Below are 72,089 nucleotides of genomic sequence, written 5' to 3'. Positions count from 1 at the left end.
TGTGGATAAGAATGCAAATGTGTGTGGTGTAGAGGACCATAAGAAGGAGAAATTGGAAGTTGATAAACCAAAGTGTTCTTCTTTTCTTGGGAAAAGACCTAGAGGAAAGTCTTCTTTTCCTCCGGTTACATAGAAATCCTACTGAGAAAAAGGTGAGTTTCAAATCTTTATACCATATTTGATTGTTGATTACTCTATCTCAATAATGGAGTTTACTCTAGTTGGTAAATTTCTAGGGGCTAGGCCTGCTATTGATGCATTAAGAAATATGATTAGAAGAAAATGGGCTCTTCATGGACAAGTGGATATTGCACTTATGATGAATGGTTTATTTTCCTTCTTTTTTACTGGTAAGGAAGATTTAAACATAGTGGTACATGGTGGACTTTGGTCATTTGGTAATAGTACTTTAATGATAAAAAAATGGGAACCTAATATGGATCTATTTGATTCCTTCTTCCTAACAAATTCGATTTGGGTGAGACTACCTAGTTTACCCCTTGAGTTTTGGCATGAAGAAATCTTCAAGCTAGATGTGTTGGTGAAGTTGTAGCTATTGATAATGTTATAGCCTCAAGATCAAAACTCTAGTGCCAGAATCTATGTGAATGTTTCTCATTTGAAGAACCTCCCCCAAAAGGTCGAATTGTATCCAAAACTTGGTAAAAGGATGCAAGAGATAATCTTTGAAGATCTTCCAAATACTTGTTTTGTCTATAAAATATAGGGACATTGGGTGAAAAATTGTCCTTTGAAAATTAAGAACCAACCTAACTTGGGAAATGTGGAAAAAAAAAAAAAGAAACTAAGATCCAACAAAGGGAAAGGTAATGGAGACCTAAAGAAATTCCTGCAAAGGTGATTGAAGCGAAAGATATCCAAGACAATCAAGTGTCAGGACTATATAAGGAAGTAGAGGAGACTTCAAGTGTGTAGGAAAAAGAGAAGGATGCAATTCTAATGAATTAGATGGTCATTTACCAAGAAAGAGAGCTAAATTGGGAAGATATAGAATTAGAAGAGATAGAGGAAGGAGAAATTCTTGAGGAAAGGAGTCATATTCTGGCATTACGAAGCATTCAAGTGTTTGAAACTCAAATTCAAATGTCACCCATTTGTCAAGAGATTGTATCCATTGAGAATACCTTTGAATCCAAAGGTATGGATGTGATTTCAGACAAGAAAGAACCTAAGCAAAAATAAAGTCAAAGAAAGAAAACAATAAGAAAGAAAACATTTTATCTAAAGGAGTTAAGACTTGAAGTAGTAAATTAGAAATGTGCTTTCCAAAATAGAAATCAAATGTTGGTACTCCAAAGAAACCTAGAAGGATAATGTCTAAAAAAACTAGAGAAAGTGAAAGCTTATAGAATATTGCTGATGGGAAATAGGCAACTCTTATGGATTTTACCACTAAAAAGTCATTATGAATATTATTACTTGGAATATTAGAGGGTTGAATAGTATGCATAAGTTAAATATTGTTCAAAATTTTGACAGAGAACACAAACCATTATTTTTAGTGCTTCAGGAAACCAATGTGGATAAAGAGAAAGCTGAAAAGCTCAAATCTTTTCATAACTACAGTATAATGGCTAGTAGCTCAAAATGACCTTCAGGAGCAATGCTGATAATGTGGAAGCACTCATTGTTTTTAGGTACTTTTTTGAAGTCTAATAAACATTTTATGGTGGTCAAGATTAAGAGTATTGATCTAAATAATGAATGGTATATTGTGAATGTGTATGCATCGAATGTCAAGAATGGAAGAAAAAAGTTGAGGGATACTCTATCTAACATTAAGAGTAATGAATACTATGGTAGATGGGTCCTTTGGGGGATTTTAATGTTCTACTTTATGAGCATGAAAAAAAAGGGCGAAATGCTAGTTAGTTGGATGTTAGACTGGATTTTATGGATTTCATAAACATGGAAAGATTAATGGATTTAGATCTTCTTCGGATTGATTTCACTTGGAGTAACAAAAGGGTTGGTAATGACTATGTCCAAGCTCATATAGATAGAGTTCTTATATCTACAGATTGGACTAAATATTTTCTATGTAATCTAAGGGCTATCCAGAAGATTGGTTTTGATCATTTTCCTTTGATATTTAGAGTTGAGGGTTCTTTTTTTTTTTTTAAATTCCTTTTAGATTTGAGAAAATGTGGATGTAGCATCCATAGTATGGGGATCGATTGGCGAAATGGTGGAACATAAATATTAAAGGAATGACTTTGTTTCAAGTGGCTCCTAAACTTGAGAATGTTAAAAAGAAAGTTAAAGTTTGGGAAAAAAGATTTTTTAGGAATATTTTTGATAGAAAAACTAAAATTAAAGAGGATTTTCTAACTATCCAAAACAAAATATAGTTAGAAGGATATTCTAAGGATCTAGTAATGGAAGAAAATGAGAAGATGGTGGAGTATCATGATATCATTAACAAAGAAGAGATTTACTAGAGGCAGAGATCCATATTGACTTAGCTAGATGAAGGTGACAGAAATACAATTTTTTTAAATTTGTCAACTTTAAACCATAGATCCAATACTCCAATTCCAAGGCTTAATAAAGGAGGAACTAAGTTAATTGATGAAAAGAAAATTTCAGAGGAAATGGTTTCCTATTTCTCTTCTTTGATGACCTCAAGTCTTGGAATTGATTTGAATCATTAGGCTAAGTTGTTGTATGTTATCCCTTCTCTGATTACTAAAGATTAGAATAGATTTTTGTGTTCTATTTGTAAAGAAGAGGAAATATATAAAGCTATTTGTTCTCTAGGGGGGATAAGTCACCAGGACCAGATGGTTTTCCCATGCTATTTTTTAGAAAGAATGGAAACTAGTTGGTAAAGACGTGTGTGATACTATAAAATAATTCTATGGGTCTAAAAGGATGCTAAAGGAAATTAATTCTACTTTCCTATGTTTGATTCCTAAGAAAATTGGTATTAATTCCCTAGATCAATTTAGGCCTATTAGTCTTTGCAATTCAATTTACAAAATTATTTCTAAAGTCCTAACTTTGAGATTATTGCATTTGCTTCCTTCTTTTATTTCTAAGCAACAAAATGGTTTTATACCTAGTAGACAAATCCTTAACTCTATTATCTTTGTGCATGAGAATATCCATTCTTTGTCTCTCTCAAATAATCAAGGGTTTATTATGAAAGTTTTTATTGTTAAAGTCTATGATAGAGTAGAATGGTCATTTCCTCATAAGATCCTTTTATCTTTTGGTTTTAGTGTCAATGTGATTAAGCTTATGATGTAGATGATCTCTGCTACTACAACTATTGTTCTAGCTAATGGGTGTTCTTCTACTTTCTTTAAACCAACAAGGAGGTTAAGACAAGGAAATCCTTTATCTCCTATTGTCTTAAATGATAATGGCTGATTATTTGGGTAGATATATTTGGAAATTGGTCTCTTTAGGGGAAATTGAAGGCTTGCGACCTTATTCTCATCTTCTTATTTGTTCTCATGAACAATTTGTGGATTATACTATTTTTTAAGGTAAAACTGAGGTTAGGGAGGTGTGGAATCTCAAGAATGCCCTAAATCTTTATTTTTCTAGTTTTGGTCAATTGGTTAATTGGAATAAGAATTCTTTTTATTTTATTAAATCCCCTATCTCTAGACAAGGTAAGATTGCTAGTATCCTTGGATTCTCTATAGGGTATTTTCCTTGCATCTACCTAGGTCTCCCTTTGGGTCTTAATCCCTCAAATTATTTTTGGGAGGAACCTGTTAAGAAATTCAACAAGAAATTGCCATGTTGGAAAGGTAATTTGTTGAGTGAAGATAGTAAATTTACTCTTCTATAGGCTTCCCTCTAAAGTATCCCTACCTATGCCTTGAGTCTCTTCAGGATTCCAACTAAATTTGTTGATACTATTGACAAAATCCAAAGGAATTTCCTTTGGTTTAGATCTGAGGAGGAGAAGAGAATGAATTTAATTTCCCGAGAGAAAACATTTGTAAGCCTAAATTGGATGGTGGATTGGGCATCAGGTCTTTCAATAGTATGAATAAAGATTTACTTTCAAAGTAGGGTTGGAGAGTTTGTCATGGCAATAAGGAGTGGAGTTCTATCTAGAAACATAAATACCTCTTTGCTTCTCCTTATTTGTCTAATTTTCTTTCTTACCCTAATGTATAATCTTCTTTTGCTATTTGTGGTGCTGTTTAGGTAGCAAAAAATATCTTAATCAAAGGACGCATGTGGCAAGTGGGAAACGAGCATAAGATTAAGTTTTGGGATGATATATGGTTTCTGAATCATCCTCTAATTAAGGATTTTGAGGATAGAAATCTTGTGGATAGATGTGAACAGAGATTTGGTTTATTAGTAGAGAATTATTGCATTAATGTTGAATGGGTCAATATTGCTGAAATCAATATGGTCTTTATTAGAATCGAGTTAATCCTGGATGCTTTTAGTCTTTATCCTCATATTGAAGATAAAATGTTTTGGGGGATTGATCTAAGAGGTTGTTTTAAAGTCTCTTCTATGTTTAGAACTAAGGAAAAGGGAATGAGACCTTTATGTGCCAAATCCTGGATTAAAGAACTCACTCCTAAAATTAATATTTTCTTCTAGATATTGCTTAAAAGCAAAATCTTAACTTTGGACAATTTGCAAAAGAGAGGGGTTTATGTTGTTAATAGATGTTGTCTATGCAAAAGGGATTCTAAAGACATGAATCACCTCTTCTTAAATTATAGGTTCGGTAAGAAAGTTTGGAGTTATATCCTTCTCTATTGGAACATAAATTGGTTTTAGCATAATAATATCGATCAATGTTTCTAGAGTTGGACATGTCCTTCAAAGGATGTTAATATTGGTTTTCTATGGAAAATTTCTCTACCCCATCTCTAGTGGGGAATCTAGAAAGAAAGAAATAATAGAATTTTTAGAGACAAAGAAATTTTAGAGTGGGTTCTTAGTCATAATATTATCAGAGCTACCAAGGAAAATTTCAAGTCTTGTAGAAAAATGAGTGATGAAATTCAAATTAAGAGTCCTATGAAGATCAAAAGCTATAAAACCAAAATTGATGATCAGAGATAGAATGTTAGATGGGATTCCCCACATATGGGCTAGATTAAAGGTAATTTTGATAGTGCTGCAAAAGGTAATCTTGGTAAAACTAGTTGTGGAGGGGTGTTGAGGGACCATACTTTGAGAATTGTTGATGCTATTGCCATTCCTATAGGGATATCTCCTAGCCATAAAGCAGAGCCTACGACTGTTTTAAATACTATGAAGTTGGTTGTGGATTCTAGTTGATAAAATCTTTGGATGGAAGGAGATTCACTCAACATTATTAATATGCTAAATAATAAGAGCCTAGTTACTTGGAAAATTAAGGGAAGTATAATGGAAAGTAAAAATATTATTAATAAATTTGATAATGTTTTATTTTCTCATATTTTTCAAGAGGGCAATTTAGCTACTGATCAGATTTCCAACTAGGCTGTTTATAGGGAAATTAAGCCAAGTTGGCAAGCTAACCTATGCAAGGAAGTGGAGTTGACAGTGAAAGCTAATTATGACAAGACACATGCTAGAGAAGAAAATATTTTCTAAGATTGGAAAATTTGTTTAGGGAGTGATGGGTTTATGAAGGACAGCTTGAGTTTCCCTAGGAAGTACTTTGGTGCTATTATGATTTGCACTCAACACATATGTAAGGTTAATAGCTCCTTGATAGTCAAAAAAACTTTACTCTTTTTTTTGGTTTCTATTTCTCAAGTGAATTGTGAGGGAAAACAAGATTTTGAGATGGGAGGGGAACCTAGAAAGAAAGAACCAAGCAATTATAGGGAATGGAAGGCAAATGCTTCTATGTGGGAGATTTTTTAAAAAGGAAAATTGACAACTTACATTGAGAGACTCCATGGGTAAAAACCTCACATTATAGAGGCTGTTTTCAAAAATTGGTTTGAAGAAATGGTTACTTGTCATGGGGTCGTGGTGAACTTGAATGAAAAGTTAATTTTTGACCTTATGGGGCTTCTCATGGAAGGAAGAAAATTTAGTAAAGAGACTACTATTTCAAATGTGTCTTTTAAGAAATTATCAAAGATGGAAATTTAATAGAAAAACTTGGAGAAAAATAGTGACTTCTATGACTTGAAACAAATTAAGGGCATAGTGACTTCCCTGAGTACTTCATACTTGATGGTAGGGCAAAGATAGTCCATAAATTTCACTTTATTTTCGTAAATCATTTTAGGCACAAAGATAGGATTTCCTTTCTATCTTATCTGAAATATTCTCTGCTTGAAAGCCTCTATGCTCATAGGAAGAAATATTCCTGCCCTGTACTTCATGAAGGTTTAATTTTACTTATTGAAATTTTTTGTAAAAGTAAAGCTATTAAGTCCTCTCTGTTTTTGGAGAAGAGGAAAGGGTCTTGTAATGATCATTATTCTAAGAGAATTATGGTTAAAAATGAGGAGGTTACTAGTGAGACTAAGAAAGTTATCAAATAGGAGAGGAAAAAGAAAAATGTGGAGGAGATCATAGAATCTAAAGAATCTGACAATGGTGACAAGACAAAAATAGGGAAACTTAATTCCAATTTGGTTCGATATTCTAGGAGTAAAGTGGTGTCAATTGGTAAAGATAATGTGGAGGGTAGAAAGGATAGAATTACTAACTCAAATGTTGGTTCAGAAGCCCTCAAGGAGTGTGAAGAGAAATAGAGTATTCACCCAACCCACTCGAAGAGGAATGTTAGTGAGGAGAAAATGGAGGAGGTAACTACTAAGGATATAGAGGATAAAGACCCTATTGCTAAGAATAATAGCCTGAGTAAAGAGGAAAAGGAGGAGAGGACAGAGAAGTAGGACATCAATTCTAATATCCAGATCAATACTATTACTACTGCCATTGATTTTGAGATTAGAGTTGTTGTTGATGGCAGTGAAGATTCTCATGAGGCTAAATTATCCTTTCTTCACACCACTAAGCTTAAAGTGGAGGGTTCCCTCTAGGGTGATTCCTAGCTTTACAATTAAATAATGGTTCTCAAGAAGAAAATGGGGTTATGCAGAAAAAGTTGGACTATGAATGTACCATGAGAGCTCAGATATAAGTACAAATTGGTAACATGCTTGAAAAGCTCAAATAATATGAGCAGGAGCTCTATTACCTTAATAAGGAAAGTGGTCAAAGAATGGAACAAGTCACTTCTAGTCTGTATGTTGCGATAGCTAGTTTGGGTAAGAAGAATAATGAGGAGATAACATCTCCTAGTAATGTGGCGTTGGGGAATCTAGGTGCTCCTAGTAAGAGAACTAGGTAGAGTGTGAGGAAAAAGGCCACTGAGGCTCCTATTTTAGCTTCAAAAGACATTATCTAGAGTATTGCAAAAGCAGGTAAAGAGGTGGCGAATATCATCAAAGAGTTTTGTAGGCACTGGTTATGGAGTGGGTGCACTAGGTGCTAGTCCAGGTGGTTTTTTTGGTTTCTTCCTATAAGAATTTCCCTTAGGGAAAAATTCACCCAAGATCAAGGAAATCAAGGACAAGCACAACAGTAGACTAGAAAGAGTATGATTAGAATGATGATATGATATTCATTCAATGTAGGAAAGTGCACTAGGAGTTCTTGTATATAAAGACCTCTAAAATGCTTCTAGAATGCCTAGAAATCAACAACATGATAAGTCTTACAACTAGGAACATGTCCAATAGAAATGGGTTATCCTCTATTAAGCATAGGAGTAAGTGTGAAGATGAGAGGATAAGCCTACAAAGGTGTAGCACACGAAATAATGTTGTAGCCACCATGTGCTGAATTAGAGTTGCTTACTTCTGTATTATCAACATGACAACTCATAAGAGTACACAATTTCCTAAGTGTCTCACCTGAGAAATAATAAAATAATGCATTAACGTAAGTAAACTTAAGTAAAGTATAATAAGTAAATACTTATTTACACCAACACCCCCCCTAAGTGCAACTTAGGGTAATGCACTTACGCTTATGAAAGCTAGAATGAAATGCATGATGGGTCCCGGCTACTAGGCCATGTTAGGTACCCATGTACATAATAAAATATAATCTCTCATAAAGTAGAGAAAGAGGTTAAACCTCATGGGAAAAGCCCTCCCCCAAAAAGAGAGATGAAAAAATAAGATGCATAGATGGATGGAGTAATCAATGCCCCCCTATTATGACATACATCAAGTATATATAATAGAGAAATATGAGAAGAACTCAATCCCAAAAGAGGAAAAGGTCCCCCCACAAGAGAGAAGAAGAAGAGAGACAAGGTAGTCCCCCCCTCCCCCCCAACTGTAGTGTGCCCATCAGTGATAGTTGCTTTGATGTGGAAGGTGGTCCAAGATAGCTAAATAATGTTCCTCCCCTTTGGAAGAAATAATATCATAGGTACATAAGAGGTCCTTCCCCTATGTATAGAAAGAATCTTGATGATCAATGATGCCTCTATAACCTACTCAACTATCCCTTTGTTGATGTTGATTGTTACCCCTTCTAATGCTGCATAAAGGAACAATGCTAGATCTAGTAAGGATGGATGTAGAACTTGTCCCAAGGAATCTACTACTGCCTCAACTAATAAAGAGACCTCCTAAAACTATTATACATAAAGATCGACATTCACATCAACTTGTGAAGATTGATCATGGAGAGAATGGACACAAGGGTCAGAGTGAGCTGTCACAAAAACTTAAGAAGGATCTTCTCCATCAAAGAGAATATGTATATCATCAATGATGTCTCCCAAGTTTTGACGTAGGGAAGGGGGAATAAACTAGGGCCAAAGGCTCACCCAGCTATCCAAATCACCCTACAAGAGATAACACAATGGAAGAAAACACAAATAACAACAACCAAAGGAAGAAGAAGAGTGAAATACTTTTATTGATTCATCAAAATATCTTCATACATGCCCAGTTATAAGGCCTTTTGGGTTATGACCAAATACAAATACATTCACAATTAAAGATCCAACAACAAATTTGCACTTTTTAGTTTTTCTCTCCAATCCTCTTCCAAAACTACCTAACTCTAAGCCTAAACACTCTATACATACTTACCAAAGTAGCTTACATATTATTCTAGAACATTACATAAGAGGACGGCTGACCCAACAATAGTCTGGACACATCCCAAGAAAACATCTTAACATAAATATCGCAATCAAAATAAATCTCACAAGTCAACTTGCAGAAATCATGTGCAAATGTTGACACTCAGCATAAACAGGAAAACTTGACACATGAAGGGTCACTCGACATACATTGGGTAACTCGACACATGAAGAGTCACTTGGCATACACTAGGTAACTTAGCACATGAAGGAACACTTGATCAACACTAGATTGCTATAGTAATTCAACAACAGCTAAGTGCTATAGTAACTCAGCACCAACTAATTGCGATAGTAACTTGAGACCAACTAAGTGCTATAGTAACTCAGCACCAACTGAGTGCTATAGTAACTCAGTTCCAGCTAAGTGCTATAGTAACTCAGCTCCAATTGAGTGCTACAATAACTTAGATCCAATATGCAAAATGAACAAAAATGAGTAGGATAACAAGGCAATGTAGGATGCTCCTACATCAAACAAATGGGGTTGAAAGAAATGATTCTCCTGAATCATTGAGATATCAAAATCTAAGTTTAATCCAACTCAAATTGAGAGATCCATGAAACATCCTCAATAGGCACGCTCTTCCACTTTATCAAATATTCATAGTAATATTTTACTCTTGTGCTCTTACCAACTCTCTGATCCAATATCTGTTCAACTTCTTCAATTTACTTAGGATAATCTTCTAATACAACAACTTCATCATTTGACTCATGATATTTATACAAATCAAAAATATTGAATATAGGAGATATATCCATGTCATTAGGCAACTCAAATTCATAATCATTACCACTATCAAACTTCTTCAAGATCTTACAAGGTCCAAATTTCTTCATCTTTAGCTTATTGTATGTTCCAATAAGAAATCTTCCTTTCTTTAGATGAACCATAACCTTATCACCAACTTCAAAATCATGGTGTCTTTTAGACTAATCAGCATTCTTGTTATACTTCTAATTACTTTGTTCCAACCTCAATTTCACTTCCTTATTCAAAGACTCCATAAAATAAGAAAATTCTTCTCCTACAATGCTTCTCTTTTCTTTAGTAGGAACATCTCTCAAATTTAATATACCTCTAGGATGCATTCTAGTAACAATCTCTAAAGGTGTCTTCCCTGTACTTCTATTCATAGAATTATTGTATGCAAATTTAGCTTGTGCCAATACCATCTCCTAGTTATGTGGCTTATTCCCAACTAAACATCTCAGAAAATTACCCAAGCTTCTATTCACAACTTCTATCTATTCATCTATCTATGAATGTAATGTAGAACTAAACTTCAACTTGTTGGAAATATTCAAGATTATGCTAAGTTACTGAGAGGGGAGGGGTAAATTAGTAACTTCTAAAACTTTATCAAATTCAGCATTTTATAGCAATATACCAATTATCATTTATTTATCTGATTGCATGCATGAGAAACTGAAACCATAAAATATTCATAACATTTGAACATGATAATTTGGTGACCCAAAAACCTTCCAAATGGAAAGTAAAACTGGGGTGGGGATGATACCAACAAAAATTCAATATTGCAACATAAATTTTCCCTATTAAGGCTTACATTGATCACTTCTAATGATCTACACTATTAGGAGCAATTAGGACTACTAGGTCCACCTTGTTATAGGTTTTTAAAAACACACAATAAAATATGCACTCTGTTAAGAGATTTAAGAAAGACTGTTAAGTCTACCTTGTCAAAGGATTTAGACTAATTCACATATTAGAATGAAACTATAGATCTTTGACTTACAACTAATTTTTTTATAGAGATTCCTTGAATTACTGATCACCTTTTGTGATGGATATGTCTCTACTACTCCTTTTTTGATATGGCCTTCAATGCATACTTTATCTATTGCTTGATTACTTTCACATTCTTATATACTTATGTTCATGAATTACATATTCAAACACATTGGATATGATACAATACATTACATATATATCAATCCAATTTTCATAATAACAAAGTCAACCCATATACAAGTTAACACCAATATTACAAAGTTGGCCCATATGAAGACACGTGGATTTTGAAGATTAAATTGGTGAAGTTTTGATACTCAGAGTCCATTTTCATTAGTCGCTATCATCATACATTTGGTAGAAGTAGAAGCTCAGTGCATACTAATCACCTCAAATTAGTTTCAAACTTGGTTTGTACTAGTGACTTAGTAGAATTTGACTTAGCAGATATTTTCTCACAGAGCACTCTATTTGCAACTTCATGAAAATTAAAGGGAAAAAGGAAAGTAAGTATGAGAAGATAGAAAGTTACCATTGGGCCAATGGAATAGTGAAAAGACACTAAGATATCTATTGAAACCATGCATTTACTACCTCAATGGGTCACTCCTTCAATTCACTTGTGTGGCATGAATCTTGAAGACTAACGGATGAATTGAGTTTCCTATATAGACAGAAACATGAATACTTACAAAAACCATAGCTCTTTCTTGAACTATCATTCTATTAAAATTAAAAAAAATTCAAATAGGTAATATCTATGCATTTGCTATTCTTTTTGGCTCTTTGGATTCAGAATGCACTCTTAAAAAAAAAATGGTAACTAGATTCATGGGCTTCGACAATTTGAATGGAATTAAGTCTTCATTGCAAAATTTCACAGATACTTCTCTCCATTTCTATGATATGCAATATTTTCAGAACAGATTGAGATTAGAGCCAATACATCCCATTACTAGGAAGCTCTAAGGATGTAGGCTTGTAAAGTAAGCCATTTTTTCTATTGCAGTTTGAAATTAATTTATGAATGCATAAACCATTACAACCTAGACACTAGACAGATTGTGTTTCCATATGAAACAATGTTGATCTCCATTGATAAAAAAACTATTTTGAATTTCATCTGAATCTCAGAGTGGGAAGAATTTTTAGAAATGACCATTGGAGGAGCCATTTTTGAGCTCTCCATAAAGAAAATGATTTGGAGAAAAAGAGATTAGGCAATCATGGTTTGAGAAACCACAAGGCACCAAGAGTAAGGTTCCTAAAACCTTTTTTGAGACTAATCTCAAACATGAGATTGTCAACATCATGGTCCTCTTACATAGATTGAAAGGTGAGGTTGAAGCTTTAAACTTTTTTGAGCAATATTTCTTTTTGGTGCAAGTCATCTATTCTAATACCTAATATATTGATTGGGCCTACAAGGTAAGTGAGATTTTGTCCAATGCTCTTAGTGTTGAAAAATTCTATAATGCATTCTACATGTCCTTTCTCCTCATTTACATGTTAGCTTCTTTATAATTATGACTAGGCCTCTCAAGAGTTGAAAACTTCCTTGATGATGTGAAGTCTTATGAATTCTACCCATTTGTACAATTGGAAAATAGTTATGCAAAATATATTAGAGTTAATGATGCACTCACCATGAGAACTTATAGGGAACTTTAGGGATGTCCAAAGAGGAGATTTAGTCCCAAAGCTATTGTGAACATTAGCCAATTTGGGAGTTATTTCATTAGTTCTCATCCTCTTCATATTTGCATCATGCGACATTTGATGGTTTTCCCTTGAAGCTGTTGAGATATCCTAGTAATATGATCATGTTGATTGAGATCATGCGACAAGCAATCTAGGTGAATGTGCTAAGCGACAGTTTGAAGAAGAAAGGTATGAGTTCCCTAAGAAGGTGGGAGCTTATAGTTGTGATTCTCATTCAAATGTAAAGACCATGCTAAAAGTGTTCGAATCCAAATATAAATTAGAGATGTATCAGTTCTTAAGACCTATGTTTGATCCTAATGGATATGCAAGTGAAGTGTTGCAAATTAGAAGTGTTGTGAAACACATCACCACCATTGAAGACTATTTGGCCAACTATAAAAATGAATTTGAAAGCCATGATCCTGATTTTTCCAGACTCGCAATAGACCAAGTGAAGATGTATAAAGTTGATATCAATGTTGAGGGAGTGGAAGATGATGGACATAATATGTATACTAAAGTTGGCTTGTGGAAGTCAACAAATGAAGGGATTGAAGGATAGCTGGAGAGCCTTAAATTGACAAAGGTCTACATGAAAATAGAAATATAGGAATTGAATGGCTTCATTAGTTAGTTGGTTATGCCATTTGCAAGTATCTCTATGATGCCCATTACTAGTGATCCCACCACTGTAGACATTCAAGCACTTATCTTCCAAATCTAGGAAGATAAGCATTTTGGGCACATCGATAGAGAGTAGAGTAGGAAAGCCAAGATGGAAGGACTCACTATAATAGAGAAAATTGGTAATGCTATATAGAGATTGGAAATAGAGAAAGATAACATATCATCAAATATAGCCACCTTGGCCATGGACAAATCCAAAAGTGATGATTGTGTTTCCTTGTTGAAGATGATTATCCACATGAAGACAAAGGAGGTTGTTGGAACAAAAAGCCTACCTAAGGGAGATGAGCCATTAGTCGAGTGGTTCTAGAGTATGTAGTTCAAGTGAGAAATGATCATGGCTATAGAAAACAAACTTAAAGAAATTGAAGCTAAAGTAAAGAAAGAGCAAGATAGAAATTATGAGAAATTAAGATGTTTTCACATAGATTCATAGTCTAGTGAGCAAGGGAAAGTTATCATTGGAGTATCTATCATGTAGACAAATTGACCCAATTTCATAGATGGTCTAACATGAATAGCTTCTGGTCACCCAAATAGAGTCTCCAAACTTAATAAGCTAGGTGGATGCATGCAAGTGGCCATGGGAGAATTACAAGACCAGCTAGGCACTATCAAGGATCTAGCCTAAGAGCATTCTAAGTGGCTCTTGAGATACACTAATGTACAAGTCCATAAACATGAAAAGCTAATACCAATACTTGTTGCAGCCAAGGCCTATAGGGAAAATGAGGAAAAAGGAAAGAAGATGAAGTGATTTAGATTCTACCCCTTTCATATTTTTATATAATCATTATAATAAACAAATTGGTTCCTTCCCATTTGTTATTTTGGTGAAGATGAATTGATTGAATGTCCTTTCTAATGATCATCTCAGAACCCTATGTTTATGATAATGAAAGATTAATAAAAGGTTAGAAAATTTTGGTGTGAAATACCAGATGTTTCAGAGTCAATTGAATGGTATTTTGTATCAATTATTTTCTATTCCATTTTATTAGTTGATAATTGTCTATTTCTTTTTTCTCTTTTATTTGAATTAAAACAAGAAACAAACAAAGTTTCATCCTCTATTTTGAGGAAGTGAGTTGAATGTGATAGGTATTGTCATCATAGGTTCAAAAGAGATCTTTTACATGTTCCCTCCTAGTTAATCTTTCTTCCTCCATCTTTTTAGTTAATTTCTCGTTTAGTTAGCATTAGTTGTTATGCAATATTGAATCTTTAACTCATATGAGTTCATAAGATGTGTGAGTTCATAAACTTAGTTTACCTTCTAAAATATTTTCTTGCTTGAGTTAGATCCTGCATAGGTCTAGTTTGGTTTACCTCTTCTATTCCCTAGTTAAGAACATGCCCCCCCACCCCCCTACCCAACCACTTTTTAAGATTTAGGAACAAACATGATTCATTGCAAATTTGCAATAGGGAGTTGTACCTAATAATATAGAGGAAAGTTAGTCTTCTTAGAAGCAACTCTCCAACTATTGTAACTAGATATTGTTTATGAAATTTAGGCCCCCAAGGGTTAAATAGAATAGAACAAATCTATTTACCAAAAATATGAGAATGCAAGAAGGTGAAAATATAGTTCTGTAATGTGCCAAAGTAAAAGTAGTTAATTCTATTAGAGGAATAACTGGTAAGATTAAAGATGAGATTGTGATCAACAAAGTATTGAGAACCCTACTCCCTATCTATGCTATTAGAGTATTTTCCATACAAGAACTAAGGTGCACACCTTGTAATGATTTTACCCTTCAAGAATTTATAGGTAGACTCACTACCTTTGAACTCTCTAATTTTGATAATTTCAAATCTGAGAATGTCGAATTTGATTTCAAAGCTAAATTTTCATTAAAGAACCCAAAGAGAAGAAGAAAAATGTCAAAGATATCTCTAGTGAAAGTGATACAAATGAGGAGGATGTAGAAAAGTTTGAAGCATTGCTGGAAAGGAGATTTCATAAAAGCAACGGAAAATTCAAGGTAAGTTACCTATCATGTGCTTTCATTGTAATGAGGTTGGTCATATTGCTAATAGATATCTAGAGAAGAAGAACAATAGAAGTGGAGACAAATACAGAAGTGAAAGAGATGATGATGATGAAGAGTTTAAAGACAAAGACATGAAGTCTTGCTACATTTATAAAGAGGAAAAAAAAAAGGATATGGCAACCATTATGATGAAGTGGTGTATGTTGTAATGAAGGATGATTCTAATGAGGATAACGCAACTGCACTAGTATCTTATGTGAACAAGAGTGACATATGGATCATTGATAGTGGGTGTTCAATTTACATTACTAGAGATAAAAGTAAGTTCATTACCCTTGATTATCATGATGGAAATAGTGCAAGGTTTGGTAATGATGCACCTTGTTTGATAAAAGGTAAAGGATCAATCAAACTTACAAAAAGGATCATGTGTGACAATGTTTATTATGTAAAAGGACTTAGCTATAAATTTTTGAGTGTATCACAACTAAATTTTTTAGGTTGCAAAGTTGAGTTTGAGAACATGATAGCAAAGATCTATAACATGGTATGGAAAATTAACTGGGAATGGTGATTACACTAGAGGTAATATATTTTATCTTGATATGAATCATGCTACTTGTCATGTTGTAGAACTTGATGATGTGTGGTTATGGCACAAGAGAACCATCATGATAACTTTAGCAACTTAGTGACGATCAATAAAATGAAAAGAGTCAGAGGATTTCCTAAACTGAAGAAACCTAAAAATATGATTTCTAAACAATGTTAGTTAACCAAGATTAAAAAATCTAGTTTTAAGAGCAAGAACCACACCTCTAAAGAAACTCTAGAATTATTTCATACTAATTTCTGTAGACTAATTGATGTGCAAAGCTACAAAGTTGATAAGTGCATTATCCTATTTGTTCAAGATTATTCTAGGATGATGACAGTTATGTTTCTGAAAAAAAAATCTGATGCTTTCCAAATGTTTAAGTGGTACTTACCTAGATTTGAAAAGGAGACAAAAAAAATCTTGAAATGTATGAGATCTGATAGACATAGAGAGATTGGTGAGATTGTTGGAAGATTGGTTGGAAGCATGAATGCTAATGATATTCTTATGGGGAGTACTACTATGATGATATGTTACATTCATGACTGAGTTTGTCATTTAGGTCAACATAGCATGTTTGATGTCAACATAGCAAGTTTTCTGTGGTATCTGACAGAAGAACAATAGAAAGATCAAGTTCATATGTATGACTAGTTGAGAATTGTAACCACCTGAAGTTATGGGAGATACTTTTGAGTATCTAGTATATCTAGTTAATGTTAGAAGTAGAAAGGACAAGCCTAGAAGCAGTTATGTAAGTTTTGGTGATGTCTGTCTTGATATAGAGTTTATAGAGGCATGTTCTAGTAAATTTGTTATATCTCTAAGTAGATTTGATATCTTGAGGATTGAGGTTGAGGACATGAAGAAGACATGTTGAGGATGATGTGGATAATATTTTTTATCATAATATTGCGTGTACAAAAATTTATTCAAGTTACAAGGTAGAAGATTAAGGTTATTGCTAAGTGTAGTGTGTTGTTAATGTGGTCCTATAATAATTAGTTAAGAAGGTCTAATAGCCAAAATAGGGAATTGTTTTATGGACTTGGTATAAACGAAGAACAATATAGATTTGTGTTATCATTTGTCCTCTCAAAATCAATTTTCACAAGATGATTGTGAATTATTTCATACCATGCTATTTGGGCTTGCTTTAAAACATATAAAGCTTTGTTTAGTCTAAATACCATGTTCTTGTTGTTAGCATCAACAAATCCTTTAGGCCATTCTATGTAAACCTCTCCTTCTAATATACCATTCAGAAATAATGGCTTCACATCCATTTGATAAACTTTGAAACCTTTTTATGTAGAGTAAGCAAGCATAGTTCTTACTCCTTCCAAAATAATATTTTCTTATTCTTTGTGACTTTACCATTTTCATCTAATTTTTTTCTTTACACCCACTTGGTTCCAATCAAATTCTTGTCCTCTAGTCTAGGAACTAGAATCCACATTTTTTTCTTCTCAATTTGATCAATCTCTTCTCTCATGGCTTTACTCCAGTCCTCATTCTCTAAGGTGTCTTTCACTATCTTAGGCTCATGCATGCTCAACAAACATGTATCACTTCTCAAACCATTTCTTTGTTAGAGACAATAGTCCACCAAGATAATTGAGGGGAGGGGGGTGAATTAGTTATCCAATAATTAAAACATTTATCTTCTTTGAAAAAACTTAACCATTCAACCGAATTAAAAATAATAAAATTCTCATAGACAATTACACCAGATATGTTGACTAGGGAAACCCATGATTAGAGAGAAAACCCTGGTAGAAATGATGCCCACAAGATTATGTACTAATATAAATATTTCTTGTTAGAGGATGGACCCTACTAGGAGTCTATTATAACATTTAGAACAATGAGTCCTTTTTAGGAGACTTTGAACCCCTGTTAGGAGATTCCAACCCTGTTAGGAGTTATGGTATAATGTATGCAAGAACAACCCACTACCCAAACATGCAATTTCAACTACAAGAAGAGCTCACTACTCAAACAAGTAATTTACTATTATCTTCTTTCCTTTGGTATTTCCTCTATCCTATCAACTAGAACAATCACTATTAGACCTTTTAGACTAGTTCATGAACCTTGGATCCAAATACCAAACCTTAGATCACTTAACAAAACCTTGAAAATAGTTTTTTCTTCACTTCTACAATGCTCTACTCAACTTCACATTTTGCACTCTCTACTAATTTTCATTAATTCACATTGCATTCCTTTGATACCATGATAAAGGAAAATGTACTTCCTTTATATTGAGTATATAAAAAATCCCTGAGTTGGCTCGTAGACCTTCTCAATTAATTATTATATGACCACATTAAGAACACAATACACTTAGCAATAACCTCAATCCTCTGTCTTACAACTTGAATAACTTTCTGTAGACACAATATTATGACAAGAAAGATTAGCCACATCATCCTCAACATTTCTTCTTCATGTTCTCAACCTCAATCCTCAAGTTATCAACTCTACTAAGGGATATAACAAGTTTACTAGAACATACCTCTGTAAACTCTATCTTAGAACAAACATCACCAAAATTTAAATAACTTCTTCTAGGCTTGTCCTTTCTACTTCTAACATTAACTCCATATACCAAATACTCAAAAGTATCTCAAATAACCTTAGGTGTTTACAATTCTCAACTATCCATCCATACCAACTTGATCTTTTTGCTTTTCTTTTCTAAGATACTACAAAAAACTTACTATATTCAAATTAAACATGCTATGTTGACATCAATGACAAACTTAGTCATGAATGTAGCATATCATCATAGTAGTACTCCCCATAGGAATATCATCAACATCATGCTTCCAACCAATCTTCCAAAAATATCCCCCTTTGGCATTGATGGGACTATAGATGAAAAACATCTAATTCCAAGAATACCAACAAAAGTCTGTCAATCTTCAAATCCTCTTCATAAGTCATTCTCCCCTTTTGATATACCTCAATGTGCTCAATACCAAACTATTATTCCACATACTATGCTTATGGAAAACTTCTCCCTTAGCATACTATCAAAATTGTACCCTTAGTATAATGTTTTTCATGCAAAAATTCTCCCCCATTGACATCAATGTCAAAGGTTTCTGTAACCAACATTTCTACATCAAACTCTCCAACTACTTACTAGCTCAAGTGTCAAAAGAAACTATTCAAAATAACATCAATATGAGTCCTAGATGACTCTATCCATCAGAGATACTCACCCATTTAGGAAGCATTAGCATCCAATCTAGGAAAATAATGGCGCTCTATTACATTAGACTGATGAACTCTTGCATCTTCTTTTTCTAATGTAGTAAGGAGCATAACCCCAAGCATAACTTGCAAATACTCAAAAATCTCTTTAGGAGGAGGCTTAGTGAATACATTTGTGAGCTACTCTTTAGTGCTCATATACTCCAATCTAATTTCCTTTTCTGCAACTTTTTCACGAAACATATGATACTTAATAGAAATGTGCTTAGTCCTCAAATGCAACACTAGATTCTTAGACATATTTACCATGCTTGTGTTGTCACAATGTATAACAATAGGTTCACTAATTTGTATCCTTATTTCCTTTGGCATCTACTTCATCCAAATGAATTGATTACAATTATTTGCTTTTGCAACATCCTCTATTTCTACTTTACTTTGAGATGTGCAATCCTACTTCTTGCTTAACGAAGAAACCAATATTTCTCCAAGAAAGAAAGCTCCTCCACTAATGTTCCTTTTTTCATCCATACTACCTGGAAAATTTGCATTAGTATAAGCACTTAGAGTGAAATCATTAGATCTATCATACCATAATCCACAGTTAGAATTTCCCTTTAGATATCTAAATATCCTTTTCACTACTACGTAATGTGCTTCTCTGGGATCAGCCTAGAATCTCCCAACAATTCCATCTGCATTTTCTATATCTAGTCTTGTGTGATTCAAATATTGTAATCCTCTAATCATAGATCTGTACTTCTTTTTCTCAATAGTAGATCTCTCATCCTTGGTAGATAACTTGTGTCCAGTTACCATATGTGGTCTAATGGGTTTGCATGTTTCTAAACCAAACCTTTTCAATAAATCCTTCAAGTACTTAGTTTGATAAATAAAGATTCCTTCTTTATTCTGTACAATTTGTAATCCTAGGAAATATTTTATTTCTCCTATCATACTTATTTCAGATTCTTTCTTCATTTCTTTTGCAAACTTCTTAATTTCTTCATCATTACCTCTAAATATAATGTTATCAACAAATATTACCAAAATCATCAATCCATCATCGATTTCTTTCCGATGTAGATTACTTTCTTCCATACCTTTGCTATATCCAAGATTTGTCAAATGCTTTTCTAACCTTGCATATTAGGTTGTGGGTGCTTTCTTCAATCCATACAATGATTTCCTTAGTCTGCATACTATGTCCTTGTCATTTTTCAAAGGACATCCTTTAGGCTGCTCAGTGCATGCCTCTTCTTCAAGTTTTCCATTCAAAAATACTAATTTGACATCCATCTAATATACTTTGAATATCTTTTGTGCTCCATAGGCTAAGAATAATCTTACTTCTTTTATTCTTTCCACTAGAGCATAAGTCTCCTCATAATCTATAACTTCTTGCTGTGAGTAACCTTTACATACCAATCTTACTTTGTTTCTTACAACTTCTCCTTGCTCATTCATCTTATTCTTGAATACCCATTTAGTTTCTATCACATTCTTGTCTACTAGTCTGGGGACCAATTCCCATGTCTCTTTCTTTTCTATATGATCCAATCCCTCTTTTATAGTTTATTTCTAATAGTCATCTTTACATGCTACATCTGTATTCTTAGGCTCAACTTGACATATCGAACATAATTCTTCATTCACTCTACTTCTTGCCATCACACCTTTGTCTTTGCTTTTGATGATCTATTCAGATGGGTGACTCTTTATCATGTTCTTGCCTAAAGTTGGAGTTGCTATGTCAACTCTTGACTCTACTGAAGGTTCTGTGCTTTTTTCCTACCTTGGCTCTCCTTCATTCTACAAATCATTTTTAGTCTCAAGAAATACCTCATCATTCCTTTTCTTAGTAACGACATCATCATTTGAATTGTAATGAACTATTCTCTCTTATATTCTAAATTTCTCATGAATTCTTACATTTGCACTTTCGATAATAATCTTAGTTCTTTGATTATAACATCTATAAGCCTTGTTTTTAATTGATAACCAAGAAACATACCTTCATCACTTCTAGCATCAAACTTACCAATGTCATCATCTCTCTTTATGTAACACTTACTTCCAAATATTCTAAAATACTTAACTATAGGTGAGTGACTAAACCATAGTTCATAAGAAGTCTTGTTTGTGTCCTAATTTGCACTCTGTTCATAGTGTATATTTTAGTATTCACAACTTCTCTCTAAAATGTATTGGATACATCATTCTTTGCTAACATAGCTCTTGTAGCTTTTTTAACTTACGCGTTCCTTCTCTCTGCAACACCATTTTGTTCAGGGGTTCTCAGAGCTAATAATTGTCTTTTGATTCCATTTTCTTCACAGAACATGTTAAACTCATTTGAGGTAAATTATCCTCCTCTCTCTAATCTTAAAAATTTAATCTTCACACTAGATTCATTCTCTACTCTATTCTTAAATATCTTGAACTTGTCAAATGCCTCAAATTTCTCCTTAAAAAATGCAACCCACATCATTCTAGAAAAAGCATCCATTGACTACAATCATAAAATACCTTGCACCATAAAATGCTTCATTTTTTGTTGGAATTTTGAGATTTTTTTGTACAATCTCCAACTTTGCTAAAGTAGTAAACTTCTTGCTAGGAAAAGAAGTTATTTTATGCTTTGCCAAAACACACTCCTTACAAATTGTGTTAGTAGGCTTTACAATCTTTGGAAAATCTCTAACAAAAATCACTCTAGTAGTCCTCACATTACTATCAAAGTTTATATGACAAAATCTCTTATGCCATAACCAAATATCATCTATCTTTGCAATCAAACATGTCATTTTAGTAGGATTCAACTGAAATAAATTCCCTCTAGATTTGGTTCCTATTCCAATTACCTTTCTATCTTTATCTTTGATCATGCATGTCTTTTCTATGAACTACAATGGAAAACCTTTATCTACTAGTTCTCCAACACTCAAAAGATTTTTCTTTAAACCATCAAAAAAGTATACATCCTTAGTATTAGTTTTATCATCAGGAGTTATAGATCCAATACCTTTTACTTGGCATGCTGAATTGTTTTTAACTCTGACAATTCCTCCATCCTAACTTTTAAATTCAAAAAACTTGTTCATATCACTAGTCATATGATGTGAACAACCACAATCAATTATCCAATTATATTTCTTGTCAACTTGTGATACCAAAGCTACCTTCTCTAGAATTTCTTCTTTAATTGCCACAAATCCAATTTCATCATCACTAGCACTTAATGCTTGTTCATTAGAATCATTATCTTCATTTGCATCAAAAAATTCTCTATCTTTTCTAAGGATATGATTTACCTTATACTTTTTCTCCCTTTTAGGACACTTAGATGCTTAATGACCATATTCATCACAAGTCCAACATTTAAAGATTTTCTTACCTCATTGTTCTCTCCTTACCAAAAGGGCTACTCCTCCTTCAATCCTTTTGTCTTCTTTAGATCTATTGTTGCTAGCAAAATCTCCTCTAGCACTTGTGATCCTTTATAAGTTAGGTCAAATATTCAAGGCACTAAAAGATGTCTCTATTCTCATCAATTCACCATATTGTCTACATTCATTCTCAAGTACTTTAAGTCTTCTAAGCAATGTCTCCTTTGTGAAATCTTTGGTACATGATATCAACAACTATATCATTTGAACTGGTTACTTAAATGGTAGTGCTAGAGTCTTTAATATCTTCCATATAACCTCATCATCTTCCTTCATTCCTCCTTGAGCTTTAATACCTATAGTAATTTCTAATATCCTGCCTATATATGTTCTTACAAATTTATCTTCCATCATTTTAGCGTCTTAAAATAAACAAATCCAACTTTATAGCCTCAACTTCTTAGAATGTGCATCACCTTTGAAATTATTTTCCAAAGCTTTCCAAATCAAATGTGAAGTAGCAAGTAATTTTACCTGACTATACTCAATTTTAGGAAGTGCATTTAGCTGTGCTTCCCTAGCTCTCATGTCACACATTAAAATATCTCTCTCTACCTTGGTGAAAACTTTCAAATCATTTGCTTCAATGATTGTCTTCACTAATTTTGTCAAGATCCAATATCCCAAACCCATACACAAAAAATGTGTCTTCATCTTTTCCTTCCAGCTATCATAATTTGTTCCAGCAAATTTTAGAATATCTTTCCTAAACATGTTCATCATGGATCTCCCAAAGCTATTAAATTTTTTCTTCAAGGACCTGATGCTTTGATACCAATTGTTAGAAGTAATAATCCACCAAGATAACTAGGGGGTGGGGTGGGTGAATAAATTATCCAACAATTAAAACAATTATCTTCTTTAAACAAATTTAACCATTCAACCAAAGTAAACAAAAACCATAATAAAATCCTCATAGACAATTACACCATATATGTTGACTAGGGAAACCCTTGATCAGAGGGAAAACCTATGATGTTGACAAGATGATGTACTAATATAAATATTTTGTTTTAGAGGATGGACCCTGTGAGGAGTCTATTACAACATTTAGTACAATGAGTCCATATTAGGAGACTTTGAATCCTTTTTATGATGTTCCAACCTTTTTAGGAGTTGTATGACCCCTGTTAGAAGTTGTGGTATAATATATGCAAGAAGAGCCCACTACCCAAACATGTAATTTCAACTACAAGAAGAGCTCACTGCTCAAACAAATAATTTACTATTAGCTAGTTCTTTTCTTTTCTCTTTCCTCTATCTTTTCAACTAAACCAATCACTATCAGACCTTATAGACTAGGTCACAAACCTTAGATCCAAATACCAAACCTTAGATCATTCAGTAAAACCTCGGCAATGAAGTTTCCTGTACTTCCACACTCTCTATTGCTTATCATCAATTCACATTACATTCATTTGATACCATGATAAATGAAAATGTCCTTCCTTTATACTAAGTCCATAAAATAATTCCCTGAGTCAACTATTAGACCTTAATTAATTATTATAGGACTACATTAAGAACACACTACAATTAGTGATAACCTTAATCTTCTACCTTGTAACTTGAATTATTTTTTTTACATGAAATATTATGACGAGAAAGCTTAGTCACATCATCCTCAACATATCTTCTTAATGTCCTCAACCTCAATCCTCAAGATATCAAATCTATTAAGAGATATGAAAAATTTACTAAAACATGCCTCTGTAATCTCTATCTTAGAACAGACATTACCAAAACTTACATAACTTCTTATAGACTTGTCCTTTCTTCTTCTAACATTAACTAGATATACTAGATACTTGGAAGTATCTCCCATAACCTTTAATGATTACAATGCTCAACTAGTCATCCGTACCAACTTGATCTTTCTAATGTTCTTCTATCAAATACCATAGAAAACTTGCTATGTTGACATCAGACATGTTATCTTGACATAAATGACAAACTCAATCATGAATGTAACATATCATCATAGTAGTACTCCCAATAGGAATATCATTAGCATTCATGCTTCCAACCAATCTTCCAAAAATCTCCCCAATCTCTCCATCTCTATCAGATCTCATACATTTCAAGACTTTTCTTGTCTCCTTTTCAACTCTAGCTATGTAACACTTAAACATTTAGAAAGCATCATATTTTTCTTTCAGAAACATAATTGTCATCATCCTAGAATAATCTTCAATTTATAGCATAATGCACTTATCACCTTTGTAGCTTTGCACATCAATTGGTCTACACAAATCAGTATGAACTAATTAAATCTAGTTTCTTTAGAAGTGTAGTTCTTACTTTTAAAACTAGATTTTTTAATCTTGGCTAACTAGCATTGTTTACAAATCATATTTTTAGTTTTTTTTAGTTTAGGAATTCCTCTAACTCTTTTCATTTAACTAATACTCACTAAGTTATTAAAGTTATCATGACATAATCTCTTGTGCCATAACCACACATCATCAAGTTCTACAACATGACAAGTAGCATGATTCATATCAAGATAAAATATATTACCTCTCCTTTGATCACCTTTCCTAGTTAATTTTCCATTAGTTTCATAGATATTTGCTAGCATGTTGTCAAACTCTACTTTGCAACCTGAACTATTTAGTTGTGATAAACTCAACAAGTTAAAGTTAAGTCCTACATAATAAACATTGCCCCACATGATCTTTTCTATGAGTTTGATTGATCATTTACCTTTTATCAGATAAGGTGCATCATTACCAAACCTTACACTAATAGCAAACCTTAGAGCTTCTTAGTAATCGGATTTAATGGCTCTGATCTAGATCTCTTTTGAAAATCTTGCATATCATAGAAATAGAGAGAAGTATCCATAAAATTTTGCAATGAAGACTTAATTCCATTGAAACTATCAAAGCCTGTGAATCTAGTTGTCATTTTTGTTTGAGAGTGAATTTTGAATCTATAGTAATAGAAAGAATAAAAAATGCACAAATATTAGCTTTTTGAAAAGTTGTGCAATTTTAATAGAATAACAGTTCAAGAAAGAGCAGTGGTGTTTGTAACTATTCATGTTTCCATCTATATAGGAAACTCCATTCATCCATTAGTCTTCAGGATTCACACCGCATGAGTGAATTGAAGGAGTGACCCATTGTGGTAGTAAATGCATGGTTTGAATGGATATCTCGATTTCTTTTCACTATTTCATTGGCCCAATGGTAACATTCTATCTTCTCATACTTACTTTCCTTTTTCCCTTTAAGTTTTAAGAAGTTAGAAATAGAGTACTCCATGAGAAAATATCTGTTGAGTCAAATTCTACCTAATACCTATTTCCCATGATAGTTAGAATATTTCCTATCCTCAAACTTGAGAAATTTTTTTCACAAATTGTGGGTCCAACCCATTTGCAACTTGATTTTCTTTAAAATATAGAAAATTGTCTTCATGGGTTGAAAACCTATGAAGGAGAAAACAATTTCTATTTCTCCGCCCAAGCCTCCCTTTTACTTTATGTCTTTGACTATTGTTTCTTTTGGGTTTAGAAATTTTCAAAAGGAGTGCACAAGTTCATTAGAGCCTACCCTTTGTTTCCTTTCCTTCAAAACTACCTTTTGCAGAAAACTAACTTCATGGGTCAAAAACCCCCCAAGGAGAAGCCAGTTTTTAATTTTTTTCCTAGAATGATTATAAGAGTTGTGATGAATCCTAAAATTTCCTTGAGATAGATAATCATAAGAGGAACATTAATTTTCCATGAAGCATCCTATTATCTCCTCATTTAAATATGACTACATCATTTGGTGCTACTCGCAGGAAATCATCATCATGGGTTGAAAACCCGTCAAGTAAAGACAAAGTCTAAATTTTTGTAGGCTTCTATTTTTATGAGAAAATGATAGGCCACAAGTAGATGAATCTTTATAGATGATCCTTGCACAAGCAATATGAGTCTCCATTGAATTAGGCAATAAGCTACCCATACAATCCCTTCACAAAAAGGAAAAAGGAAAACCACCCGACTATGAAATGTGGAGAAGGGGAAAATGAAAAACCTGATGAAGAATCCTTCCACCTAAGGGGGTTTTAGACCTAAACTTGAACATGCCTAGGAAGCTACTAAGACATAAGAAACCACTTTTTCTACTCGGGTGCAGGATGAAAATTGGGGCAACACATCATCAAACTTACCTCTAAGACTTTCAAATTTGGCTCTCAGCACATTTTTTGTCTCCTCCATAGATATAACATCCCACGTCTTCTTAGTAATATCACATTCCTTGATGTCATCGATCTTAGTGTAGCTAAGGGCATATGCAATCTCTAACATATCCTGAATGTGTTCTTTCTTCTTCTTTAGATCCTCAGGAGTTAGGGCTCCAATAGGGTCAACATTCTCAATGCTGATAGTAGATTGTGCATGATCTCCAAGTCTTCCTAGATGTAAGTTTATTAGAATTTTCCATGCATGGAAGTTCTACTTGTTAAGCTTCAGTACCTAACTTTTGGACATCTTGATCTTTTTCTTTTAGTACCTTCAAACTAGTCCTCTCAAACAAAATGTCTTTGATACCAATTGTTGGAATTAATTAGAATAACTGAGAGGGGGGTTGGAGGGATGTGAACCAATTATCTAAGGTCCAGATGTACAAATAAAAAATTTCAATTCTTAGTAAACCCATATCTGTAAAACCTTGTCATACATGTATCCATTAGATTATGAAAAACTTAAAATTTGTAGATTACTATCCTATGTCAAAACAACATTACAAAAATGTAAACATGAAACACCATAAGAAAATTCATACAATTTGACACAGGGATTTTATGTGGAAACCCAATTTGGGAAAAACTACTAGTAACATGCTAGTAATTCTCACTCTTCTAAAGTCATGCATTGTAAAAGGCCAACCCTGTTAAAGGTTACAATACACACTGTTAAATGTGACCTAGTTAAAGGATTTCAATCAACCTATTAGAAGTGAGCCTTGTTAAAGGACTTTAGATAATTCTACTAGAATATCACCTAGTTAAAGTATTGATAAATGACTACTAGGTTAACCTTAATCCAAAGGATTTACACTAGATTGATACAATGATTAGAAAGTAATAGTAAGGCTTGATCTAATAAAAAATTACACCTCACTTGAAGATTATAGATCTCTGATTTAGTTCTCCATTTTTCTTGGCCTTCCTTTACACACTTCATCTCTAATAGTTTGTTCACCCTTCAAGAATTCATAATCTTCAGCCTTCTTACTCTGTATGCCAATTACAGTCACTTCTATTCGGCCAATAAATGAATAAATACCCTAGACTTCTTGTCTTCCCTAGGTTCTCACACATGACAACTTTTTCTTCTATCTAGCTATCTCTATAAATAGAGAATTTATATCTTTTTCCACTTAACCTCAATTATCCATTTTAGGGTTAGGTTAGATTAGGTAGGATATAATGAATCCACTTAGTTTTCTATCTTGTTCCTCTAGAAACTTCTCCTTCAATCTTCCTTTTATTCACTTCAAAACATAGTTATCTTCCACATGCTTTACACAATTCAAGAAATCAAATTAGTTGGGTCAAATTCATTGAAACTTTGATTTAACATTGTTTGTTGTCACTCGGCCAACACTAGTTCACTTGGAAAACACTAAAGTGTATTGATGCTCAACACCAACTAAACTTTACTTGACATATACTAACAATCACTAAACTTGTACTATTTTTCATCTTTTCTTGACACCTCTTGATTTTCACCCAACTTCTACTAATTTTTTCTTGGCTTGCACTGATTGCTCGGCAAGACTTGGTAGACACTTTTCTTACTTTATCTTCTTCCAGTCTTAACTTTAGTAATCTTTCATTTCAAAATTCAAGTAGATAAAAAAAAATACACTATAGTATCAATGTTTTACTTGGTCTTAGTGCATCTTTTACATAACAAACAGCTCAACCTTTTTCTAGGTGCTATTGCTATCTCCTCTTTTCAAACCCTCTTCATCAATCAATTAAATGATAATTTTCAAACCAAAAAGAAATTGTCTCAAACAAAATAATGATTGTTCCATTACATATTTTTGGTTGATGCAAGATTTCTCTTACACCTAAGATGTTACTAAATTAGAAAGTGTGAGTGTGTGAATCAGCTAGGAGGACATTAAAAGGTAGAGATAGAGCATGGCAAAGATTTAAACAAGCAAGGTAGAGCTAAACCTAATAGATCAATTCATTGTTACTACCTTACCATTGTAGAAGATAAAAATCTCTTAACTGAGTGGACCTAACAAGTCTTTGAAATCCCATATGGTAGCAAAAATCATTGATGTGTGTAAGTCCTTTATAGTAGAAAGTTCTTCTTAGAAATGTCAAGGAGTGATAAGGTCTAGATGATATTTTGTTAAAATCCTCTAACTAGGTCACAATAAAAATGTGTGTATAACCTTTAACAAGGGTTTTTCCTAGCAAATCTTACTTTAGAAGAGTGAAATTTCTTGGGTTGTTCATTCCTAGATGGTTTTTCCCTTTATAGGATTTCTATGTTAAAAAAATTGTTTCAACTGTGTGATTGCTTATGTGTTGGAAGCTGATTTTCATGTTAATAATTTTCTAGTGCTACTTGATATTTAAGCTAAGTGATATCTTTGATAATTAGTAATAGTAAGGAATAGTAAGATAACATTTGATGGAAAATTATTATAAGTTTGATTTGAGAAATTGAATATGGTTATTGATTTATTGTTCATAAATTTTATGAATTTTGAATTAGTACTAAAGTGTTTGAATTCTTCTCTACATTCAAAGATGAAACACATATAGTTGTGGTATCATTTTATGTGGTTAGTTTTAGATGAGGGATAGTCAAAGAAAGAAAAGATACATACATATTATAATCCAATAGATATTTTTACAAAGGTCATGACAAGGGAGATGTTGAACTGCTCTTCAACTTCAGTCAGTCTTCTAGATTGAATAGAATAAAATAATACTTGAGTCCAAGATGCATCAATCTAGTGGTAGCTTCAAGGGGAATGTTGTGGTTGTAGGATTAGTCTCCAAGTGGGAGGTGGTTTAGTGTAGAGCCTAATAATTATTCTAGTGGAAGATTGCTAATATGTGGTGATTGATCAAGGTTGTCTTGTTAATTATATTGTTTACAATTAACTTGTTAAGCTGACATAAGTTACGTATTGTTTTCTTAGGGTTAAGGTTTTCTAAGGTGAATATATAGCCTTTTGTAGTGGTATTGAGAGGTGAAGGGTGATTGAAGGTTGTAATATATCAAAGTTACTAGATAATAATATTCGACTTGTTGTTTGGTGAACATAGCCTAGGGATTAAGTGAGCCACATTAAATCTTTGTCTTCTATTTATTTTATGTATGCTTTATTCCTTTGTGATATTGGTTGTATTTGTGTGTAATTTTTATTTATCTCTCCCTCTAATCCTAACATATTCTTTATCTAAGTGGATAATGCCCACACATGTAGAACAATAAAAATAAGCACAAAACATATTCTGAAGTGCATTTTTATGGGACTAAATGATTAAACATATATGTGAATTCATATGACCTTTCCAAATAAACTTAATAATTTGTGTGATGTAGGAGCATCCTGGTTGTACTGTTATCCTACATGTTCTCAATTTTTCCTAGATTTTCTAAGTTGTAATGTCTTGCATTTATGATCTTTTAGTAGTTTCTAAGCATTTGAGGCACACTAGGGAACCTTTTCCTATGTGCACAAAGAGATTAGAGTTATCATGTTAATGTTTGAGCCATTTTTACCTTACTGCTGGAGTTGTGTTTTTCTAGTTTCTAGGTGCCTTTTGTGGGCTATGTAACCAATTTGGTGCAATGAGTTAGAGGATAAAAATTTCAAGTATTGAAGATGGCCTAGAATATTCCCTTTTTTCAAAGGAGAAAATCCTAGTTCATTACACATTGGGAGATATGGAAATTCTCCTAGAGTATCAATTTCTAGAAGTTTGTGTGATGGATTTCCATGCTTGACTTTCAGGATGGATGCATAGATATCCTTAGTTAATTAGCCTTTGCAACATTAAGGAGTTGTAGAGGACCTAAATTAATACCTTTAGTTTGAAGTACAAGTTTTAATTCAATCAGGGCTAGAAGATATCAAATTTTTTCTCAAGTATCAATTTTTGGACATTTAATTTCTATTGGAGGCCGACTTGTGGCTCTTCAAGTATTTAATGTTAGGTTTATTTAGTTCTTAGCATTCTAGGCTGACTTGTGGCTTAGATTGGTATAATTAGGCATTGTGGTGAAGCATTTAGTAATTATTATTCATCCATCTTGCATAAATATAGATGATAGAAGGAGGCTAGGAAACTGAAAGCATATGTGTCTGGAAATTTGAACTTGAAGCTAGATCTTGGATTTGAATATATTTTGTATATGGCTATAACCTAGAAGGCCTTATAGTTAGCCATGTATGATGATATTTTCATGAGTCAATAAAGAATATTTTCTCTCTCTATATGGTGTTGTTCTCTTTTTTGTTTTCTTCCATTGTGTTAACTCTTGCAAGGTGGTTTGGGTAGTTGAGTGTACCAATTGGCCTTAGTTACTCACACCTCCATGGGTTAGGTGGTATTAGAGCTCCATTGTTCCTAATTGTGGAAGAAAATCACTGAAGTGTGAGGTAGTCTGTACTAGGACTTTGGATCATGTAGAAACCTAATTTAGATTTGGTTGTAGTGTTGCAAATCTATGGATTTGACCTATAACTCACAGAGGGTGATGATCTTTCAAGAACTTGATCTATAAAGATGGCTCAAGGCAAAGGAAATGTTGATAATGCAATATTAGATACATTGAGACAAATTGCAACAAGATTAGATTCTACAAAGATAGACTAGAGAAAAGAAGCACATCTTGATGATGTAAGTGATGATAAATTAGTAGCACTTAACCCTAATCTAGAACCTAAAGAAGACCAAGATGAAGCAAGGTTGTTGAGAGTGTTGTCTAGGGAAAATTCAAAGCCTACTATAGAAGTAGGTCCTTATGATGGAAAATTTGATGCCAATCTTGTCTTAGATTTGATCTCAGATATGGAGAAATTATTTGAGTATGAAAACACTTCTGATAATAGGAAGGTGAATACTACAGTTACTAGGTTGAAAGGTCACGCCTCACTGTGGTGGGAGCATTTGTAAACTGATAGACAATGGAGAGGAAAGGAGAAGATCAAAAATTGGTCGAAGATGGTGAACAAGGTAAAGAAAATATTCCTTCCTACTGATTACCAAGTTAGCTTGTTGAGAAAGATGCAAAATTTGAGACAAAAGGACATGACTATGAAAGAGTATACCAAGGAATTCTATAAATCAAACATTAGATCTAGACATGTGGATGATGATGTTGAGAAAATTGTAAGGTAAATAAATGGATTGAGATCTAGGATTCAAGATGAGATAAGTTTTGTGAAGTTGGAAAGTGTGGAAGAAGCATATCAATATGCCTTGGAAGATGAGGAGATCTTGACAAAGTAGCATGAACAAAGACAAAGAGTTAGAGGTGATAGATTCCAAAGAGGTAGAGTAAGATCTTATGGTGAAGGTGATAGATCTACTAGTTCTATGCATGATAGAGGAAAATCTAAATGGAATACTGATGACAAAGACAAGCCCAAATGGAAAGGTGGTAGTTCTTACCAAGGAGGTACTGGTTCTTACTGAGGAAGAGGTACGTCATATATTAGAGGTAGTTTTCGAGGTAATTGTTTCAAATGTGGTAAAGAATGACATAGATCTTTTGAATGTAGATCTTCTAAAAGTGGGTAGAATAATAGAAATGTGGTGATTCAAGGGGACATTGAGAGTTCACCAAGGGGACCTGAGGATGGAGAAAATCTAATGGTGAGAAGAACCTTAGGTAATAAGGGAAGTGGAGAGGAACCTATTTTAAGAAGAAGTCTTTTCAAGACCAGATGTAAGATGGTTGGAAAATGCTGCAAAGTAATCATTGATAGTGGAAGTTCAAAAAATTTGGCATTAGAAGAGTTGGTTACACTCAAACATCCCAAATCTTATCATGTTTCATGGATCAAAGATGAGCATAAGATATTGGTAAGTGAGCAATGTATTGTGAAGTTCAAGATTGGACATTACTTTGATGAAGTGTTGTGTGATGTTATGCCTATGGATTTTTGTCATATTTTGTTGGGTATACCTTGGAAATATGATAGATATGTTCTACATAATGGAAGATTGAATCAATATACTCTTTAGGTAAATGAGAAGAAGAAAATACTGTTGCCTTTGATTGAAAGTGTAGATGAGGTTAGTTGTATGAAAAAAAAAGTTTGTATGGTTAATGGAAAGAAATTTGAAAATGAAGTAAAGAAGAATCAAGTTTTTTTTTATATAGTTCCTAGAGGCCCAAGTGTTGGTAGTAATGACTGAGCAGAAAAAAACAAGTAATGACTGAGTGATAATAGATAGTGGTAGCTGAGTACTAGAAGAAAATTTTGAATTGCTAAATGAGTATAAAGATATTGTTGCAGAGGATATACCTAATGGTTTACCTCCAATGAGAAGTATACTTCATTGTATGTATGTAATTCCTAGAGCTAGTTTTCCAAACAAACTAGCATACAGATTGACACCTACTAAAAATGAGGAACTTAATAGACAAGTGCATGAGTTGTTGTAGAAAGGATTGACCAAAGAAAGTTTGAGTCCATGTGTTGTACATGTTGTATTAGCATCTAACAAGAATGGAGAATGGAGAATGTGTACTAATTCTAGATCTATTAACAAGATTACAATAAAATATAGGTTTCCTATCTTGAGGATGGATGACATTATGGATTCTTTAAGTGGAGCAAAGTATTTTACCAAGATTGACTTAAAAAGTGGCTATCATTAGATCAAAATTGGAGAAGGTGATGAATGGAACACTACTATCAAGATAAAAGATGGTTTGTATGAATGGTTGGTTATGCCTTTTGGTTTGACTGATGCACCTAGTACCTTCATGAGGTTGATGAGTGAAGTTCTAAAAAGATTTTTGGGTAAGTTTGTGATGGTTTATTTAGATGAAATTCTAGTATTTAGTAAGACTAAGGAATAGCTTCTTGAGCATACTAGACAAGTATTACAAAGATTGAAGGAGGAAAAGTTGATGTTTAATCTAGAAAAGTGTTCTCTTATGCAAGAGGAGATTGTGTATTCAGGATTTGTCATTTTAGGTGATGGTTTGAAGATGGATCCTAAAAAGGTTAAAGCAATTTTGGAGTGGCCTACACCTAAGAATGTGGATGAGGTAAGATCTTTAATCACCTAAAAATAATCATCTAGACTATTAGCTCCCTTCTCAGCATTTTGGCTAAATTAATTAATCATTTACCTAGACTAAATTGCTAATAATCAATTAATTTGATTACAACCTATAGTTTGACTATGCTATCCTAAGTTCATTATTCTATTAAAAGAACATGTCCCATTTTAATTAAATAAAAGACCCCATTCTTCTAACCCACTTAAAGTGCACACATAAAGTTCTTTTTCTATTTTTGCAAATAAAAGAAAAGGGTTGTGAGACTTTTGTCTTATATGACAAGTCAACTCATATTATATTGGTTGACTTGTGTGTGCACATGGATTCCCCCTCATTTTAAAATTCAACCGTTGATCATTCACCATCTTCATCATGATCTCCACCATCCGTATGGCTTTAAAAGAGAGAGCTCTCTCCTTCCCAAAGGATCCATCTTTTGAGTATTGTTATGCTGTAGGTTTTCAAACAAGTTTCTTAGAGCTTTGAGGAGAACTTCCATTTCTTGTATTCATTCTCTCATTTCATCATGCTAGCATAGGATCATAAGTCATTCTTATCATAGTTACATGTTAGTATAATTTCTTTGCAATAGTTTAAATCACACAGTTTAATTAGTTGGTTGGTAATGCTCTCATTTATGCTTAGAATAGCTGGACCTTGCATATTCATTCTACTATAGTTTTCATATTTTCATTATATCCATGAGGAATTCATTGAAGGCACTTGGATTCTTGCTCTTGTCTTGAAGAAACTCATGTTGCATGGTTTACTAGCAAGAGACATATCTCCAAATGCTCAGCTGAGACCCTTCATACTTGAAACATAACTTCTTGCACTCCATGGATAGGGAGCTCTAAGCCGGCATCCAAGCATATTCCAAAATCATGGAATCATTTGGATAGAAGGGTTTAGAGTGTGACTCTTTTAGAATATACAAGATCATTTCATGGTTTGGCTAGTTTCTACAGAAAGTTCATAAGAAATTTTAGTTATATCTGTAACGCTTAGAGGAGATCAAAAGTAATTCAAGTGGACACATGGAGCTGATAAGAATTTTGAGTTTTTGAAACAAAATTTGTCGACTTACCTTTATTGGCTTTACCTAATTTCATCAAAGTATTACAAGTTGAACGTGATACAAGTGGTAGTGCAATAGGAGTCATATTAAGTCAAGAAGGTAAACCTATTGCTTTCTTTAGTGAAAAGTTGAATGATGCTAAAAGGAAGTATTATGTGTATGATCAAAAATTTTATGCTATTGTCCAAGCATTGAAAAAGTGGAGACATTATTTGATTCCTAAAGAGTTTGTGTTATATATTGATGATACAACTTTACAATACTGGGGAAGTGAACATAAATTGAATCAGAGACATATGAAGTGGGTTGAGTACTTGCAAAATTTTATAGTTGTGATCAAGCATAAAAGTGGAGTTACTAATAGAGTTTTAGATGCATTGAGTAGAAGACATTTTTTATTGATTGAGATGAAGGTTGAAGTTCTTGGTTTTGATGAATTGAAAGAGTTGTATGATACTGACCTTAATTTTTCTGAGGCATGGAGAGAGTGTCGAGCACCAAATCTAAGAAATAACATAAGCAAGTATGATGACTATTTCATTCAAGAAGGTATGTTGTTTAAAAAAATTTAATTGTGTATTCCTAGAAGTTCCATAAGGTTGAATTTGATCAAGGAAAAGCATAGTGGTGAATTGGCTAAAAATTAACTTTGTTGAAGGATAAGTATTATTAGCTAGAAATGTATAAGTATGTTTAGAAATTTGTAAAGAGTTGTGGAATTTTTCAAGTTGCAAAAGGAGTAAGTCAAAATATTGGTTTTTATACACCTGTTAATGTTCATGAGAAACCTTGGAGTGATATCACTATGGATTTTGTTCTTGAAGTTAACTAAGATAGTGAAAGGGTATGATTCTATATTTGTTGTAGTGGATATGTTTTCTAATATGACTCATTTCATACCATGTAAAAAGACATCAAATGGTGAGCATGTTGCTGAAATTTTTTTTAAAGAGATTGTGAGATTGCATGGACTAACAAGAAGTATTATTTGTGATAGAGAAAATAAGTTTGTTGGTTATTTTTGGAAGATATTGAAGAAGAAGATGGGTATTAAGTTGAAGTTTAGTTCTACATTCCATCCACAAATAGATGGATAGACAGAGGTTGTGAACATAAGCTTGGGTGATTTGCTGAGATGTTTAGTTGGGAATAAGCCAAGTAATAGAGAGATGGTATTGGCACAAGCTGAATTTGCATATAATAATTTTGTGAATAGGAGTATAGGGAAGAAACCTTTTGATATTGTTACTAGAATGTAGCCTAGAGGTATATCAAATTCGAGAGAACTTATTGGTGAAGAAAAGAGAAGTGCTGCAGGAGAAGAATTTGCTGATTTTATGGAATCTTTACATAAGGAAGTGAAGTTGAGGATAGAACAAAGTAATCAAAAGTACAAGGAGAATGCTGATCAGTCTAGGAGACATCATGAATTTTAATTTGGTGATGAGGTGATGGTTCATTTGAAGAAAGGAATATTTCCTATACAAACACACAGTAAGTTGAAGATGAAGAAGTTTGGACCTTGTAAATCTTGAAGAAATTTGATAGTGGAAATAGTTATTGAGTTACCTAATGACATGGATATATCCCCTATATTTAATGTTGTTTATTTATACAAGTATCATGAGTCAGATGATGAAATTATTGTATTAGAGGATTATACTAAGAAGTAGATTGAAGAAGTTGAACAGATATTGGATTAGAGAGTTAGCAAGAACACAAGGGGAAAAGATTATTATGAATATTTGGTGAAGTTGAAGAACAAACCTATGGAATATGCTTCATGGATTTCTCAATATAAATTGGATTTAGCTTAGGTTGTGACATCTCAATGATTCTGGAGAATCATTTCTTCCAACATTCGTTGACTGATGCAGGAGCATCTTGGGTTGCACTATTATCTAGCATGTTCTTAGTTTGTCCTAGTTTTAGCAAGTTTTAATGTCTTACATTTCCAAGATTTTAGTAGTTTCCAAGCATTGGAGACACACTGGGGAACCTATTCCTATGTGCGCAAAGAGATTGGAGTTATCATGTTAAGGTTTGAGTCATTTTTACCTTGTAGGAGCTGTGTTTTTCTAGTTTCTAGATGCCTATTAAGGGCTATGTAACTAATTTTTTGCAATGAGATAGAGGCTGAAAATTTCAGGTATTGAAGAGACTTAGAGTACTCTCTTTTATCAAAGGCACAAGTCCTAATTCATTATAATTTTGGAGATATGGTGATTCTCCCGGAGTATCAATTTTTGGAAGTTTTTACGACAAGTTTTTGTGTGTGAATTTTAGGATGGATGCATATATATCCTTAATGAATTAACCTTTGCACCCTTAAGGAGTTTTAGAGGACCTAAAGTGATACCTTTAGTTCAAAGCACAAGTTCTAATTCACTAGGATATATCACAATTTTTTTTGGGTATCAATTTTTGGACATTTAATTTATGTTGGAGGCTAACTTGTGGCTCTTCAAGTATTTAACTTTAGGTTTATTTAGTTCTTAGCATTTTGGGTCAACTTGTGGCTTAGACTAGTATAAGTAGGGGTTGTGGTGAAGTATTTAGTAATTATTATTTATCCATCTTGGAGAAATATAGAAGATAGAAGGAGGATAGGAAATTAAAAGCATGTGTCTGGAAATCTAAACTTGAAGCTAGATCTTGGATTTGAATGTATTTTGTATCTGGCCATAACCCAGAAGGCCTTATAGTGGGGCATGTATGATGATATTTTCATGAATCAATAAAGAATATTGATCTCTCTCTCTCTCTCTCTCTCTCTCTCTCTCTCTCTCTCTCTCTCTCTCTCTCTCTCTCTCTCTCTCGCTCTATGTAACACCCCACCAAGGGATCCAAAGAATTAACCTAAAGTTTCACTAAGTATGGTAGCATTTTTTATTATTTTAAATATGAAATTTTAACCATACACATAATAACAGAAGCAATAACAACATTTAACTGAAAGTAAACATAAACATACATAATAGGTTAGATTCTTTAAGGATCCCTTAACGTAGAATCACATTTAAATTAGCCATTAATGATTTCCTTCTAATACTACATCCACACAAAATAATAATGAAAAGTCCAACATTCTTAAATTACATTCCTGATTGCTTGATCATCCACTATACATGCCACAAGGTATGAAAGGCTTAAAATAATAGACATATATGAAAATAAAGTACATCATGATCATAATTCTAGTCCATGATGCAATAAAGTAAATGTAGTCACATGTCATACATGATACATTATCATAAAACATATAAACATCCATCATAAAGGATAACTGTTTCTCAAAAAGATAATTAACTAAATGCACAGTTCCTCCCAACTGTAAATAGCCTCATTAGACCATCGTGGGCTCTAGCCATCCCTACATGCATAACATTCCAAATAATTGAAAACATCATTAGTATTAACATAGCAGGAATGTCTCTCCTAAAACATACTACATCATATGCAGAAAGAAATCTAACATGCAAGATAAAACATAAGATAATATCATCTAACCTATGCAAATCATCAATATAAGGATACGTGTCCACCATCATAATCCATGAATAGAATGAAGATAGATGCCAACAAAGAATACATCAGCCATGGTGTCTTAGATGGATCTCAAATGGTAAGATTGAAAAAGCACTACCACCCGATCATGTGAAACCTAAATGGTCCACTCCCACCACGCTGGGGAGATAATCTCAAATCCCAAAATACGTTATCAAATCACATAGCACAAACGCTTTCTAAGTCCAAGAATCCTAAAAGTATACTAACTCAAAGGTTCCAACACAAATTGACATCTAATCCCAAAGGCACACAAAGACATGTAGGAAACCTACTATGCAAGCGAAAAAGTGTCATCGCACGGATCATGCTAGAGTTACCCTGGCAGTCTCTCAATAGACCCCGACCCCCTAGTGATCCCTATGTGGCCAATAGTATCCTCTCGTATGGACAAGGCATACTATGGAATCCAAAGTCACAACACAACATTCTCTCTACTCCCATCCTAGTCTGTACTAGCACTCAAGGCATGGGTGAGAACAAAACAATTATTTTTTTAGTTTTATTAAGTCAGTATTAGGTCTGAATGTTTTTGCTTATTAAAACAACTTACAATGAGTTACCCTGGTAGCCTCTTAGGCCCCCGACCCCCATTCCAAGCCACTTCCCAACACTACAAGTAGATAACCTACCCTAAGCTCATGGAATCATAAATCACAAAATCACCATAGTCCTATACAAGTGACTGGAAAAATACCAAAAGATAATTGATAATAAGAACATCAAATCTCTATGAGCAACTGAAAAGCATCCATTGATAATCATGACAACAAGAGCTCTCTATTAGCAACTAAAGGTATCAATGATAATCACAATATCCATTCGTTCTCAACAAGCAACCAAAAAGTATCTCAAAGTAACACTGATCGAAGACTCCAAAATGGTCAAGTCAAAACATGTCACAACATGACATCATCAAGATCAAATAAACACTTCAGTCCCATCAAGGAGACTGGAAAGTAACCCAAGTATAACTGATCAATGTCTAAAAAGTGGTTAAGTCAAGTGTCTCATACACTTAAATCGTAGCTGCACACAAGAAGACTGGAAAGCAATAACAATCAATAAATACAAACATCTCATAGAGCATGCTATCACATTACCATGGTTGGGTTTTAAAAAGATCGAGACCAAATGATATCAACATGCCATCACATTCGCATAACTCCCAAGCCTCTAGTAGCCATCCTAAAACTGGTCAACATTAGTCAACCCAAAAATCCAAAACAAGAAGCATAGAGAAAACACAAATGCAAGCACAAATTGGGTTTGTTTACATTACTAAGTTTGGAGGTCTCAATTTTTGTTTTTAAATTTAGAATCAAATGAAGAAGCATTGTTCGTCTTCCTTATAACTAACCCGTCTATTAGTTAAAGATTTTCCTATGACTCTTAGAATTCAATTTTGGTTTCGAGTATATTTCAAGTCTATAAATTTCTTCATTTAACCTCCAAGTCAACCAACTTATTCGAGTCAAAGGTAGAATTTACCTCGATGTAATAAGTAAATTTCACTAAAATAATCAAGAAGTAATAATTTATTTAAATTATACCACTCGCTGATTTATCAAAATTTAATAATCAATGACTTAATTTAAAAATCAATATTAAATAATTTTAACACCTATCAACTTCCAAATGATTTACAATTTCCTTAGAATTGGTATCATTGATAACCATGTCAAATAAAAACAATTCCCCCTTAATTATCAATTAATTTACAATTAATTAAATTAATTAATAACTATATAATATCCTTATTAACTTCTTAGTAATCAACAGTTAACTATATAATAACAGATAATGCTTGTTGATTCAATTAAAGTTTAACCCCATCAACCTTTCTAGAAGTCAACTAGGGGTAAATATTTGAATTAATGATCTCTCATTGATTTGATTTATCACAAACCATCATCATGAATTCATTTCCATTATATTCGCCCCCCCCCCCCTAATTCGATCTCAACGAAATTCCAATTATTTAAATTGATCTATAACTTATTACTGCACTTCAATTATTATCTAATCTCAATTAAATTGAATTAAATTGAATTAATTAATAATTATATAAAACTAACTATACTATCATTAATAATTAAGTAAATTTTAATTAAATTAATTAATAATCTCCTATCTCAAAATGCCCCTAATAATATTAATTTAATGACTTATTTATTAATTTATATTAATACAAATATTAATTAGTTACTTAATAACAATCTTTAAATAATATTCTTATATTGAAAAATTAATAATGTTATTGTTAATATTAAAACATTTACAAAATATAAAAATTTCATACCAAATACTGTTGCGGGTACACTGCTTATGTAGGTAGCCCACGATCCATTATTATGAACTGACGCCAAAGTCAATGGGGGAATATGTATAATATATGACCCCATGCATTATGCATTTAATAAGTTGCATGCTGTTTATCAAATCTACTGAGTGGCGCTATTCATTGCCCGTGCGATATAATGGGTGTGCGGCTAATTTAAAGGGAGCCACCCCATTCACAGGTACTCTACGATGTGCAAGTACCTACTGATACCATATACTTGTAATATAATCGAAGTAGGGGTCATGGGGGCAGTATGATTCATCTCACCTCCAAACTTCATTAATTTTTTTTAAAAAAAATGTTTATAATAAATGTTCGGCCCCAAATGTGATTTATTTATTTTTTAATAAGGATTTCATTAAACGTTTTTCCACTATGATAACAAAACAACATTTTTACATAAATAAATAAATAAATAAGTAAATAAATATATAAATGTATATATATGTGTATATGTATATGTGTGTGTGTGTGTGTATATATATATATATGCAAGTTTGTAAATGTATATTTTTAAAAGAATACATTTACAATAATGTCTACGATCAGATATATATAATTTTAAACAAAAATGGGTTTTTTCAGTTTTATAAATTAAGAGTTTTTCGTTTAATGATCGTTCTCTAGATTTTCCTAATTGATCCTTCTAATAGGTTTGTCCATAGGCATCTAAAAACCCTAGCCCCATAGTCTCCTCAGATCTACACATATGAATTTGTTTTTAACTACCCATAACAAAATGCATACAACTAAGATATCAAAATCCTCAGAAAGCATTTAGAAGACATGAAGAAGACAGGAAGTGCAAGAAGCAAAAATAACATAGGCAGAATCACAAGTGTCTGCCTAGACACTGATGCTAAATCACTTCTCCTCAAAATTTCGTAGAGCAAGCTCCTTCCTTCTCCAATGTTCTCACGTCCTCCAAACATGCTCTCTAAGCTTGTAGGAGTGCTTGAATATAAGGAACTCTCAAGAAGCACCTAGAATGTCCATAGAAACAATTAGAAGGTGTTGACAACTAAGCATTAGTCTTTTCCAACCTTCTAGATGAGTTAGAAGGTTGTAGACACCATGTGCTTAATTTTTCTGCTAACTCCTATGTTGTTGACATATGTACAATCAAGAGGTGCACTTACTCCTAGGTAGACTTATAAATTTTATTTTAATTCTTTTATCATTTCTATTATTATTATTATTTATTTATTATTTATTATTATTTTAGTATTATTATTATTAATTTTAATTTTTCTTTTATTTAATTCTCTTTCTCAATTAATTCCCATTTAATTAATTAAAATCAAAATATCTAAAGATCATGATATTATATTAATTTTTCCAAAATAATTAAATTATAAATTAAATCTTTTAATTTAAGACTTAGTAATAAAAAAATTCACCAAAGACCTACAAGATAAAATATGAAAACCCATCATAGAACAATCCATGCAAAATCAGTCTAAAGGGTTAAAATCACAAATTATGTCATCCAACACATTCGGAAGGTAAAATATCTCAGATACTTGTCCTATCTCTCTAACACAAATGGTTTAAGGGTTTAGGATTTGGACTTGAGAATTTATCTCCCCTCTCTTACCATTGAGATAGTGTGATAGGGTACACTCATCCTGGCAATTTAGGGAAGTCGATACCCAGTATCTGCAACCTGCATAAAATCCATGCATATACATACTATATATATATATATATATATATATATATATATATATATATCTGCTAAGCTAAATAAGCAATGGCAGGAAGTGGTGCATCATGTAGATCCTGACTAGCAGGTAACTATGACTCCCTTCCTTAATCACAATAGAAATGCCATACAATACGAGAACAAACACGCGCACCATACACATGCAAGTATGGGGTAAGTATCCATAAGAAAACACATGTGAAAATAACCATCTAACTTATCATCATCAATAACTAGAAGTAATGCAATAATCATCATGCATCCATGAAATGTTGAGTCTAAGTAATCTCATCACATATAAACTAAATCCATAGCACAATATCTGATAATCTCAAAACAATGCTACTAATTATCAACAAAAAACTAGTATAATAGACTTCATCCATGATAGCAACAATGTGACCTAGGTGAAAGCACTACCTCCACCCCCCCAGAATTAGGCTTACTCTTGGAAGCCTACATGAATGATAATACTGAAGAACTCATTGTGCGGGTCCCATTGAACCCTTTTCCTCTGTAGCGGATATGATTCCACTGATGACACTACAACACACTTGAGAGCAATATGATTCTGGTTTAATGATAAAATGAAAACCACATTGATCCAACATTCATACTTTTAACAACTATTAAAATAGATCCCCTAATACATACTAAACAATAGCAACATAATGCTCACAAAGATAATCAAAGGCATAGTACCTTAAAACATAAATAAAAGTTACATTTTTTGAAAATAGAATAAGTTTCAATTTTCAGTTTTCCCATGTTTAGATTTTCAGTATAATTTCAGGTTTGAAACCTAAGTGTTGAAGTATGAAAAATATGCAAGTAACAGTTTAAGTTCTATTTCAGTTCACCTAGTTTCAATTTTTTTAGGTTGAAAGAGGTACACATGATAGTTCAAAGTTTTTGTTTTGTTCAACTAGTTAACAACTAGTGGCATTCAAATATACCCAGAGCTCCCAATTTTGAAACTTGAGCTCTGATACCAAATGTAATTCCCTACCAAGGGATCCAAAGAATTAACCTAAAGTTTCACTAAGTATGGTAGCATTTTTATTTATTTTTAAATATGAAAGTTAAACCATACACATAATAATGGAAGCAATAACAACATTTAACTAAAAGTAAACATAAACATACATAATAGGTTACATTCTTTCAAGATCCCTTAATGTTGAATCACATCTAAATTAACCATTAATGATTTCCTTCAAATACTATATCCACATAAAATAATAATGAAAAGTGCAATGTTCTTAAATTACATTCCTGATTGCTCCATCATCGATTGTACATGCCACAGGGTATGAAAGGCTTGAAAGAATATACATATATGAAAATAAAGTACATCATCCTAATTCTAGTCCATGATGCAATAAAGTAAATGTAATCACATGTCATACACAATACATCATCATAAAACATATAAACATCCATTATAAAGGATAACCATTTATCACAAACATAATTAACTAAATGCATGGTTCCTCCCAACCATAAATAGCCTCATTAGACCATCGTGGGCCCTAGCCATCCCTCCATCCATAACATTACAAATCACCGAAGAGATCATTGATATTAACATAGTAGGAAAGTCACTCCTAAAACATACTACATCATATGTAGAAAGAAATCTAACATGCAAGATAAAACATAAGATAACATCATTTAACATATGCAAATCATCAGTGTAAGGATACATGTCCACCATCATAATCAATGAATAGAATGAAGATAGATGCCAAGAAAGAATGCATCAGCCATGATGTTTTAGATTGATGTAGGCAAAGGGGTGAATAGCTAGGGCCAAAGGCTCACCCAGCTATCCAAAACACCCTACAAGAGTTAACATAACGGAAGCAAACACAAGTGGACAACAACCAAAGGATGAGAAGATAGAAATACTTTTATTGATTCATCAAAATATCTTCATACATGCCCAACTATGAGATATTCTAGGTTATGGCCAATTACAATATATTCACATTCAAAGATCCAACAAAAAATTCACACTTTCAGTTTTTTTTTTCCCTCCAAAACTTTTTCCTTCCAAAAACTTACTTAGCTCTAAGCCTAAACTCTCTATTTATACTTTCCAAAATGGCTTATAGAACATTCTAGAACATTACATAAGAGGAAGGCTGATGCAACAACAGTCTGGACTCATCCCAAGAAAAGATCTGAACATATATTTCATGAATGAAATAAATCTCGCGGGTCAGCTCGCAAAATCATATCCAAATACTGACACTCGACATACACTGGGTAACTCGACACATGAAGAAGAACTTGGCATCCACTGGGTAACTCGGCACATGAAGAATCACTCGACATCCACTGGATAGCTTAGCACATGAAGAATCACTCAGCATCCACTGGGTAACTCAGCACATGAAGGAATGCTACAGTAACTTGGCACATGAAGGAATTGCTATAGTAACTCAGCACATGAAGGAATTGCTATAGTAACTCGGTACATGAAAGAGTTGCTACAGAAACTCAGCACATGGAAAAAACTAGGTTACTAGGCACATGAAAAAAATTGGGTTACTAGGAACATGAAGAAAATTGGGTTACTAGGCACATGAAGAAAATTGGGTTACTAGGCACATGAAGAAAAATGGGTTACTAGGCACAAGAAGGAATTGCTAGGCACATGAAGGAATTACTAGGTGAACACAATGAGTAGGATAACAAGGCAACCCAGGATGCTCCTGCATCAGACAATCAAGGATGAAAGAAATGATTCTCTTGAATCGTTGAGATGTCCCAACCTGAGCTGAATCCAACTCAAATTAAGAAATCCATGAAGCATCTTCAATAGGTCTATTCTTCCACTTCACCAAATATTCATAGTAATCTTTTCCTCTTTTACTCTTGCCAACTCTTTGATCCAATATCTGTTCAACTTCCTCACTCTATTTCTTAGGATAATCATCTAGTATAACAACTTCATCCTCTAACTCATGATACTTATACAAATTAGAAACGTTAAATATAGGAGATATATCCATGTCATCAAGTAACTCAACTTCATAAGCATTACCACTGTCAAAATTCTTCAATATCTTACAAGGTCTAAATTTCTTCATCTTCAACTTGCCATATGTTCCAACTGGGAATCTTCCTTTCTTTAGATGAACCATGTCCTCATCACCAACTTGAAAATCATGGTGTCTTCTAGACTGGTCAGCATTCTCCTTATACTTCTGATTGCTTTGTTCCAACCTCAACTTCACTTCTTTATGCAAAGACTCCATAAAATCAAAAAATTCTTCTCCTAAAGTGCTTTTCTTTTCTTCACCAGCAACATCTCTCAAATCTGATATACCTCTAGGATGCATTCCAATAACAATCTCAAAAGGCGTCTTCCTTGTACTCCTATTAACATAATTGTTATATGCAAATTCAGCTTGTGCCAGCACCATTTCCCAATTACTTGGCTTATTCCCAACTAAACATCTCAGCAAATTACCCAAGCTTCTATTCACAACCTCTGTCTATCCATCTGTTTGTGGATGGAATGTAGAACTAAACTTGAATTCAGTACCCATCTTCTTCCACAAAGTCTTCCAAAAATAACCATCAAACTTACTATCTCTATCTGAAATAATGCTTCTTGGTAATCCATGCAATCTCACAATCTCTTTAAAAAAAAGTTTAGCAATATGCTAAACATCTGATGTCTTCTTACATGGTATGAAATGAGCCATCTTAGAAAATCTATCCACTACAACAAATATAGAATCATACCCCTTCACTATTTTAGGCAATCGAGGAACAAAATCCATACTGATATCAGTCCAAGGTTTCTTAGGAACAGTAATAGGTGTATACGAACTAGTATTTTGATTCACTTCCTTTACAACTTGACAAACTCCACAACTCTACAAATTTTTGAACATCCTTATACATTTGTGGCCAATAATACTTCTCTTTCAAAAAAATCAATGTCTTATCAATTCCAAAATGTCCAGCTAATCCACCACTATGCTTTTCCTTAATCAAATTCAACCTCATAGGACTTCTAGGAATACATGACTAAATACCATTGAACAACATACCTTCTTGAATGAAATACTCATCATACTTACTTATGTGATCATTCAGATTTGGTGCTCTACACTCTCTCCATGCCTTAGAAAAATCAGGTTCAGCATCATATAACTCTTTCATCTCATCAAAACCAAAAACTTCAATCTTCATTTCAGTCAACAAAGAACTTCTTCTACTCAATGCATCAACAACTTTGTTAGTAACTCCACTCTTATGCTTGATTACAAATGTAAAACTCTATAAATACTCAACCCACTTCATATGTCTTTGATTCAATTTATGTTGACTTCCCAAGTATTGTAAAGCTTTATGATCAATATACAACACAAACTCCTTAGGCATCAAATAATGTCTCCACTTCTTCAATGCTTGAACAATAGCATAAAACTCTTGATCATACATAGAATATTTCCTTTTAGCATCATTCAACTTTTGACTAAGGAAAGTAACATGCTTACCTTCTTGACTTATTATAGCTCCTATTGCATTACCACTTGCATCACATTCAACTTGAAATACTTTGTTGAAATTAGGTAAAGCCAATACAGGTAATTTAGCAACCTTTTGTTTCAAAGTCTCAAAACTCTTATCAGCTCCATGTGTCCACTTGAATTCCTTTTTATCTCCCCTCATTGTTTCAGTCATAGCATTACAAACAACAATAAAATTCTTTATAAAATTTCTATAAAAACTAGCCAAACCATGAAATGATCTTACCTCACTCACATTCTTAGGTCTAGGCCCTTCCAAAATTGCTTTAACCTTTTCAGGATCCATCTTCAAACCATTAGGTGAAATCACAAATCCCAAATACACAATCTCTTCTTGCATAAAAGAACACTTTTTCAAAGTAATCAAAAAAATTTCCTCTTTCAACCTCTACAATACTTGCCTAATATGCTCAAGATGTTCTTCCTTAGTCTTGCTGAATATCAGAATATCATTCAAATAAACAATGACAAACTTACCCAAGAATCTTTTCAGAACTTCATTCATCAACCTCATGAAAGTACTAGGTGCATTGGTCAAACCAAAAGGCATAACCAACCATTCATACAAACCATCTTTTATCTTGAAAGCAGTGTTCCATTCATCACCTTCTTTGATTCTGATCTGATGATAGCTACTCTTCAAATCAATCTTGGTAAAATAATATGCTCCACTCAAACAATCCATTATGCCATCCATCCTTGGCATAGGAAACCTATATTTCATTGTTATCTTGTTAATGGCTCTAGAATTAGTACACATTCTCCATTCTCCATTCTTTTTAGGTGCTAATACAATAGGTACAACACATGGACTCAAGCTTTCTTTGATCAAACCTTTCTGTAACAACTCATGAACTTGTCTGTTAAGTTCTTCATTCTCTATAGGTGTCAATCTATATGGTGCTTTGTTTGAAAAACTAGCTCCAGGGATCAGGTCCATACAATGACTTATACTTCTTATTGGAGGTAAACTATCAGGAATATCTTGAGCAATAATGCCTTTATACTCATTTAGCAACTCTGAAATTTCTCCTAGCACTTGGTCAATACTACCATTTGTCACTCGGTCACCACTGACTAGCACTTGGTTAACATTTTTTTCTGGCACTCGGTGCCCATTGACAAAACTCAGTTTTCTTGGAATTATAGCAAAACAAACTTGATTCTTTTTCACTTCTTTTTCAAATTGTTTCCCATTAACCATGCAAATTTTTATAGCAGTACAATTAAACTCATCTGGAACTTCAATCAAAGGCAATAATGTTTGTTTCTTCCCATTTTCCCAAAGAGTATATTGATTCAATCTTTCATCATGTACAACATATCTATCATATTGCCAAGGTCTACCCAACAAAATATGACAACAATATATGGGCATAATATCACACAAAACTTCATCAAAGTAATGTCCAATTTTGAACTTCAAAAGGCATTTCTCACTTACCAATATCTTATGCTCATCTTTGATCCATGAAACATGATAAGATTTGGGATGTTTTAGCCTTTGCAACTGCAATTTTGTAACTAGCTCTTCTGATGCCAGATTTGTAAAACTTTCACTGTCAATGATCACTTTACAACATTTTTCAGCCATCTTACATCTTGTCTTGAAAAGACTTCTCCTTAAAACAGGTTCCTCATCACTTCCCTTATTGCATAAGGTTCTTCACACCATCAAATTCTCTCCAGCCTTAGGCCCACTTGGTGAACCCTCATCATCTTCTTGAATCACAACATTTCTATTACCTTGTCTACTTTTAGAGGATCTACATTCAAAAGATCTATGTCCCTCTTTACCACATCTAAAACAATTACCATGAAATCCACCTCTAGAATAAGAATTACCTCTTCCTTGGTAAGAATTAGTGCCTACTCAGTAAGAATTACCACTTTTCCATTCAATCTTGCCTTTGTCATCATTCTTCCATTCAGATTTGCCTTTATCCTGCATAGAACTATCAGATCTGCCACTTTCTCCATAAGATATACCTCTGCCTCTCTAGAATCTACCACCTCTACCTCTTTTTCTTTGTTCATACTTCTTTGTCAAGATCTCCTCAACCTTCAAGGCATACTGATATGCTTCTTCTAAACTTTCTAGCTTCACAAAACTTATTCCATCTTATATTCCAGATCTCAATCCATTAATGTACCTTGCAATTTTCTCAACATCATCATCCACATGTCTAGATCTGATGTCTAGTCTATAGAATTCCTCAGTATACTCTTCCATAGCCATGTCCTTTTGTTTAAAATTTTGCATCTTTCTCAACAAGCTAACTTGGTAATCAATAGGAAGGAATTTGTTCTTTACCTTGTTCACCATCTTTGGCCAAGTTCTGATCTTCTCCTTTCCTCTCCTTTGTCTATCAGTTTGCAAGTGCTCCCACCATAGAGATGCACGACCTTTCAACCTAGTGACTGCAATCTTCACCTTTCTATTATCAAGAGTGTTTTCATACTCAAAGAACTTCTCCATATCAGAGATCCAATCCAACATAGTATTGGTATCCAATTTTCCATCATAAGGAACAACTTCTAAAGCAGGCTTTGAATTTTCTCTAGACAATACTCTCAAAAATCTTGCTTCATCTTGGTCTTCTTCAGGTTCTTGATTAGGGTTTGGTGTTGCTGCTTCATCATCACTTACATCATCAAGATGCACTCCTCTCCTCTGGGCTGTCTCTACAACATCTAATCTAGCTGCAATTTGTCTCAACTAATCCAATATAGCATTATCAACATTATTTCTTCTACTACGAACCATCTTTATAAATTAGGTTCCTACAAGATCGTAACCCTCTACAAGTTATAGGTCAAATCTGCAGATCTGCCACCCTACAACCAAATCCAAATCAGGGTTCTACATGATCCAATCTTCACAAGGACGAACCTCAAGCTCTAATACCAACTGATGCAGGCAAAGGGATGAATAACTAGGACCAAAGGCTCACCTAGCTATCCAAACTACCCTGTAGGTAGGCAAGGGGTGAATAACTAGGGCCAAAGGCTCACCCAGCTATCCAAACTACCCTGCAAGAGTTAACAAAATGGAAGCAAACACAAGTGGACAACAACCAAAGGATGAGAAGATATAAATACTTTTATTGATTCATCAAAATATCTTAATACATGCCCAACTGTGAGACGTTCTAGGTTACAACCAATTATAATACATTCACATTCAAAGATCCAACAACAACTTCACACTTTCAGTTTTTTTTTTTCTCCCTCCAAAACTTTTTCCTTCCAAAAATTTACTTAGCTCTAAGCCTAAACTCTCTATTTATACTTACCAAAATGGCTTATAGAATATTCTAGAACATTACATAAGAGGAAGGCTGAGGCAACAACAATCTAGACTCATCCCAAGAAAAGATCTTAAAGTAAATGTCGTAAATGAAATAAATCTCGTGAGTCAGCTCGCAAAATCACATCCAAATACTGACACTCGACATACACTAGGTAACTCGGCACATGAAGAATCACTTGGCATCCACTGGGTAACTTGGCACATGAAGAATCACTCGGCATCCACTGGATAACTCGGCACATGAAGAATCACTTGGCGTCCACTAGGTACCTCACACATAAAGGAATGCTACAGTAACTCGGCACATGAAGGAATTGCTATAGTAACTCAGCACATGAAGGAATTGCTACAGTAACTCAGCACATGAAGGAATTACAAAAGAAACTTGGTACATGAAGAAAACTGGGTTACTAAGCACATGAAGAAAATTGGGTTACTAGGAACATGAAGAAAACTGGGTTACTAGGCACATGAAGAAAATTGGGTTACTAGGCACATGAAGAAAATTGGGTTACTAGGCCAATGAAGGAATTGCTAGGCACATGAAGAACTGCTAGTAACATGAAGGAATTACTAGGTGAACACAATGAGTAGGATAACAAGGCAACCCAGGATGCTCTTGCATCTTAGACGGATCTCAAATGGTAAGAGTGAAAAAGCACTACCACCCAACCGCATGGAACCTAAATGGTCCACTCCCATCATGCTGAGGAGATAATCTCAAATCGCAAAACAGGTTATCAAATCACATAGCAAAAACACTTTCTAAGTCCAGGAATCCTAAAAGCATACTAACTCAAAATTTCCAACACAAATCAATATCTAATCCCAAAGGTACACAAAGACATGTAGGAAGCCTACAATGCAAGTGGGAAAGTGTCATCACACGGATCACACTAGAGTTACCCTGGCAGTATCTCAATAGACCCCAGCCCCCTAGTGATCCCTATGCAACCACTAGTATCCTCTCATACAAATGAGGCATACTACAGAATGCAAGGTCACAACCAAGCGTTCTCTCTACTCCCATCCTAGTCTGTACTAGCACTCAAGGCATGGGCAAGAACAAAAAAATTATCTTTTTAGGCTCATTAAGTCAGTATTAGGTGTGAATATTTTTGCTTATTAAAACAACTTACAATGAGTTACCCTGGCAGCCTCTTAGGGCCCCGACCCCCATTGCAAGCCACGTCTCGACACTACAAGTAGATAACCTACCCTAAGCTCATGGAATCATAAATCACAAAATCACCACTGTCCTATACAAGCGACTGGAAAAATACCAAAATATAATTCATAATAAGAACATCAAATCTCCATGAGCAACTAAAAAACATCCATTGATAATCATGACCACAATAGCTCTCTATCGACAATTGAAGGTATCAATGATAATCACAATATCCATTGGTTTGCAACAAGCAACCTAAAAGTATCTCAAAGTAATACTGATCGAAGACTCCAAAATGTTCAAGTCAAAACATGTCACAACATGACATCAAATAAACACTTTAGTCACATCTGTTGGAAATATTCAGGTCTAACTAGGTTACTGAGAGGGAAGGGGTGAATCAGTAACCTTTAAAATTTAAACCAATTCAGCATAATAACAAATTCACCATTCATTCATCTACTTTACTGTATGCATGAAAATATTAACACACTGATTTGGTGACCCAGAAACCTTTCAAATTGAAAGTAAAACTGGGGTGGGGATGATGCCCACGAAACTTCAATACTGCAGTATAAAGTTGGCCGATTAAGGCTTACAGTGATCACTTCTGGTGATCTGCCCTGTTAGGAGCAAGTAGGACTGCTAGATCCACCTTGTTAGAGGATTTACAAACATACAATGAAGTATGCACTCTGTTAGGAGATTTACAAAAGACTGTTAAGTCTACCCTGTTAAAGGATTTACAAAATTGATTCACCTGTTAAGATGAAGCAGTGGATCAGCTTGCAACTGGTTTGCTGATTAGATCTTATGTATTGATCACTTGATGTGATGGATATATCTTTGCTGCTCCTTGATAACCTTGTTGAATACTCCGCTGCTGATTCTCTTTCAATTCACTTTTACTTCATTGTTACTTCTCTTCATCATTTTTATATTGCAAATGGCACAATTCATTACATATATACCATTCCAATATTTACAGCAACAAGGTCGGCCAAACACAAGTGGACAAAACATTACTAAGTCGGCCAGATAGTAGAAAACTCAGGTTCCTCAAACTCACTCGGTGACCTTTTGACACTCGGCATCCACTACATTACACGGCATCGTCATGCACTCGGTAGAGGTAGGGGCTCGGTCCATACTAATCACTCTGAGTAGCTTGGAACTTGGTAACCATTGGTGACTTGGTAAACATTGTGTCACTCGGTAGAAACTAACTCCTTTGATTCACTTGGTAAGCACTGAATACTTCTTTTACCTTTCTGTCTTGGTAACCACTGAAACCTTCATTTACCTTTCTGACTCAGTAAATACTAAATCCTTCGTTTGCCTTCCTGACTCGGTAAACACTAAATCCTTCGTTTACCTTTCTGACTTGGTAAACATTAAAACCTTTGTTTACCTATCTGACTCAGTAAACACTAAAACCTTTGTTTACCTTCCTGACTCGATAAACACTGCTGAACATACTTGGTAACCAACGAATGCTCGGTATGAACTGTAAACTGAGTGATGAACTTAGTAAGCATTTAGAATGAAATAAGTGTTGTAACTAATGACAAATGTATCATTATTCCAACACCATCAAGATGACTGGAAAGTAACCCAAGTATAACTAATCGATGACTCAAAAATGGTTATGTCAAGTGTCTCATACACTTAAATCTTAGCTTCACACAAGAAGACTAGAAAGCAATAACAATCAGTAAACACAAACATCTCATAGAGCATGCCATCACATTATCATGGTTGGGTTTTAAAAAGATCGAGACCAAATGATATCAACATGCCATCACATTCGCATTACTCCCAAGCCTCAAGTAGCCATCCTAAAATTGGTCAACACTACTCAACCCAAAACCCAAAATAAGAAGCATAGAGAAAACACAAATGCAAGCACAAACTGGGTTTGTTTACATTACTAAGTTTGGAGGTCTCATTTTTTGTTTTCAAATTTAGAATCAAATGAAGGAGCATTGTTCATCTTCCTTATAACTAACCCATGTATTAGTTAAAGATTTTCCTATGACTCTTAGAATTCAATTTTGGTTCTGAGTATATTTCAAGTTTATAAATTTCTTCATTTAACCTCCAAGTCAACCCATTTATTCAAGTAAAAGGTAGAATTTACCCCGATGTAATAAGTCAATTTCTCCAAAATAATCAAGAAGTAATAATTTATTTAAATTATACTATTGGCTGATTTATCAAGATGTAATAACCAATGACTTAATTTAAAAATCAATATTAAATAAATTTAACACCTACCAACTTCCAAATGATTTACAATTTCCTTAGAATTGGTATCATTGATAACCATGTCAAATAAAAATAATTCCCCTTAATTATCAATTAATTTACAATTAACTAAATTAATTAATAACTATATAATATCCTTATTAACTTCTCAGTAATCAACAATTAACTATATAATATCAGATAATGCTTGTTGATTCAATTAAAATTTAACCCCATCAACCTTTCTAGAAATCAACTAGGGGTAAATATTTGAATTAATGATCTCTCATTGATTTGATTTATCACAAACCATCATCATGAATTCATTTCCATTATATTCTCCCCCCCAATTCGATCTCAACTAAATTCCAATTATTTAAATTGATCTATAACTTATTACTATACTTCAATTATTATCTAATCTCAATTAAATTGAATTAAATTGAATTAATTAATAATTATATAAAACTAACTATACTATCATTCATAATTAAGTAAATTTTAATTAAATTAATTAATAATCTCTTATCTCAAAATGTCCCTAATAATTTTAATTTAATGATTTATTTATTAATTTATATTAATACAAATATTCATTAGTTATTTAACAACAATCCTTATATAATATTCTTATATTGAAAAATTAATAATGTTATTGTTAATATTAAAACATTTACAAAATATAAAAATTTGATACCAAATACTGTCACGAGTACACTGCTTACGTAGGTACCCTGCGACCCATTATTATGAATTGACGTGAAAGTTAGTGGGGGAATATATATAATATATGACCCCATTCGTTATGAGTTTGATAAGTTGCATATTGTTTATCAAATCCACTAACTGGCACTATTCATTGTCCGCGCGGTATAATGGGTGTGTGGCCAATTTAAAGGGAGCCACCCCATTCGCAGGTATTCTATGATGTGCAAGTACCCGCTGGTACCATGCACTTGTAATATCGTTGTAGTATGGGTTGTGGGGCTAGTACGATTGGTCTCACCTCAAAACTTCATTTAATTTTTTTTTTAAAAATGTTTATAATAAATGTTTGGCCCCAAATGTGATTTATTTATTTATTAATAAGGATTTCATTAAACATTTTTCCACTATGATAATAAAACAATGTTTATATATGTGTGTGTGTGTGTATGCAGATTTGTAAATGTATATTTTTAAAAGAATACATTTACAATAATGTATGTGATCAAATATATATAATTTTAAACAAAATGGGTTTTTCTAATTTTATAAATTAAAAGTTTTCCCTTTAATGATTGTTCTCTAGATTTGCCTAATTGATGCTTGTAATAGGTTTGTCTATAGGCATCTAAAAACCCTAGCCCCATAGTCTCCTAAGATCTATGCATATGAAAATTTCTTTAACTACCCATAACAAAATGCATACAACCAAGATATGAAAATCTTTAGAAAGCATTCAGAAGAAACGAAGAAGACAAGAAGTGCAAGAAGCAAAAATAACATAGGTAGAATCACAAGTGTCTACCTAGACACTGATGCTAAATCACTTCTCCTTAGAATTTTGCAGAGCAAGTTCCTTCCTTCTACAATGTTCTCGGGTCCTCCGAACACGCTCTCTAAGCTTCTAGGAGTGCCTGAATATAAGGAACTCATAGGAAACACCTAGAATGTCCCTAGAAACAACCAAAAGGTGTTGACAACTAAGCATGAGTCTTTTCCAACCTTCTAGATGAGTCACAAGGTTGTAGACACCATGTGCTTAATTTGTGTGCTAACTCCTGTGTTGTTGACATATGTACAATCAAGAGGTGTGCTTACTCCTAGGTAGACTTATAACTTTTATTTTAAGTCTTTTATCATTTCTATTATTATTATTTATTTATTATTTATTATTATGATTATTAATTTTAATTTCTTTTATTTAATTCTCTTTCTCAATTAATTCCCATTTAATTAATTAAAATCAAAATATCTAAAGATCATGATATTATAGTAATTTTTCTAAAATAATTAAATTATTAATTAAATCTTTTAATTTCAGACTTATTTAATTAAAAAATTCACCAAAGACCTCCAAGATAAAATATGAAAACCCATCATAGAACAATCCATGCAAAATTAGTCTAAAGGGTTAAAATTACGAATTATGTCATCCAATACATTCGAAAGGTAAAATATCTCAAATACTTGTCCTATCTCTCTAGGACAAATGTTTTAAGGGTTTAGGATTTGGACATGAGAATTTATCTCACCTCTCTTACCATTGAGATAGTGTGATAGGGTACGCTCATCCTGGCAATTTATTGAAGTTGATACCCGGTACCTGCAACCTGCATAAAATCCATGCATGTACATACTATATATATATATATATATATATATATATATATATATATATATATATATATATACATATCTACTAAGCTAAACAAGCAATGACAGGAAGTGGTGCATTGTGTAGATCCCAACTAGCAGGTAACTATGACTCCCTTCCTTAACCACAATAGAAATGCCATACAATATGAGAACAAACACGTGCACCATACACATGCAAGTATGGGGTAAGTATCCATAAGAAAACACATGTGAAAATTACCATCTAACTAATCATCATCAATAACTCAAAGTAATGTAATAATCATCATGCATCCATGAAATGTAGAGTCTAAGTAATCTCATCACATATAAATTGAATCCATAGCACAATATCTGGTAATCTCAAAACAATGTTACTAATTATCAACACAAAACTAGTATAATAGACTTCATCCATGATAGCAACAATGCGACCTAGGGGAAAGCACTACCTCCACCCCCCCAGAATTAGGCTTACTCTTGGAAGCCTACATGAATGATAATACTGAAGAACTCATTGTGCGGGTCCCATTGAACCCTTTCCCTCTGTAGGGGATATGATTCCACTGATGACACTACAATACATTTTAGAGCAATATGATTCTAGTTTAATGATAAAATGAAAACCATATTGATCCAACATTCATACTTTTAACAACTACTAAAATAGATCCCCTAATACATTCTAAACAATAGCAACATAATGCTCACAAAGATAATCAAAGGCATACTACCTTAAAAAGATACATGTTTTGAAAATAGAATAAGTTTCAATTTTCAATTTTTCCCATGTTTAGATTTTCAATATAATTTTAGGTTTGAAACCTAAGTGTTGAAGTATGAAAAATATGCAAGTAACAGTTTCGGTTCTCTTTCAATTCACTTAGTTTCAAGTTTTTTAGGTTGAAAGAGGTACACATGATAGTTCAAAGTTTTTATTTTGTTCAACTAGTTAACAACTAGTGGCATTCAAATATACCAAGAGCTCCCAATGTTGAAACTCAGGCTTTGATAGCAAATGTAACGCCCCGATAAGGGATCCAAAGAATTAACCTAAAGTTTCACTAAGTATGGTAGCTTTTTTATTTTTTTTAAATATGAAAGTTAAACCATACACATAATAACGGAAGCAATAACAACATTTAACTAAAAGTAAACATAAACATACATAATAGGTTACATTCTTTAAGGAACCCTTAACATTGAATCACATGTAAATTAACCATTAATGATTTCCTTCTAATACTACGTCCACATAAAATAATAATGAAAATTCCCACGTTTGTAAATTACATTCTTGATTTCTCAATCATCCACTATACATGCCACAAGGTATGAAAAGCTTAAAAGAATATACATATATAAAAATAAAGTACATCATCATCCTAATTCTAGTCCATGATGCAATAAAGTAAATTTAATCACATTTCATACATGATACATCATCATAAAACATATAAAAATCCATCATAAAGGATAACCATTTATCGCAAACATAATTAACTAAATGCATGGTTCCTCCAAATCATAAATAGCCTCGTTAGACCATCATGGGCCCTAGCCATCCCTCTGTGCGTAACATTGCAAATCATCGAAGAGATCATCGATATTAACATAGTAGGAATATCACTCCTAAAACATACTACATCATATGCAGAAAGAAATCTAACATGCAAGATAAACCATAAGATAACATCATCTGACATATGCAAATCATCAATATAAGGATACGTGCCAACCATCATAATTCATGAACAAAATGAAGATAGATGCCAACGAAGAATGTATCAGCTATGGTGTCTTAGATGAATATCAAACAGTAAGAGTGAAAAAGCACTACCACCCAACCCTATGGAACCTAAATGGTCCACTCCCACTGCACTGAGGAGATAATATCAAATCCCAAAATGGGTTATCAAATCACATAGCACAAACACTTTCTAAGTCTAGGAATCCTAAAAGTATACTAATTCAAAGGTTCCAACACAAATCGACATCTAACCCCAGAGGCACACAAAGACATGTAGGAAACCTACTATGCAAGCAGGAAAGTGGCATTGCACGGATCACACTAGGGTTACCCTGGCAGTCTCTCAATAGACCCCAACCCCCTAGTGATCCCTATGCGGCCACTAGTATCCTCTTGTATAGATGAGGCATACTACAGAATGCAAGGTTGCAACCAAGCATTCTCTCTACTCCCATCCTAGTCTGTACTAGCACTCAAGGCATGGGCTAGAACAAAACAATTATCTTTTTAGGTACATTAAGTCAGTATTAGGTGTGAATATTTTCGCTTATTAAAAAAACTTACAATGAGTTACCCTAGTAGCCTCTTAGGGCTCTGACCCCCATTGCAAGCCACTTCCCAATACTACAAGTTGATAACCTACCCTAAGCTCATGGAATCATAAATAAAAAAAGCACTACAGTCCTATACAAGTGACTGGAAAAATATCAAAATATAATCCATAATAAGAACATCAAATCTCCATGAGCAACTGAAAAGCATCCATTTATAATCATGACCACAACAACTCTCTATTGGCAACTGAAGGTATCAATGATAATCATAATATCCATTGGTTCTCAACAAGCAACCAAAAAGTATCTCAAAGTAATACTAATTGAAGACTCCAAAATGGTCAAGTCAAAACATGTCACAACATGACATCATCAAGATCAAATAAACACTTCAGTCCCATCAAGGTGACTGGAAAGTAACCCAAGTATAATTGATCGATGACTCAAAAATGGTTAAGTCAAGTGTCTCATACACTTAAATCTTAGCTTCACACAAGAAGACTAGAAAGCAATAACAATCAATAAATACAAACAGTTCATAGACCATGCCATCCCATTATCATGGTCGGGTTTTAAAAAGATTGAGACCAAATAATATCAACATGCCATCACATTCGCATAACTCCCAAGCCTCTAGTAGCCATCCTAAAACTAGTCAACACTAGTCAACCCAAAAACCCAAAACAAGAAGCATAGAGAAAACACAAATGCAAGCGCAAATTGGGTTTGTTTACATTAGTAAGTTTGGAGGTCTCAGTTTTTGTTTCCAAATTTAGAATCAAATGAAGGAGCATTGTTCGTCTTCCTTATAACTAACCTGTGTATTAGTTAAAGATTTCGTATGACTCTTAGAAATCAATTTTGGTTCCTAGTATATTTCAAGTCTATAAATTTCTTCATTTAACCTCCAAGTCAACCCATTTATTCGAGTCAAAGGTAGAATTTACCTCGATGTAATAAGTCAATTTCCCCAAAATAATCAAGAAGTAATAATTTATTTAAATTATACTACTTGCTGACTTATAAAGATGTAATAATCAATGACTTAATTTAAAAATCAGTATTAAATAAATTTAACACCTAACAACTTCCAAATGATTTACAATTTCCTTAGAATCGGTATCATTGATAACCATGTCAAATAAAAACAATCCCCCTTAATTATCAATTAATTTACAATGAATTAAATTAATTAATAACTATATAATATCCTTATTAACTTCTCAGTAATCAACAATTAACTATATAATATCAAATAATGCTTTTTGATTCAATTAAAATTTAACCCCATCAACCTTTCTAGAAATCAACTAGGGGTAAATATTTGAATTAATTATCTCTCATTGATTTGATTTATCAAAAACCATCATCATGAATTCATTTCCATTATATTCTCCCCCCCCTAATTCGATCTCAACTAAATTTCAATTATTTAAATTGATCTATATAAAAATATAAAAATTTGATACCAAATACTGTCGTGGGTACACTACTTATGCAGGTACCCCATGACCCATTATTATGAACCGATGTCAAAGTCAGTGGGGGAATATGTATAATATATGACCCCATTAATTATGAGTTTGATAAGTCGCATGCCATTTATCATGTTCGTTGGCTGGCGCTATTCATTGCCTACGTGATATAATGGGTGTGTGGCTAATTTAAAGGGAGCCACCCCATTTGCAGGTACTCTGTGATGTGCAGGTACCTGCGGGTACCATGCACTTTTAATATCATCGAAGTACGAGTCGTGGGGGGGTACGATTCATCCCACCTCCAAACTTCATTTAATTTTTTTAAAAGACATTTATAATAAACGTTCGGCCCCAAATGTGATTTATTTATTTTTTAATAAGGATTTCATTAAACATTTTTCCAGTATGATAACAAAACAACATTTTTAAATATATGTGTGTGTGTGTGTGTGTGTGTGTGTGTGTCTGTATGTATATATATATATATATAGATTTGTAAATGTATATTTTTAAAAGAATACATTTACAATAATGTTTGCGATTATATATATATTTAAACAAAATGAGTTTTTTTCCAATTTTGTAAATTAAGAGTTTTCCCTTTAATGATCATTCTCTAGATTTTCCTAATTGATCCTTCTAATAGGTTTGTCCATAGGCATCTGAAAACCCTAGCCCCATAGTCTCCTCAGATCTATGCATATAAAAATTTCTTTAACTACCCATAATAAATTGCATACAACCAAGATATGAAAATCCTCAGAATGAATTTAGAAGACACGAAGAAGATAGGAAGTGCAAGAAGCAAAAATAACATAGGAAAAATCATAAGTGTCTACCTGGACATTGATGCTAAATCACTTCTCCTCAAAATTTTGCAGAGCAATCTCCTTTCTTCTCCAACGTTCCCGAGTCCTCCAAACACGCTCTCTAAGCTTTTAGGAGTGCCTGAATATAAGAAACTCTCAAGAAGCACCTAGAATGTCCCTAGAAACAACTAGAAGGTGTTGACAACTAAGCATGATTCTTTTCCAACCTTCTAGATGAGTCAGAAGGTTGTAGACAACATGTGCTTAATTTGTGTGCTAACTCTTGTGTTGTTGACATATGTACAATCAAGAGGTGCGCTTATTCCTAGGTAGACTTATAACTTTTATTTTAATTCTTTTATCATTTCTATTATTATTATTTATTTATTATTTATTATTATTTTATTATTATTATTAATTTTACTTTCTTTTATTTAATTCTCTTTCTCAATTAATTCCCATTTAATTAATTAAAATCAAAATATCTAAAGATCATGATATTATATTAGTTTTTCCAAAATAATTAAATTATTAATTAAATCTTTTAATTTAAGACTTATTTAATAAAAAAATTCACCAAAGACCTCCAATATAAAATATGAAAACCCATCATAGAACAATCCATGCAAAATTAGTCTAAAGGGTTAAAATCATGAATTATGTCATCCAACACATTCAAAAGGTAAAATATCTCAGATACTTGTCCTATTTCTCTAGGACAAATGGTTTAAGGGTTTAGGATTTGGACTTGAGAATTTATCTCCCCTCTCTTACCATTGAGATAATGTGATAGGGTATGCTCATCCTGGCAATTCAGAGAAGTCGATACCCGGTACCTGCAACCTGCATAAAATCCATGCATGTACATACTATATATATATATATATATATATATATATATCCTAAGCTAAATAGGCAATGGTAGGAAGTGGTGCATCGTGTAGATCCCGACTAGTAGGTAACTATGACTCCCTTCCTTAACCACAACAGAAATGCCATACAATACAAGAACAAACATGCGCACCATACACATGCAAGTATGGGGTAAGTATCCATAAGAAAAGATGTGAAAATAACCATCTAACTAATCATCATCAATAACTAGAAGTAATGTAATAATCATTATGCATCCATGAAATTTAAAGTCTAAGTAATTTCATCACATATAAACTGAATGCATAGCACAATATCCGATAATCTCAAAACAATGCTACTAATTATCAACACAAAACTAGTATAACAGAGTTCATCCATGATAGCAACAATGTGACCTAGGGGTAGGCACTACACACACACTCTCTCTCTCTCTCTCTCTCTTTATGGTGTTGTTCTCTTTTGTATTTTCTTCCATTGTGTTAACTCTTGCAAGGTGAATTGGGTAGCTAAGTGTGCAAATTGGCCTTAGTTACTCACACATCCATGCATCATTGTGTCACATTATATTTTCATTTGACAAACACTTGGCTCTCAATTTTGAGGCTTTGGTAGTTATGTAATAAAAAATTCCATGATTTTATTTTTATGGGGACAAGTTCAATACTCAATTTAATTATAAAAATTCCCTTCTTTGTTTGCATTATTAGATTTAAAATAGTGATTATTGTTAGAGTAAAAGGTTTTACCATAAAAAATTTATTAGGTTTTCTTTTATGCCTTTTTAAAGATTTTATTTTATGCATTGTCACATTTAATAATTGTTTTAATTATCAAATATTTCACCCTTTAGGTTTGTTGATCCCCTTTTACAAGGATTGAACATTTGTATTTTGTAATTTGATTTCATTCTCTAAGAAATAGATCTTTCTTAATTTTAGAGTCATCTTCTTGTCTTTTTCTCAATTCCTCCTTATGATAGGTCATTTTGCATGTAGGTGATCCTTGGGTTCTATGAAGCTAGTTTTGACAACTTCTACATCATATCAGAGCATAGATTTGTTAATGCATGTTCTTGTTTTTTGAAGAATTTTGGAGCTTTAAGAGTTTGAAGGTTTTGGTGGGTTTTTGTTTTTATCTAGAGGTGAACCTTTTCTCAATTCACTGTGAGCCCAAATAGACCTCGCAGATGGCTTCACAATGCTTGAAAACCCATGTTTGTACAATGCACGTCAAGTTTAGACGTAGTTGATTGATGAGGAAAAATATTTTTGCTCCCAAATTATATATCCTATGTCAACATCCAAAGAAGTAAAAATATTATTTTTTCTTAAAATATTACATTTAAAATAGGCTTTTAAAAAAAATCTTGAGTCTTCATTTAGTTTGTTTTAAAAATTAAAAATTAAAAAATTGATCTATATTTTAATTTTAAAAGAAGCACTTAGTACTTTTTAAAATGCACTAATACAGGCATCTTAGTGTTGATGTTAGCACCTAGAGTTCCCAATATCATTGCTTGAGTGCCACCTTATCCACTAAAAAATAATTATGCTCTACTATGTATTGTTTGAAAAAAAAATCCATGTCATTTTTTTATGGCTTTTTGGTGTTTTTTTTCTGAAAGTTTTTGTGATTAACTAGGTTTCTTAGTGATTTCTACATTTTTCCAATGGTTTGACAATCCTTTTTATTGATTTAATGCATTTTTGATAGTTTTCCATTTATTATAAAGGTCTTTCAAGATTTATGTCACATTTTTTTCAAGCACATGCAACCTATGTTTTGAGGACATTTTTATGGCATTATTTTTTACTAGGATTTGAATTTTTCTAGTGATGACTATTTGACCATGAAATTTGGACTTTTCATTTGCTGACATTAGTACTACATCATCCTCTTACTAGCCCCTTCTAAGTGCTTTCAAGCTACATTTGGTATTTTTATCCTACCTTGGGCATACAAACTCTTTTCTTTTGAAAATGAGATATCACTGGAAAGATGTTTCCAAGCTTATCATAGTGGTATAGGTATTTTTTAGTTTCAACAATTTTTTATGAATTTTCAATTGTTAAAGTCAAGGGTTCTATTTTGCACTCTGGGAGACATATCTTAAGCATCTAGTGTTCATTTTTTGAAAATGTTATATCATTGTAAAGATTGTTCTTTCTTTTTTCTAATGATTTGATTTCTATTTGTAAATGGATTTGTATTTTCTATAAAATAAATGATTGAAAATCTTTGTGTCCAATCCTCAAGACAAAAATAACTTTCCAATGGTTGAAGTTGAAATGTTTTTTATTATGGAAAATAGGCTTTAAAAGGGCCCTAAAATTCAACCAAAATATAGAACAGTCAACAAAAGAATGCTTAAGGCTACAGATAGAGCTAGAAAGAAAAAATAAAGAACATCTCCCTAAACAAATATAGGAATAAAAGTAAATCCAAGGAGAGATTCTTAAAAACTAGGGCTACCTACAAAAGGCCAAGATACTCAGACAATGTCTCTCAACAGTTTTGTTGCACTTATCTCTAGCTCCAATAGCTTGCCAACTACCCCCTTCATCTCAAAAAGCTCCTACTATGGGGCTAGGGTGTCCTTTTTCCTAGTGCTAGATCTAGATCTAGTCTGCTTCCTTGTGTTTTCTTCTAGAGTCATGTCTTTTATGATGTGGGTGTCAGGGTCCTCCTCTTTGCTAATACTTTGGTTGTCCGTATAATGTATGAACCTCTTAATGTTCTTAGAAATCTGTTAAACTATACCTTACATTGTCCTATCCATTGCTTGGGCCCTAATATTGGCTTCCTCCACTCTTATGTCCACTATTTGTTCATCCCCCTTGACCCTATTCTTTAAACTATAGGTCTCCCCTTCCAAAATGATAACTCTATATTTGAGATCAAGGATTTTGTGGAAAAGCCACTTGGTGGTATAGAAGCTATCCACTAAACTATTTTCATATTGTTAAGGACATCCATGTGTAGGTGCTCCTTTGCAATGTCACTGAAGATGAGCAAAGTAGGATCAATCAACTTCTCCATCTGGATTTTACCCTCTTCATTTTCTTTGACTCAAGTTCTGATAATCTCCCATTTGATTCCCATAGTAGTTGAATCCAAGTCAAAGTTCCTCCACAACACCCTCCTATCCTTCCCTGTGACCAAACATCTGTAAGTGCTAGTGCCAAAATCCTCATAGCCTTGTTATTCTCTAATGTTTCTTTGAATTTCACTAAGGTTCATCTCCCTTGTCAGATGTTCAGTAGAAGTACTTTTGAATGGGAATGACTTTTAACTAGAAAGCAATAAGGCACCCCATCTATGCTTGCATAAAGGAAATAAATTAGATAAATAAAATTGTAGTAAAGCAATCAACACATATAACAATGGAAATAGATAGTTTTTCCATCAGCACATGCATTCAAGAAAAACAATAACATATTAACTAAATATGTAGAATCTACATTATTTATGAATCTAGTAATAGAAAGTAACTCAAAAATTCAATATTGATTCAAGAATAAGCCAACAAATAATAACCCAAAGCATAAATTTTTTGAATAGTTTATGGGATCTTTCATTCATTCAAAAATTATTTCTTTTTTGTATGTTACTGATGATTCAAAATACTTGCAAAATAACCAAAAGTAAGTACTAAACTAAAGTTTTTAGTTTGATATCAATCAAAAAATACCAACCCCTACTACTACTGAGTTTCATGCATATATAGAGAATTGTCTGAGAATCACCATTAAAGCTCAATTCTTGGACAGTTTAAGAAACTAGTTGAAATAACCAATCCACAAGTACACAAACCCAAAAACTAACTATTAAGAATTTATCTCAAATGAACATAAAGAAATAATTTTTTTAAAGAAAGTAATATAATTGTTTCTTAAGTGGAACCTCTTCTTCTTCATCATCTTCTAAGTTGATTGATCCTTTGCCAATTTCCATCCTCTGTATGCACCCATGAACTTGGACATCATAGTCATATTTGTACTCTTTATACTTTGATGCTAGTTCTTCCATGTGTCCTTATCCTATTTCATCTTGGTCACACTATTTAGGTGCTTAGGAAATTTTTGATTGCACAAGTCTATCATTGCCTCAACCTTGGCTATTTTATTAAGATTGGATGTGTAAGATCAACATTATTTTTAATCAAGTTCAGGGGTTCTTCATATTGCGCGATTAATGTCTCAACATTAGAACCTCCTTCTTTGAAAGGAGTAGAATTGGTTGAACTGATTGTATGAAAGCCCCCATTTATACTCTCTAGTTTAGTTTTGAAATATTTCTTGAAAGACTGCATATGAGAGATGGTTGAACCATAATTAGACACCCTCTAATCTATTTTTTTCTGCAAAACATGAATCAACCCTACATCAAAATGTTGCAATGGACTCTCCTTTAATAATTTTCTTGAACCATATTCTTCTACCTCTGCCAATTAGGTGACCATGGATGACATCCTTTTTTATTCTATTTTCTAGATTGTCACTTGAAGACGGGATTCATTGAGAATGATCATCAACAAGAGTGAATATTTTGTGCAAATATCATATGAACTTAGCAAGTAGGCTTACCACTTGATCTATGCAATTATTGACAACATCAATAACATCTTTCCTCTTTTTCAAATTATCCATCAATTATTGATTCTTAGGTGCACTTGGATCAAATGTGAGTCATTTTTTATCATTGGATGTGGAACTCTGTCCTTTAAGTGAGATTATATATTCATCCATTGCATTTATTTCTACTTTCAACTTTTTCTTCTCAATTCCATCTTTTTGAGATTGCAAAATAATTTTCTTGGTTGATGATTCCACCCAATGCTCTTTTGTTTCATGGTTGACTAATCCTAGGTTTGTACAAGTAACTTCAAAGTTTCTTAGATCAAGCTCATTTATACCCTTCTTTTGATTATATGTATCCACTTTTGGAATGCTTTTACCTATTATTTTGTTAACACTATCCCACTGGCGCTCTTAGCTCTCTTAGGTTTTGGAGTCCTAGTAGTGTACTTGTTCACAATATCATCTACAAGAAAGCATACAGGTACCAAGCTTTATTTCTTATTTTCTAAAGTGACCAACCAATTTAGAGTGGAAACAACAACTTTTTTAGGCTCATTACTATTGACTAGAGTATTCATAACTTTTATTCTCTGAGGGGATATGACCACTATCATCTGGAATCATTGGTGTTTTTCAAATAAGCTGACCAATCAGTTCATTGTTAGGTTCACTATCAACCTGAATAGCTTCATTAGATCTCATTGGTGTTGATATCTAGGTTTTACTCTTGGAAAGGGTTTTCCACATTAAGGAAGTATTAGTATCTTTGACACTAATTATTCTTGAAGATCTCCTATCACCTGCAAGTTTAAAGGCATCATTAGAACATTTGGGATTAGTTGATTTTTTAACATGTTATCTCTTTTTCATCTTTAGCCAAGAATTTGTTCTTATAAAGATGACTTTTTTCCTTTCAAGAATGTTACCTTCCCCTTCATAATCCCAATTTATAATGGCATGTTTGGAAGTTAGAGACTCAACTACTTGAGTGTCAATGAGTTTTGACTTGTCTTCTTTAACACCTATGGTGTCCACATTCATAACATGTTGATACAACTCAAACTAAGAAATGGTAAACTTGGAAGATTCTTATTTCCATACTTCGAACTCATCTACACAATCCTCCCAAAATTCTTCAACATCATGAATAGGCAAAAGCATTACATTGGGTCTAAATGAGTTATGGAATATCTCCTTGCTATTAAAATCTCACCTAGCATGATAGAAGCCAAAATAAAAGTTGACTAAATTTGAGCCTATACATATGGCATTTTCCATGCTTCTACAAGTTCATTTTCCTAATTTATGTGGGAAGATAATGTCTTATGCTTCTTGAGTGAAAAATTTATGTATGAAAGTAACTAGTTTTTAACACACTTTTGCTAGGATAAAACAATCAAGGTCATATCTGAGAAGTCATATAGGTTCATCATCAAAGCCTCCTATCTAAAAATAAGTAAATTTAGGATACTGAATGTATATGCTCCCATAAGATTGAACAAGTTTCTAAGACTCAGAAGAGAATCTACAATGAGGATAACCTACCATTTCAAAACATAGCTTCCCAAAGAAAATATCATAGACCTTAAATTTTCCAAAGCTTTATCCTTATACAACACATGACAATAATTATACAAAGTGATGTTTTTGGTCTAGGGTTCATGAGGTAAAGGTTGTAAATCTTGGGTACTGGCTAACATTATACACCAAATATAAGGGCATAAAAAATATTTCTTTAGGTTCAAAGCCCAATTATGTTGGTTCCTTAATGAGCTAGCAATTAACTTACTCCAGTCTAAAATCTATGACCCTTCCAATACTATTTGGATGTAAAAATACATCTAATCTTTAAATAACATCACATCTAGAGAACCATATATTGTGTGTAGAAAAACTATTTATCATGAACCAATGGAGACATATAATCTTTCTTAAGAGCTTTCAGCAACCTAGAGCCACCTTTGTAAAATGTTACAGTCTAGCTCTTTGCAATGGCCTTCCTATAGATATTTGGAGTTTCTAAAAAATCCACAACAAATGATATAGGGGTCAAGTAGGAAAACTCTTTCTCTTCAAGATGAAACCATTCAAACACAAATTCTCTAGTGATGCTTAGCAATATACATCCATCCTTTTACAATATACTCTTTCTAGATACATCATACATTCAAATACATTCTTGAATCAATTCTAGATAGTGATATGTTGGTGGGAAGGTGGAAACCATAAGAAAATTACAATTGAAGACTTGAGTGGAAAAGAGTTTTGAAAGTCTCTCGCATAAGCTCTTTTTTATTCCCCCTAAATCAACCCCTAAGAGGTTTTTATCTGATATGACAGGTGAATTATTATACAAGCTATGAGTATTTCGAAACATATGTAGGGTAGACCTCATGATTTGGAATATCTCTTTTGGCAATAAAAGAAGCATTCTCTACCCTTTCTATTAAAACAAGAAAAAAAGAGGAATTGGGAAATATAAAAGTTACCTAAGGAACATTAACTAGAAAAACTATGAAATCTCATTCTCTCTCCAAACTTCTACAGCTAGTGTTTAAATCAACTAAGGAAACTTATGATTCCTTTTACAAAGGATGATTTACCTCATATACACTTCAAAATAGGAACAAGGCATTAATTATAAGATGAGCATAATGAATCCTTACATGTCTTGAGAAAAGGGATGATGGGACTACTATAGTGTCTAGCATTAAATACAAGACAAGAAGCTCAAATGATATTTTTCCTTCACACACACCAAATCTTTACTTTTATTCCTTTAATCAAAATCTTGTTGTGGTTATTAATGATGTCCCTATCTCAAAACATTAATTATCCATCAACTTTCCAAAAATTATCAAGTTATACATGAGTGTGTCAGTTCAAGAATAGTGCACAACTGTCATGCAATTTTCCTTGGACTTCGTAGCATGTCCAGTGAGGGCCCACTAGGAAGTGTTGTATGAGAACCAAAGATAAGTTGAACTGAAGGAATCATTGAACAGTTGAACTTTATTCAAGAGGTATAAAGAGGTTTAGAATTACTTTGTACCATTTGAAACTAGTACAAAGTGGTTTAGGATTACTTCATACCATTTGACATGATAAAAACAATACATGTTTCATGGAGGCTTTATAGGTCAAACTTGGTTAATAATAGGTAGAGAGAGAGAGAGAGAGGGGTACCATTAGGAAAAGGTTCAGTAATGGGCCACTAGGAAGTTTTTATTGCATCTCAAAATAATAGACTAACAAAAGGAAAAACTAATGGTTCAAAATAAACAGTGAAAGTAGGAGTGAATCAGAAAATAAATGGTGACTATGAAAAATCCCAAACTAACAATTACTTTTCCATATTTTTCTCTGGGTATATATATATATATATTTTTTTTTTCCACTTTTTTTCACTCTGGTGGATATCTTAGGTTTTTTTAGGTCTGGGTTTAATTTTTGTTGCATGGGATGACTCATGTTGGTTTTTGTTTTATGTCTCTTCTAATATTTTTTGACATATTTGTATGCATGTTTTAAGAAAATAAACTAAGGTACAGTGTCATATTTTGTTTGTCTTCCTAGGATATATCACATCTTCTGTCTGATTGTACACGCACTACTTATTAAGTGCCATGGGGACTTGGTTTTTCCATATCTTTTCCTGATGATTTGAGTAGTTTCATCTAAGGGCACTCATACAAATTTTAGTCTTCTCTACCTAGTTATGTTCTATTTTAGTGGAGGTACCTCATATGAGTGCTTACTTTTCAACATAGTTTTGTGGCTTCTTTATGCTTCAATGGTTCTCTTCATGATCATTCTTTTGTTCCTATTTTATCAGGCATTCTCTTGCTTCAAGGATTTTGTAGTCCTTGATTATTTTTCAAAATTCTTTCCATCTCTTCTTGGAGTAATGTTTTTTCCATGAGGTTTTCTCTATTTCTCCACTTTATAGAGATTTGGTTGTGATTGGGTACCTTGTCAAGCCATGTTGTTAGGACCCTATTTTTTTTTGCATTATAGTTTCCTTTTCTTTTTATGCATCATTTTTAGTTGCATTCTCGCCCATGTTAATGGGAGTGTTAGGGTAAAAGGTTTTAACTTAATTATTTTATTAAGTTAACTTTTATGTCTTCTTGAGATTTCGCTTTATGCATTACCTCATTTAATAATTATTTTAATTATTAACTATTTTTTCCTTTTGGATTTTTTAAGGTTGTTGGCATCCTTTTATAAGGATTGATCCTTTGTGTTCTATAATCCAATTCTATTCTCTCATAAATAAATATTTCCTATTTTTATAGTCATCTTCTTGCCTTTCACTCAATTCTTCCTTGTGACAGGCTATTTTACATGTAGGTGGTTCTTGGGCTCTATGAAAATGGCTTTGATAACTTCTACAAATATTTTGTCTACAAATGTGTGATTGTGATTGCTACTAATTTTGCTAACACTATTTTTTCAGCAACTTCCTACAATTTAGTAAAATTAGTAAATGTGTTTCTAGTATGATTGTGTCTAATTATTTAGCATCAAATTTTTGAATCATTTATTGCAATCTATTATAAGAATGAAAAATTCATGGAAGGATTTAACGAGAAGCAAGATACGAAGAGGTTGGGTAAATCAAGATCTTAAACTTTTACTTACAAAACCAAACTACTAATTTCACACCTAATACATCTCATATCTTAAATCTAACATCAAACCTATAGTGCTAAATTATGAATAAAAACATCAAATCCATGAAAATATTCAACATATAACACAAATTATTTGGTTACCTAGAAACTCTTCAATGTGAAGGTAAAATAGGGGTAGGGATGAAACCCACAAATCTTCAATGTTGTAACAATAAATTTAACATATTAGGGTTACAATGTTTGATCATAATATATAATCTAACTTGAAAGGGGTGTACCCTTTTAAACTTTTTAAATATTTTAGGTCTTACCCTATTGAAATATTTTACACTTACAATCAAGTAAGGACTTAGTTAGGAGATTTACATAGATCTATTAGGATCACTCAGTTAAGAGATTTTGCTTGAATCAATTTGTTAAAACTAATTCAGTACCTGATCCTTGATTTTCTCTTAAATATGATTTCAGATCTTCTCTATTCAATGTCTCAATTTGATCTCTTAATCTAATATATTTTTTTTCCTTCACTGCTTGGATTGCTTTTTCTATTCTCCTTTTAGACTTAGCCTTTCTTTCTCTATTTTGTCAGTGTTCACTCTTTCATTTGCCCATTCACCCATTCATTCACATACAAAAACACATGCACCCATACACTCATTCAATTTTCCACAATGATCCTAGGGTTAGAACCCTCTTTAAATAGATAATCTTTTAAATTTATGGATCATAACCAATGGTTCATAATTCATCTCTTTATAATTTTCCTTCTAATTTTCTTATTGGTTGATTTTCTTTCCTTGGGATCATTACCTTCTATAATAACATGTAAAATCCATCTTAAATAACTCTATATTCATTAAATCTATATATAATTTTGCCAAAAATGTTTTCATAGGTGTTTGTTTGATTACAAACTCATATGACAAAATTGGTTTACTCGACATCTCAATGTTTTGATGCTCGATCATTGCTAATGTTCATGCCGACACTGGGCTTCTACATGTTTGATCTATTATGTTTACTCCACAAAAAATATCTTCCAATTTACTTGGTCTCAATTGTAATATCTCGACTTATATATGTGCTTGATCTCAACTGTGGTGGTCGGTAATCTTTGACGTTTCTCAGCATGTAATCCAAAATAAATAAGTCATTGGCATTTACTAGATGACTCAGTCACAGTGATAACCTTACATCCTTTCCTAGTAAATGAATAAGTGTTTGGACACTATTAGGAAACTTAGGCATGTA

Source organism: Cupressus sempervirens, chromosome 8, assembly GCF_028749045.1.
Source record: "Cupressus sempervirens isolate cs-2001-9-10 chromosome 8, ASM2874904v1, whole genome shotgun sequence".
Lineage (NCBI taxonomy): Eukaryota > Viridiplantae > Streptophyta > Pinopsida > Cupressales > Cupressaceae > Cupressus > Cupressus sempervirens.
Note: the sequence above shows the minus strand (reverse complement) of the source record.